The following is a 61,220-nucleotide window of genomic DNA, read 5'->3' as shown; positions in this document are numbered from 1 at the left end:
GCTGAGAAGATCAAATTTCAGGTTAATTCATCATCAATAAAGGGAAACTGTGCTCGTTGCTTGCTTACACATGCAGTTCTGTGGTCCTTAGCCCTGGAGACAACCCCTTAAATTGATGATCTCTCTGAAGCACTGTCAGAATTCTTTGAGGTAATGAGCTTAGCTAAAAAAAATAAATAAAATTGGGCGCCTGCTGATGCTCTTTCAGCAATGCTAGGTTCAAGATCAGCATTTGGGACAAAAATCCAAGAGAAGGGTCGTATTTTAGGATGTCTAAACACAGCCAAGCATGGGAGTGGAAAACTCTGTGAGGGCAGCTCCTTCTGGCTGTCCAGGTAGCCAGTTGGTAAAAGAGAATGTGTTAGAACATCAGGTCATCACTTAGCTTTTTGTGTGAAGATTTGAGCTCTGATCCCAGAACACTGAGGTTTGTTTATTGCCAAAGGGAAATTAACCTGGTTGGAATGAATGGTCACAGTCGCTCTGTTTTTGGAATACCCAGGGAAACGTCTTCCAACTTCCCAAAGTGTTCACTTGCCACATAGCTTGGTAGAGCGGACACTCTCAGTGCTTCCCCTGGGGCCCCGGGTCTCTTTTAGGGGTTCGCAACATTCACGTGTTCACAGCTTCTGCATGCTTCCTTCTTTCGCTCACACCTGCTGTTTTCCTCCAGAACCACCCTCGGGCTGCTGGGGCCCTCTGCCCGCAGGCACAGAGCAGAAGTGCCTCCTAGGGATTTATAGCCCCTGGGGTGGCCGTAGCAGCTGGGTGACTGCAGGGCTGGGTATAAAAGTCCAGCTCTCTCCTTGCGGGAGGTGGCCGGGGGGACCACCTGAAGTGTAGTATCTTCTAGAGGTCCCTAAGGGACCAGGCCAAGGTCAGGTCCTGCTTGAATAGCCCCTTTTCCTGTCCTGATTTCCTCGCCCCATTACAGACTTCACCTTAGTAAACCCCTTGGCCCTGCCTCCTCGCCGAGGGTCTGCTTCTTGGGAGCCCCACCTTAGATGCTTGGCGTACTTGAAGCTCTGAATACTTTGACCTGTGAAACTTTAAGAAAGAAACATCCATCTCATTTCTTAGTATTTCATAGGTCACGAAATTATAGCCAAAATTTGTCTGCAGGTATATTATATTGGTGGTAAAATTTTCTTCTTAGTGTTTAGATTGGGTGACATTCTTGCTTTTAAGGGAAAAGAAAACATTTCATTGAACGTGTCTGCAGGGTGAATTCAGTTTATACAGTTGTCCCTCGATATCTACAAGGCATTTGTTCCAGGATCCCTGGCCAATACCAAAATCTACCGATGCTCAAGTCCCTTATATAAAATGGCATAGTATTTGCGTATAACTTATGCACATCCTCCCATAAATCATCTTTTAAATCATCTCTAGATTAGTTATAATACCAAATACAACTTAAATGCTACAATTTAGTTGCCAGTGTGTGACATATTCAAGTTTTGCTTTTTGGAACTTTCTGGAAATATAAAAAATTTTTTTGACCCGTGGTTGTTTTGCAGATATGAAGGACCAACTGTACACTTTTCTTCTGATACCATGGCTGAAGAACACATTTGAAACTCTATAAGGAGCCCCATTCTCAACAGCATTCAGTCTTTGCCAGGTCTCCCAGGGGTGTTATTGGAACTCAGGCTTGACTTAGTGGCCAAGACAACGTACATCAAGTTGACTTTAAAGATTTTGTGGGGTGGGGGAAATTTTCTCTCTCATTTTCTGGAAACAAGTCAGCAATTGGTGTATGTTGTTTCCCATTTTTGTCAACATAAAAAATGGCATGCAACAGCCTGGATGTTGAAAAGGATCTTGGTGAAGTTTTAGTTGCCACTTTTGACCCAAGAGAGAAAAGCTGGAGCAGGCAAGCAGATTGGTAGCATGTGAATAAAATAAAGCTTCTATTTCCCTTGCAGGGAAAAATAGTTTTGATCTAAAATCGCCATAGCCTTGTTTTGTTTTTAGTCATGATATTTAATCTGTTTAGAGATTTCAAGTGCCATTAAAGGAACCAGGTGGTTTTTGGTTTGTTTTGGGGGGTTGTTTAATGGAAAGGGCATATGGATTGGAAGCTGAGAGGGCCCCTGTACGGATCTCTATGATCTTGCCCTACTCTGACATGCTTTGATAATAAGATTCTTTTTTTGTTTTCTTAGCTAAGATTTGTCTCTAAGTCAGAGTGGCTTTTCCCTTAACTGGGGAATGTTGTGAAAGTCGCAGTGAACTTCGATTTCAGGCCAAGGCTTGAAGGATGGAAACTGCAGAGTGAAAACCCTCCTGTTTGAACAGACAGTGCTGATGGACACAGCGTCTCTGGCTGTTCTGGATCCTTAGGATGGGAAATTGACAGACGACCGTGGTCCTTGTTAGCAGGACACCCTCCCTCCCGCTTCCTCCCCCTCCCTTGCTTCTCCTTTCTTCTCCCCGCCTTCGCCCCCTTTCCTTCATCTTCATCATCTTCCCTCCCCTCCAATGCCTTTTTCTTGTTCATCTTTCTTTCTTTCTTCTTCTTTTCTTCCTCTTCCTGTTGTGGCAACTGAAATGCACCCAAACTGAAGTGCTTGCAGTCAGCGTCTCACCTTTTTTTTTTTTTTTTAATAAATTTATTTATTTATTTATTTATGGCTGCGTTGGGTCTTCGTTGTGGTGCATGGGCTTCTTATTGCAGTGGCTTCTCTTGTTGCGGAGCATGCGCTCTTGGCACGCGGGCTTCAGTAGTTGTGGCTCGTGGGCTCTAGAGCGCAGGCTCAGTAATTGTGACGCATGGGCTTATGCTCCACGGCATGTGAGATCTTCCCGGACCAGGGCTCGAACCCATGTCCCCTGCATTGGCAGGCAGATTCTTAACCACTGCGCCACCAGGGAAGTCCCGCGTCTCACCTTTTTTGACAATAAATGGTCCAGAGTGTTGACAAAGAAGAATTCCTGCAGTTGAACGTGGAGCAGAAAATCCGAGGAGTGGGGAGAGGAGTGGTGGAGGTGTCTTTCTTGAGAAATGTTTCAGAGTTGGATGGATGTTGATCTTGATAACCTGTCTAGGTTGTCTTCTGGATGACTTAATTTGCTCTTCTGTGAAATGGGAGCAATGATCTTGGCTCCTTCCTGCAGGTTAGAGACATTATGAGAGTCAGTGGCCAATTGGGGGGCAACCTGGGATGGAAGCCACAGCATGGGGAGGACCTGGGACAAATGGGCTGTAGTCCAGCTCTGCTGTTTTCTAGGTGTGTCATCCTTAGTGTGCAAATTGCTTCTGAAGATCTCAGTTTCCTCATCCATGAAATGGGAATGTTTGGTTTCTCACAATGGGATGCATTAACCCCATTCAGAACTGTTTCCCCCCCTCCCCATGCTCCTGCCCCTGGCACACAGCACTTTTGGCTCTATGTTGTTTTAAAAGCAGGGCTGACCATAGCATCTGGCAAAAAGTAGTTGCTCAGAAATATTGTTTAATGAATGAGTGGTTGGATGAATGAATACTTATAATCAGGGTCCCCACAGTATGGCTGTGCTACCCACAACTGCAGGGGAAGGGGGACCCTTAGTTCATGAAGACCGTGATGGGAATCGTGCCCTTGGAATTGTGCAACATGGCGGCCTACTCCCAATGGACAAGGATTCCATGACCCAAAATTGCCGAGAAAAATGTGAGGCTCTTAGAAGATGTAACATCCCTCATGCCCCTCTGCCTAGTTGCATTTTTCAGGAGCTGCAAAACAACCCACATGGGCTCTCCATCTCTCTCACCTTATAGAAATGCAGACCTCTGAGTGCTTTCTGGGGTAGCAGCAGCCAAGGGGCTCCATGACCTACCAAGAACCTCCAGCAGGACACCCTGATCAGCAGGGCCAGAAGAGCTTATGAAGTAATCTGATTCTTCACTTCCTTCCTTTAGAAGCTATATTTTGGAAGTTAGCCAAAGGATCCCTCACTTTCTTTCCTTTTTTTTTTTTTTTTTTTTGTGGTACGCGGGCCTCTCACTGTTGTGGCCTCTCCTGTTGTGGAGCACAGGCTCCAGACCTGCAGGCCCAGCGGCCATGGCTCATGGGCCCAGCCGCTCCGCGGCATGTGGGATCTTCCCGGACCGGGGCACGAACCCGTGTCCCCTGCATCGGCAGGCGGACTCTCAACCACTGTGCCACCAGGGAAGCCCCCCTCACTTTCTAATCAAGGAAAATATTGATACGCAGGCAGAAAGCAAATCCCTCCTTTGCCGAGTGCGTTTAGAAGAAAACGAAATGTTGTTAGAAGATGCATAATTATTAAAAATTTTTACGAGTTCATCTGTGTGCCTTTTACAGTTACGTCGTGTTATCTCCAGCGGTACTCCTTGGGAAACCCTTGTTAAGGCGAGGGCATCCCGGTGACTTTGGATTGAGGCTCTAATCAGTTCAGATTTATAGCGCCCTCTGGTGGACATCACTGCTCTAATTGACTGCGGAATTCTTGGACTTGGCTGAATTGGAAATGGCCCTCGCGGCCACACTGCTGTGGTTTTCCTGCTCCATCCCCACCTTCTTAATTTTCTCTGCATTTTATGTTGTTTTGCGTTTGTTTCTCATAAATTACCGATGAAGCTATCAGAGAACAAAGAATGGGAGCAGGGGGACAGAAGTTTGGACCCAGAGTTATGAGTTTTGGTTGCAGGCACTTTCTCCGACTCGGCACGTGGCATTGCTATTCTGCAGACCGCTGCTCCTCTGTACGTCAGAAGTGCGGGGAGCGGTGCTTCCCATGGCTCCGTGTAGCAGTGTAACAGTGTGGCCCTGTCGGGAGGCCTGGGTTTACATCTGAGCTTAGAACTTGAGTTCAAGTTATTTCACCTCCATGAGCTTTAGCTTTCTGATCTGTCAAATGAAGATAATGATGATCATGGCCGTCCCTGGGGTCACTGGTAAATGTCAGATAGGAGATGCACTGCAAAGCCCCGGCTCAGGGCCTGGCGTGTTCATTAGCATGCTGTGTTTGTGGTAGTGGCTGTTTTCCTTCAAGCCATTATGATCTTCCAATGATTTGGTCCATAGCTTGGCTGCTGAAGAGAGCAAATCAATTTCTAAATGAGAATAGGAATAGTAGCACAGTCCTTATTTTGTGTTTGAAGATTCCAGCATGATTTATTCCTTTCTGTTTTCTAGTGGGTAATAATTTGTCCCAAGCAATGGAGCCTGGAGCCATCCATCCTCAGCCTAATGCATGTTGTCATATCACGTCCTGTCTGCGAGTGAAGATGCGGATGGAGACCAGACTCAGTGACGTTGGAAATTACATCCACCTGAGTGCCGGTCAGAGCCTGGAGAGGAGAGTCGGTGAGTAATCATGTTCTTTGCCTTTCACATCACAGCTGTGATTCTGCTTCCCGTTCCAGAGCAGAGCCAGGCAGTCTGGTCTCTGTGCCCAGGCTTCTCCTCCTTCTGCTTTTCTGGGCTTCTTTCCTTCTTTCTGTTTTGCTGAGACATATAGTACTTACTATGTGCCGGCCTAAGTACTTCACAGGAATGAAGTCGTTTCATCCTTCTAACCACCCTGTGAACTAGTTCCTATTATTGTACCCCTCTTACAGATGGGAAAGATGAGGCCCAGAAGGGAATTCTGGGACTTGCATAGGCACCACCTGGTAAGAGGCAGGACTGGACCCAGCCTCCTCTCTTGCTTCTCCTTGATCCTGCCTCCCTTCCCCACCTCCATGCATGCCTGAGGGTCCCATGGGTTTGGGGGAACCAGTAAGTTTCCCTATTACCCACCAACTCCTTCCCAGTTTCTCTTGGTAATATCACTGTGAGTCCTGGCATCCACTGGAAGGGATCCCTAGGAGGGACCAGGTCAGGGCTCTGATGAATACTCAGTCCTGATGTTTGCTCTCAGGAAGGTAGAGGGAGACCAAGGGCAGGCCTATCACAGTCAGTGGGTACGTCTCAGGATCTGTTGGGGGATGATTCTCCAGTGGACTCTGGTGTTTCCCCATGTCTGGTGCTTCCCTGTCTGTTCTTTATTCTGGACTACCTTTACCAGGATGTTTGTATAGCAGACATCCTTGCGAGAAGAGAGAGAGTCTTACTTTGGAACAGAGAGCTTACTGCCCACTATAAAATATTTGGGTTCCCTTAGCTCAGCGTTATTCTCCTGTAATGTAACCCACCACGTGTACAGGAGTTACATGGTTCTCTTTATGTGGTCCTGTGGGAATTGGGGCTCAGGAAACTGGGGCAAAACCGCTTACTGTCCAGCTACCGCTACTGCTGTGAGTGATACAGTTCTTCGTCTCTGATCCAGGAGTCTCCTGTCTTTTGCCAGCATCCGTGAAACTGGCAGGCTAACTTGTGAGCTGGCAAGTAGGGCAAATCTCAGGTCTCTCACAGTTCTTGAGAGATTCCAGGCTCATGACTTAGAGGAGGCAAAGATTCAGGGTTTTAAAGACAAATCGGGGCTTCCCTGGTGGCGCAGTGGTTGAGAGTCCGCCTGCCGATGCAGGGGACACGGGTTCGTGCCCCAGTCCGGGAGGATCCCACATGCCGCGGAGCGGCTAGGCCCGTGAGCCATGGCTGCTGAGCCTGCGCGTCTGGAGCCTGTGCTCCGCAACAGGACAGGCCACAACAGTGAGAGGCCCGCCTACCGCAAAAAAAAAAAAAAAAGACAAATCAGCCGCAGCCCCTGCCCTTACAGGGGGTGGAGGGAAAAAGACCCCTGAGAGAGTAATACAAGCACTAAAAGATGGATGCTTTCTGAGTAGGAAAGGAAAAGACTTTCAGAGGATACAGGCTGTGAGTGTGGCTTGAAGAAGGCAGAGGATTTGATGGGCTTGGAAGCTGGGCAAGGGCATTCCAGGCAGAGGGAACAGAGTGAGCAAAGGGACGGAGGTGTGAAGCCCAAGGTGGGTCCAGGGGACAGCCATCAGGGATGCTCGGCTGGCTGGGCTGGACAGCTTCCTCTGCCCTTCTGGAGTCACCCTCTGCCCTTCTCCACCCTGCTGTGTGCCTTGGGAGGCTGGCCAGTTCTCTTGCTCTAGCCGGGTTGGCCGGTGTGAGGTGCCAGTGGGAGATCAGGAGGTGAAAGGAGAGTGGGGTTGGTATGGATCTTCTGGGCACAAGTCACTGCTCCTCTCCTGGGGCCTCTGTCCACCTCTCTGCTCCTGGATTTCTCTAGACTCCCCTTGTCTTCACCCTTTCAGGCCTAGCGGGTGGTAACTGCTCCATGACAACTAGCCAGGTGACCACAGCGACCACGTGGTTCCCCCATCTGCCCCTTTGTGGTTAATTGTCCCCATGAGAGCACACACTTCTCCTATGATCTTACTCAAGTGAGCCTGTCTTCCCTGTTGGGACGTGACTGATACAGTGGCTGACAGGGATGAGGACTTCAGGTCATACCCCGGAGGGACTGTTGTGAGGCCTGCCCGCGAATGGTTTCCTAGTCTCACCTAGTTAATCTCCATTCTTCCTGTAAAGTCCACTCAGGTAACCCATCCCTGGAACGACTCCCAGGACCCCTGTGCTTCCCCTTCCGTGGCCTTGATAGGCTGCATTTCCCTTACCTCCTTCCCCCCACTCTCCTCTCTGGCTGTAGGTGTCTAGTTGATTTCCGTTTCTCTCACACTGCACACAATGGATATTTGTTGAGTGAATGGATAAATGTATGGCTGGATGATGCATGGACACAGGGGTGAATATAAAGCCCTATGCCATTGAAGTTTTGGGGACAGGGGAGTGATGGGAACAGAAGCACAGAGGCAACCTCTGCCTTCCAACAGCTCCCAGTCCACCTGGGAATACAAGACTTAGACATGTGACATCTCTAACCCCCAAAGACCACCTCTGTAGGGGTGCCCAGTACTCACACACAGCAGCTATGATAGGCGGTCAGATAGGAAAAGGCTCACCCTGCTCTGGGCTGGGAGAAATCAGAGAAAGCTGCCTGGAGGAGGTGGGGCTGGAACTGGGCAGCGAAGGATGGTGTCTTAGCTCAGCCTGCTATGATAGAATACCACAGTCTGGGTGGCTTAAACAACTAACATTTATTTCTCACAGTTCTGGAAGCTGGGAAGTCCAAGATCAAGGCACCGGCCAATCTGGTGTCTGGTGAGGCCCTCTTCCTAGCTGTGTCCTCACTAGGAATACGATACTGTCTGATGTCTCGGAATGGGATGTTGATCCCATCGCGGGGGGGCTCCAGCTTTGTTACCTAATCATTTTCCGAAGGCTCCACCTCCTATCACTGTCACACTGGGGCTTCGGATTTCAACATATGAATTGGGGGGGAACACAAATGCTGCTAAGTAGGAGGGGCCAGACTTCATGGGGCCTTGAAGGCCACACTAAGCAGTTTGGAATTTATCTCGAAGGCACCAGAAAGCCTTTGAAAATGTCGCAGTGGAGTTTCTTACTTAAAACAAAGAAAACCAATGAAAGTCAGGCTGAAAGAAGGAGCATAGATTTCCGAGTCAGGCAGACCTGAATCCAGCCTCGCTGATTATTCACTGTGTGACCTTCCACAAGTTGCTTCACCTCTCTGAGCCTCCTTTTCCTTTTCTAGAAAATGGGGCTTGTAATAGGTACCCCCTAGGGCTGCCGTGAAAGGATGATGGAATGAAAGCAACATTCCTATTGTAGTGCTTTGTGTGTAGAAATTGCTGGAAGATGATGAACATGATGATTCCTGCTGCTACCTTATTGTGTTTCATTTTGTTTGGGGAACAATGGCTTTGAAGGTCATGTGCATTGTCTGTAGTGGTTTTGGCTGCTGTGATTGTGGGTAAGAGAAGGAGGAATCATGCAGTCTTAGAGCTTTCTTTTCCTTTTTTTTTCTGGCCTGAAAGAATGAGCTAGTGGGCTGTTATTACCGTTCTCTGGGGGCTTGTTTTTAGAGCCTGAAATAGTCTGGCATTTGCCTTTCCAGCGGGCAGGCTGCCAGGCCGTCAGGCCAAAGAGTGTGTAACCACCCAGCCTAACAAAGCAAAACTATTTTTACCTTGGGGGGCCCAAGAATGCATCACACAGTCCCCCAGCCAGCCCCACCCGGCCTGGCAGCCCGAGCCAGTCGCCAGCGCAGGCTGGCTGGTCTCCTGTAGGCGTCAGTGGGAAGCAAACCGCTGGGCCCCTTGGGGACCAGTTTCCCTGGCAGGGAGGCCAGGTGTCCCAGAAGGTCCCAGAGTGGCCCACCCCCACCTTCTCTCAGCCGGAACTAGGAGACCACTCAGAGGGTCTCTGAAGGCATCAGTCAAGAAGCAGTAGGCTTTAGTTTCATCCCCTAATCTAATATGAATAAAAGCAATACTACTGCAAATAACAATGTTTTCCACTTAGATTCTTCTGGGTCCCAGGCACTGTGCCGACTGCTTTACATGCAGCATATCTTATCTTGTAATATCATAGAGGTATCCTGTCATACTTCTATGAGGAATAGCCCCATTTTTCAGATGTGGAAACCAAGGCTCAGAGAGATTAAGTCACTTGCCCAGGGTTAATCAGCTAGGAAGCCGTTTGGCCCCAGGCAGCTGGCTGCATGGCGGGTGCCCCTCTTGCCTCCCTCCCTGCCTGTCCACACTTCAGGGGACAAGGATGGGAAGGAGCCGGGGAGCTGGCCTTTGTCCTGGTCTTCCCCTGACCCAGACCTCGCATTAGTGGCTCCTTCGTGCCTGGGAGTTTTTACAGAGAAACTAATGCTTGTACTCCTGGCCACGGAGGGCCATGAAAGCAGGGTGGATGGAAAGAGATTTAGCTAGTGCCGGCAGCATGTTGATGTCAGCCCAGAACCCCTGCATACCCGAGGGTGAGCAAGTCACCATGCCTGAATCTCCAATGAGCTCGGGTTGGGGGGTGGGGGCGGCCTGGGGTCAGAAACCTGCAGAGCTGAATCCTCTGGGTTACCCTAGAGAAGTCTTGCCTTTCTTTCTCCCTCCCTCTTCTTTTTTCCTTCCTCATAATCTTTTCTCTCTCCCTCTCTCTCTCTTTTTCTTTTCTTCCCTCCCTCTTTCCCTTCCCCTCCCTCCCTCCCTTCTGGACCCACCTCCTGGTAGGATGTAGCTGGATGGTCTGCCAGCACACAGACATCTGTAGCAGATGTAGCAACCTGGTCTTTGGAGTCTTCCCTTGTTCCCTCCTCCTCCCCATCCATCTAATTCTTCTTATCCTTCAGTGCCCAGCTTCAGCCCCTCCTCCTCCAGGCAGCCTTCTCTGATTTCATCCCTACCCAGAGCAGCATGGGGTCCCTCCCATCTGATCTCCTGTCACATCCACTGTCTGTAAGTATAGAGCACCTGAGTGAAAGTGGCCTCTCAGTGTTAAGAGACATTTCAAGTGTCCATGCCTTGTGTTCCCAACTCGATTAAAGGCTGCTTGAGGGTAGAAGCTGAATCTTGTGTTTCTTTATGTCACATGTCACTTTACATCACTCCCCTGCCCTCAAACCTTCAATGATTTCTTACTGCACCGGGGTCAAGTATTCATCTGTCCACCCACCCATCCATCCATCATCGATCCATCCATCCAAGCATCATCGATCCATCCATCCAACCATCATCCATCTGCAGATCCATCCATCCACCTACCCATCCATCCATTTATCCATCCACCCATCCACCCATCATCCACCCATCTACCCACCCATCCACCCATTGATCCACCCATCCATGCATCTACCCACCTATCCATCCTTCCATCCAAACATCCATCCATCCATCCATCCATCTACCCACCCATCCACCCATCCATCCATCTGTCCACCCATGTACCCCACTCACCCACCCACTCATCCACCCATCTATCCATGCACCCATTCAATAAATACTTACTGAGTGCAGTGTTAGAGATGTGGAGATACATTAGCCTGTACCAAAGAATCTTGATGAGGGAAGCAATTGTAAAACAGGATGGTGGCACTTCCCTGGTGGTGCAGTGGTTAAGAATCTGCCTGCCGATGCAGGGGACAGGGGTGCGAGCCCTGGTCCGGGAGGTTCCGACATGCCGCGGAGCAGCTAAGCCCGTGCACCACAACTACTGAGCCTGCGCTCTAGAGCCCGTGAGCCACTACTACTGAGCCCGCGTGCCTAGAGTCCGTGCTCTGCAACAAGAGAAGCCACTGTAACGAGAAACCTGTGCAACGCAATGAAGAGTAGCCCCCGCTCCCCACAACTAGAGAAAGCCCGTGCAGCAATAAAGACCCAACGCAGCCAAAAATAATAAATAAATTTATAAAAAAATAAAACAGGATGGTAAATCCTATGAATGAGAAGGTTGTGAGAGTCAGAGAAACCCATATTCGAGTCATACTCTGCCACTTCCCACCTGCAGGACTTGATCAAGTCAGTTCTCTCCCTGTGCCTCAGTTTCCTTGTCTCTAAAATGGGGATAATGGTAGTTCCCACCTCACTAGGGTATAGTGAGGACTCAGTGAGCTGATGCATGTGAGGCGCCTGGCCCCCACTCCTTTCTATCACATTAGTTCCTCACAGGCAGGGACATGGTGGGGGCGTTTGTGGAGAAGCTGTTTCTCCATCCCTGAGTCCCGGGCAGTGGCTGCCTGTTGCTGGTCCAGGGGAGCTGAAAGCCTGGGAGTTGAAATGATCCAACAACAGGCAGGCTTTGTGCCACAATGGTCCCAAAGACACTCTGCATCAAACTTCAGCTTGATCAGTCTTTTTTATTTCTCTCCTACCTCTGGTCTGTATAATACATTTTTAGGGAGACAGGGGGCAGTTTCTAGAGGCCCCCTTTCCCTGGACTAGCCAAGCCTCACCTCACAAGCAGAGAAACTGAAGCCCAGAGCAGGAGGACAGAACCTGCTGGGGTCACGTTTAAAGTTCAGATCCAAACTTTGGTTCATCTACTTGCTTTTGCTCTTGCAAGGAGGAGGAGGATGGCAAGATCACCATGGGGCCGGCTCTTTGCATCCCCTGATTCCCCGTATTTTCCAGAGGAGACTCCTTACCACCTTGATCTTCATGCACCATTCCACAGCTCCCGGAACAAGTTCGTTTTCCTCAGAAGCTTTGGAATGGTGTCTTCCCAGTGAATGGAGGGAAGATGCCTTCTGTCTTGAGCAGCAGAGCCCTACTGCCTGAACAGAGGGACCCTGGGACTCAGGACAGGGATGGTGGCAGTGAGTTCCAAGAGGTTTCCCAGGTGTTGTTGGAATAAATACTAACATTTGTCCTGGGCTGGACCTTTTGTTCCCTTTCCCATTAGACTTGTTGATGGGAAATGAGCTGTAGGAGATGAGAAAGGGTGAGGGTGTGTGTTGCCAGAGATGTGACCTTCTCAGTTCTGAGTCTGAATATGAATCCTTTTGAGTTGTGCACTTGGTTTGAGATTTGCACTAATCCAGCCTTTCTCTCTCTCTCTCTTAAAGTTTTATTCCCTTGCCCATTGCTGAAATGGGACATAAATTATTGTTAAAATAAGAAACAAAAACCAACAACCCTGTTTTTATAGTGGCACAGGTTTATGTTTAGTTAGAAAAATATCCTTTGGAAATTCAATTTCCCCTGCTCCACAGTGGTGTGAGGGGAAGGAAAAAAAGTGGAGAAATCTGAAAAATCCCCCAATGTCCTGACCTTGAAAAGGAACACAGTGAACTTTCAGAATCTCTGTCTATGTCTGTTTGTCTCCTCAACCCCTGCCATTAACCAGAGATCCAAGTCTTTTGCTTTAGATCCTGTCAAGCATTAAGTCGGACAAATGCAAAATGGTTAAGAGGTTGTACTGTTGGGCTGCCTGATTTGCTTTTAATAAAGGAACAGCAGTGTTTTCTCTCTGCGCTGTCAGCTCTAGTGTCAGTCAGGGAACTGGCCTGAGGCATGTTTGGGATTCCAAGAAGTCTGTGTGCATAACTAATTCCAAGTGAATGTTTTCAATGAAATGAAGTCCATAGAGGCTGTGTGGACTCGTGGGGCACGCGTGGGAGGTTAGGGACGTGTGCTGCGAGCCCTGCCTCTGCCGGTCCCTCACTGTGACCTTGGACAGACTACTCACTCAGTGTGACCTTGGAGAGGTCACCCACAGTGAACCTGGGGGGGTCACCCACTGAAACATTCAGGTGTTCACGTTTTCCCCCTGAGCCCTGGCATCTGTGTGTGAAATGAGGTTGTTAGAACAGTTCTATTTCTAATCACTTACCATGTGGAAACACGCCAGTGCAGGCATATGTATAAGGATTTTTAAAAAATCACAGTGCTTTTCGTAATTGCAAAAAATAAGAAACAGTTTGGGAGTCCAGCAAGAGGAGAATGGTTGAATACATCACAGTACATTCCTACAACGGGATGCAATGAAATGTTAAAAATGGATGGGGCTGAGATGCCAGAGATAATTCTTACAGGTGTAATGTTGTGTAAAAGAAGCCAGACACGGACTTCCCTGCTGGTCCAGTGGTCCGCTTTCCAATGCAGGGGACACGGGTTCAATCCCTGGTCAGGGAACTTAAGATCCCACATGCCGCGGGGTAACTAAGCTTGGGTGCTCTAGCACAACACAGCTAGAGAGAAGCCCCTGCACCGCAACAAAGACACCGAGCGCCACAACTAAGACCGGATGCAGCCAAATAAATAAATAAATAAAATAATTTTTTAAAAAGTCAGACACAAAAGAGGCCCAGATCCATTCATGGAAGCAGCAGCCATGCTCATGTGATGGTATTTGGAGGCGGGGCCTCGAGGAGGTGATTAGTATTCAATGAGGTCATGAGGTTAGAGCTCCCATGATGGGATTAGTGCCCCTGAAAGATGAGACCTGAGAGCTTGCCCCCCTCCTCTCTCCACCATGTGAACATACAGCGGAGATGTCTGCACACTAGGGAGAGAGTCCTCACCAGAGCCCACCATGCTGGCACCCGCATCTTGGACTGCCAGCCTCCAGAACTGTGGGAGATAAATGTCTGTTGTGTAAGCCACCAGGCTAGTGTGACGGCAGCCTGAGATGACTAATGCTAAGTCCCTATCGTATAAATTCAAGTGTATAAAGTTCAATAACAGGCATACTGAGCTTTGGTGTTACAAGTCAGAGGAGTGGTTACCAAAAAGAGGCACGAGAGGGCTTTGGGATCTGGTCACATTCTGTACTTGAACGGACGGTTGGTCACATGGGTGCCTTTACTTTGTGAAAATTCACTGAGCTGTGTGTTTCAAATTTGTGCATTATTATGGTGTGTGTTCTATTTCAGTAAAATTTACAGCAAGAAAAAAACCTACCCATCTAAAAATGATCAACAATAAAAGCAAAAGACTCATGAGCAATATTTCAGTCATTTCTCTGTTATTGGTATCAAGCCCGGTGCCTGGACTTAACCCTGGTAAGTGTACATAAATGTAAAATTTGCTACAACAGTAAGAAAATGAACAGGGTAAAACTATGAGTGCTGACACAGAGGAGATCCATGATATATTTTGTTTTTAATAGGAGGTGCTGAGCAATATTTATAGTATCTCATTTAGTAAAAATATAATAAAAGCTCTAAGGTCACGTACATTTATATGCAGATCTATATATAAATTATATATGGACATTGGAGGTGGGGACCATTAATTTTTTCTTTGTTTTTTTTCCAGTTTTGTTGAGACATAATTGACATACAGCACTGTTTAAGGTGTACAGAATAATGATTTGACTTACGTGCACCATGAAATGATTATTATAATAAGCGTAGTGAACATACATCATCTCATACAAATACAGAATTAAAGAAAAAAAATTTTTTTTGATGAGAACTCATGGGATTCTTAACAGTCTCTTAACAGCTTTCATATTTAACATACAGCAGTGGTAATTGTATTTATCATGTTGTACATTACATCCCTAGTACTTGTCTGATGAATGGGAGTTCCTATCTTTTGATCACCTTCATCCAGTTCCCCCTCCCCACTTCCCCTGCCTGTGGTAACCACAAATCTGATCTCTTTCTCTATGAGTTTGCTTGTTTGTTTTTCAGGTATAATTGACTTATAACACTATGTTAGTTCCTGTTACACAACATAGTGATTTTTTTCTTATACATTTCAAAATGATCACCACCATAAGTCTAGTTAGGATATTACAAAGACATTACTTAGTAATTGACTATGTTCCCCTCACTGTACATTTCATACCGTGCGTGACTCATGTGGCTCATTTATTTTGCAGCCAGAAGTTTGTACCTCTTAATCTTCCTCACCTATTTCAACCATCTCTCCTCTGGCAACCACCTGTTTGTTCTCTGTATCTATAACTGTTTCTGTTTTGTTATGTTTGCTCATTTCTTTTGTTTTTTAGATTCTACATATAAGTGAAAGAATACAGTATTTGTCTTTCTCTATCTGACTTATTTCACTTAGCGTAATACCCTCTAGGTCCATCCATGTTGCCGCAAATGGCAAGATTTTATTCTCTTTTATGGCTGAGTAATAGTCCATTGTATATGTTTACCACATCTTCTTTATCCATTCATCTATCAGTGGACACTTAAGTTGCTTCCATATCTTAGCTATTGTATATAATGCTGACATGAACGTAGAGTGCATATATCTCTTCTAATTAATATTTTCATTTTCTTTGGATAAATGCCCAGGAATGGAATTGCTGGATCATATGGTAGTTCTATTTTTAATATTTTGAGCAATCTCCATACTGTTTTCCACAGTGGCTGCACCTATTTCCATTCCTACCAACAGTGCACAAGGGTTTCTTTTTCTCCACATCCTCGTCAATGCTTGTTATTTATTGTCTTTTTAATAATGGCCATTCTGACTGGTGTGAAGTGATATCTCTTTGTGGTTTTGTTTTGCTTTTCCCTGATGATTAGTGGTGTTGAGCATTTTTTCATGTGTGGGGTGGGTCTATTAATTTTTAACTTTTAATCTTTTGTAGGTTTGATTTTTTTCCACAGCATCAGGGTATTTGCTTTATAGATAGATAGATAGATAGATAGATAGATAGATACATAGATAGACACATAGATAGAGAAGGTAGATAAAAGGGGCAAATAAGTGAGAAGTTTGGAGCAGATGATATCTGAAGTCCCCCCTTCCTGCTCTGGGGTCTGTGATTAAGGCTGAACCCCTCCAGGGGTCCAGGTTTTGAATTGTATGGCCCTAAATCTCCATTTGTGGTTCTCCATTTAGACCCACAAATGTGTTCAGCCTTGTCCATTCCTGTGGCTGTTGTCCTGAATTTTCTTTGTGGCTTCTTTCTCTAAGTCAGGTTTGATGTTTGGAAGCGAGGCGCCATGGACGAGCCTCAGGATGGCCATTCTGGAAGTGATACCCAGTTTGGCACCCCCCCCACACACACCAAAGGGAGATGTCCCGGGGTATCAGGGAGGCAGTCACATGCTCATATCCATAAATAATGGCCCTGTGGAGACACAGATGATAGAACAGTTGGTTCTGCCCAGGGAAATCAGGGTGACTTCCTGGAGGAGGGGGCATCTGAGATGGTCCTTGGAGGATGAGCAGGAGTTTGACAGGCAGAGAGTGGAGGAGGAGAACGTTAGGAATGGAAGGATCTGCATGCACAAAGTCTTGGTGTTGTGACTGAGCTTGGCTGTTGGGGGCATGTAGGAGTGTAGCGTGCCCAAGAACTCAGGGCGTGAGTGCGTCAGGGCAAAGTGTGAGGGGTAAAGCTGGCAAAGCTCTTGGGAGCCAGATTGAAAATTTGGACTCTATTCTGTGAGTGATATGGAGCCATAGAAGATTTGAAGCAGGAAGCTTATTCAGACTGAAGTGTGGCAGAAAGGAACTTCCAATCCTTCTCCCTCTTTCCCCCCTTTCTCCCATCCTTCCTTCCGGGGAGAGGGACTCCCATCAGTAGGAGAAAAAGACAGGGTCTTGGTAGATGTTACGAGCGTGGAGCTTATGCTATGGAATGCGGCCGCTATTAGTGACACAAAGGTTTGCTGGCCTTGTGGTTGTTTTATTTGGAGGAATCTAGAGGCGGTGAAGCCATTTACATTCCAGATCCAGAAGGTTGCTGAGCCCTTCCCAGAGTACCTGAGACCGCGGGGTGTCAGGGAGGTAGTGGTGCAGGGTGGTTGGGGAGGAGACCAGGGAGAAGGGGCTGAGATGGGCTGGATGGGTGACTCAACAGGAAAAGGGAAGAGTCTTGTTTCTCATTCTCCAGACCCTAAACGACTCAGGGTCCTCTGATCACTTGGTTTCCCTTCCAGGATCTGGCGGTGGACCGGTTACCTCCACCCTTGGGGTCACCGCGGAGCGCATGCGCATGCGCATGGTTTAGACAGGTTCCTGGGCTGGCGCTGCAGAGCAGGTGAGCGGGGGCCCAGGCCCCAGGGAGGAGGGGTGGTAGCGGCCAGGATGAGGAAGGCGCGGCCGAGATGGGGCAGGAGAGATGGGCAGGAGGCGTCGGGGGCAAAGAGAGGCAGGAGATGAGGAGAGCTAGAGGTTTCCAGTGTGTGTGTGGCTGGGGGCTGGGCGTGGGGTGGGGGGGATAGTGGAGCAATGGGGCCAGAAGAGGCCCAGGAGGGAGGGGCTGGCCTGGGGAGGAAGGCAATTAGATTAGAGTCGTGGCCGCCCGTCTGTCCTTCCTCAGGACTGTGTCTCCAGCTGACGTAAGATGGGAGCCCAACGTCAGGGGGTGGAGGAGAAATCACTTCTGCCACTTTCGGCTTTGCGGGAGGCACCTGGATGTGTCTGCTGTTACTTAATGGCTCCAGCATCTGCCAAGGTCTCTGCAAGGGTCGGAGCATGTTACTGACGATGAGTGAAAGGTACCTACCTGATTCCTGCGCCTCACCCTGCTCCCAGCTCCCCGCGTGGCCCGCAGAAGCCACTTCATGTCTGGGGGACCGCAGGGCGAATTGCGAGGCGTATCTGTCATGGACGAAATCCTGGCTTGCTTCTCCCTGCCACGTGACCCTGGGCAAGTCCCTTCCCTTCTCTTGGTCTCAGTTTTCCCACATGTACGGTGGGGAGGTAGGACCAGAGGATTTCTCAGATGCCAACACGTGTTCACCCACAACAATGACGACCCCCCCCCCCACAGCTGTTACCCAGCCCTGGCTGGGGCCATGCAGGCAGGTGCAGGCGGGACCTGGAGCCCTGATGGTGGAAGCCCCTTTTGTGGTCACACGGGCTGGGGGAGGAGCTGTCCTGAGGCCTGGGAAGCTGGCGGCGCCTCACAGGGCAAATTGAATTTGTGTTTGAAAATGTAAGTGACTAAATAGATTGACCTTTAAAAATTCCAAATTGGTCGTGGAGACAGATGGATTGGATAGGTGGGAAGGAAGGAGGAAGGGAGGGAACTGCTGGCAGCAGCAGCCTTGTGCTATGAGGTTGGATTCCGGGACCTTCTGCTGGGAACACGCCACTGTGTCCTCCTGCCTGCCAGGAGCCAGGGGTGAAAACCTCCCCCAGGTTCTAGCCCAGAGAGCATATGGCGACCAGGCCACAGAAGCTGGTTCTGGCTGGTGGAATATGAAGCACCCAGGTGGCGTATCTGCTTGGACCTGCTAAAGAGCTCTGTGAGAAATGTCCTTTGGAGTTGTAGCCATGGGATGGATCTCGAGCTGTCACCCTTCTGTGTTCCGACCCCGTGGGGACAGAGCTTTCCTTATTCCCAGCTTCTGGGGAAACATCCTTAGTTGAGCATTTAAGCCTCAGGGTCACAGTGAATTTCCTCCTGCTGTCCTTGTAACGAGGCATTGTGAGACCAGGGTCCTCTGTTTTTCAAAGTGTCATAGTCTAGAAAGTCATACAAACTGATATTTAAAAATTACTAGTAGTCTTTCCTTTCCTTTCCTTGTCTTGCTATTGCTCCATAGATGAAACAGACTCATCTGAGAAATCTTCTCAGAGTCCAGAACAATGGGATGATGAAGTCACTGCATAATAATATTGACTGTGTATTCATTCATTCATTCATTCATTCATTCATGGAGCACCTCGTATTCGCCAGGCTCTGTTCAGGGTGCTAAGCATGCAGCAGGGAGCCAAACAGGCAAAAATCTGTCCTCATGGATCCTATATCCTGATTATAGGGTGGTGAGACAGATGTTAAAACAGTAAGATAGTTAAAGTGTTGGATAGTAATAGGTGCTGTGAAGAAACACAGAAGCAGGAAGTAGGACTGGGGAGCTGCAGAGTTGGTGAGGGTGGTGTCAACGTGTCCAGTTTTTTTTTTAATAAATTTATTTATTTATTTATTTATTTATGGCTGCGTTGGGCCTTCATTGCTGCGCGTGGGCTTTCTCAAGTTGTGGTGAGCAGGGGCTACTCTTCTGTTTGTTTGTTTTTTTTTGCATTACACGGGCCTCTCACTGCTGTGGCTTCTCCCATTGTGCAGCACAGGCTCCGGACGCACAGGCCCAGCAGCCATGGCTCACGGGCCCAGCTGCTCCGCGGCATGTGGGATCTTCCCGGACCGGGGCACAAACCCGTGTCCCCTGCATCGGCAGGCGGACTCTCAACCACTGCGCCACCAGGGAAGCCCGGGGGCTACTCTTCATTGCGGTGCATGGGCTTCTCATTGCGGTGGCTTCTCTTGTTGCGGAGCACGGGCTCTAGGCTTGCAGGCTTCAGTAGTTGTGGCTCGCAGGCTCAGTAGTTGTGGCGCACGGGCTTAGTTTCTCCGCGGCATGTGGGATCTTCCCAGACCAGGGCTCAAACCCATGTCCCCTGACTTGGCAGGCGGATTCTTAACTGCTGTGCCACCAGGGAAGCCCCAAGGGGTGTCCAGTTTTAAGTAGCAGGCCAGGGATGGCCTCATTGGGAAAGTGACATTTGAGCCAAGGCCTAAAAGAGGTGAGGGAGCGAGTTGTGGGATCTGGAATTCCAGCCAGAGGGCATAGCCAGTGCAAAGGCCCTGAGGTGGGAATGTGCTTGATGTGGCTTTGGAGCAACGAGGAGACTGAATCGTGGGGACCAGGGCAGGGACGATGGAGGGGTGCAGGGTGCCCCTCGCAGGCCACGGCAAGGGCTCGGCTTTCAGGACCTGTGAGATGGCAGCCAGGGGCGTGTTGAACAGAGGAGGGCCATCACGTGACTTGCAGGTATAGAAGGATGCGTCTGAGGGCTGTGTCTAGCAGAGGCTCGGAGAGGTGCAGGGAGGCGAGCGGCAGCAGCAGGACCCCGGGAAGAGGGGGCGGGGCGCAGTGTACACAGTGGGAGCAAGTGGCCACACTGTGACGTGACCCAGACAGTAGATGGGACGTGCTGCGTGGCGAGCAGAGGGGAGTTGCAGGTGGGGAGTGGGGGGGACAGAGGTCAGGAGTTCAGCTGGAGAGTCTGTTACATTGAGCGGACATGTCCCAGCGGGAGAGGGGCCTGGAGCTCAGAGGAGGGTGCAAAGTTGGAAGTCGTCGGTGGTCTTGGAGCGACATGAAGTAACCCCAGAGTGAGTGCTGACGGACACAAGGTGAGTCCAGGCCCCCAGAGTTACAGACGTGTGGGGAGGGGGTCAGGGGGTGGTGGTGTGCGGCTGGAGGGCGGAGCAGAGGCGGCGGGCCCGTGGGGAGGGGATCTGAGCTGCAGGGCCGTCACAGCGAAGGCTTCAGCTGATTCCCTCGGGCCGCGGTCGGGGGGCCCTTCAGAGTTGCCCTGAATTCGGGCAAGCCAGCCTTGCATGGACCGGTCCTTGGATGTGGGCCCCTCCGGAGGGTGGGGCATGCCCTGGGGCCGGGCAGCTCCCTTCTGCCCGGGGCCATTCCAGAAGGGCCCCCTCTGGGCCTTGAGCGGGGATGCCCCCGGGCTGGGGAGTAAGTCCTGAGGGACCTGGGAGTGCGGCGCAGTGCCCACCACCCCACCCCCCCATCCACTGGGGGACGTGGCCAGGCCCTTGTAAGACAGTGGCACGCCAGGGTCTGTTACGAGAGTTGGCGAGTTTGGGGTTTCCTGGAGAGTCAAGGTTGATGGAACCCAGCAGCTGTGATGCGTCCAACTTCTGGGTGAAGTTTTCCTTTGTGTTCCGTAGTTTCTGCAGCTGAATTTTGTAAAGTGAGACAGCCCGGTTCTAGAGACTTGAAGGAGGGGCCTCACTTAAGTCAAGATGGTAAGGGATGGTGAGCAGAGACCCGGAGGAGGTGGAAGGGAGAACCCAAGGGCATCCGGCCAAGGTGCCAAACAGCAGCACACACAGCATGGATTAATGCAACGTGCGTGATCCTCGGGAACTTCCAGAAAGACCAGGGAGGGACACTTGTTGAAGTATGGCTCTTCTGTTGTCAAGGAGACAGAGGTTCATATTATCATCACTCAGTGAGAAAAGGGAAGGTGGAAGAGTGACCTTCTGAAGGCCAGGGAATTGACAGCATCAGAGTTTCACTTTCTTCAGTGAAAACTTTCCTCTGTGGTTTACTTGTTTGGTTGGTTGGGTAGCCAGGCTTACAAGGATGGAGCCATTTTCTAGCCAGGTCAGTGAAAACTACATCATTCTCTCTTCCCCCAGATTCTAGCAATGACAGGTAGTAATGCATGGAATTGTTGGCAGTCTGCATTAGGGCTTTGGTGCCAACAGATCTTGTTCAAATCCTGCCTCTGCCATACATGAGCTGTGTGACCTTGGGTAAGTCACTCACCTTCTCTGAGCCCTTGCTTCTTCACCTATAAAGAGAACAATATCTACCTTACATGTTTCTGTAAGGGTTTAGGTGGGAAGACACCTATGAAAGCATCTCCCTTCATCCTTGGCATTTGGGAGGCTTCAAAAGATCTCAGTCCCTTTTCTGTCACTGCAGTTAGGAGCTCATGATTTGACCTTGAAGGGATGTGCCAATTTCCCTGGCTCCCAGGGAGAGGAGGGTGCTTGGGTGCAGTGTTCCAGGAACCTCCCACATGGGCAAGTTTCTTATTTGTGTCAAGACCATTCTCTTCCCCTCCATCCTCGATTCCTGCCATGGGCACCACTGGTCTCCATCCACCCAGCCTGCTGATAAGCCAGGAACAATGTTATCGCAGCTGCCAGGCCCTGTGGGGTAGAATTCCTTTGTTGGGCATTCTTGGCTCCCTTGGGGGTTCTGGGTGGCTCCAGGTTTATTGACATGGGCTGTTGAGAGGGCCTGGGGCGGGACCTGGCTCCTAGTAGATGCTTAGTGAGTATTCACTGGATGGACGAGTGAGTGAGTGGTGAGAGCTCTGTAGATGGTGGGGCAAGACCCACGTCTGGAAAGAGTGAGACTGGATTTGGAGCCAGTGCTCACATGTAGCTGCGTGGCAAGGGGACAGTGTAGCACCAGGAGTTAGGAGGCTCCGGCCTGGCTCCTTACTGTGTGATCCTGGGCAGGTCACGTCACATCTCTGAGCCTTTTAAAAATATCTGTCAAGTGGAGGTAATAATAATTTGTAAACTGTAAAGTACTGTATAAACAGAAACAAGTGTTGGTGAGGATGTGGAGAAATTGGAACCCTTGTGCACTGTTGGTAGGAATGTTACAGTTGCTGTGGAAAATCACATGGCAGCTCCTTAAAGCATTAAGCATAGTATTACCATACAATCCAGAATTCCACTGCTTGGTATATACCCAAAAGAATTGAAGGTGGGGTCTTGAAGAGATATTTGTCCACCCATGTTCCTAACAGCATGATTTGCTGTAGCCAAAAGGCGGAAGCAGCCCAAGTGTCCATGGATGGGTGATATAAACATACAGAGGAATATTATTGTAGTGTAAACATACAAAGGAATACTGTTCAGTCTTAAAAAGGAAGGAAATTCTAATACATGCTACAATATAGGTGAACCTTAAAGACCCTATATGAGGGGCTTCCCTGGTGGTGCAGTGGTTAAGAATCCGCCTGCCAATGCAGGGGACATGGGTTTGAGCCCTGGTCGGGGGAGATCCCCCATGCCGTGGAGCAACTAAGCCTGTGCGCCACAACTGATGAGCCCGCATGCTGCAACTACTGAAGCCCGCGCGCCTGAGCCCGTGCTCCGTGAGAGAAGCCACCGCAGTGAGAAGCCTGTGCACCACCATGAAGAGTAGCCCCCGCTTGCCGCAACTACAGAAAGCACATGCACAGCAACGAAGACCCAATGCAGCCAAATATAAATAAATAAATTAATTTTAATAAAAAAGACCCTATGTGATAAGTGAAATAAGCCAGTCCCAAAATGACAAATACTGTGCGATTCCACTTATATGAGATACCTAGAGTAGTCAGATTCCTAGAGATGGAAAGCTGAATGGTGATTAAGAGGCCCTGTGGGGAACAGGGATTGGGGAGTTACTGCTTAATGGGTACGAAGTTCCAGCTGGGGATGAAGAAAAAATTCTGTGGCTGGCTGGTGGTGATGGTTGTACAATGTGAATGCACTTCATACCACTGAACTGTACACTTAAAAATGGTTCAGATGGTAAATTTTATGTTACGTGCACAATAAAAAAATTTAAAGTGCTGTATAACCACCACCACCTTCATGAAAACAATTTGCTTTGACTGGAATTGAGCCTTTCTACTTATCTATGTGTAGAATGGCTGAATCCTGAATAATTTGTATTTCTGGGTGAATTCTTGATGCCATCAACTCACCATGTGGTTATGGGGGCTCTCTGGGCTCAGAAGACGAGAGGAGACATGAAATAGATAGGGCTTCTGTATTTGAATGTCCTAGGATGGCTCAGGTTGAGGCTGCCACCAAATGAGAGAACATCTGAAAACGCTCGGTGATTCTAAAAAGCTTCACCTGTTCTCACTGTGGTGCTTGCTGTTACCCCTGTAAGATCTGTGCCTTTTTAAAAAAAAGTAATTAATTAATTTTTTTTGGTTGTGTTGGGTCTTTGTTGCCATGCGCAGGCTTCTCATTGCAGTGGCTTCTCTTGTTGTGGAGCACGGGCTCTAGGCACGCGGGCTTCAGTAGTTGTGGCGCACGGGCTTGGTTGCTCTGCGGCATGTGGGATCCTCCCAGACCAGGGCTCAAATCCATGTCCCCTGCATTAGCAGGTGGATTCTTAACCACAGCGCCACCAGGGAAGTCCCAAGATTTGTGCCCTTGAGGGAGGAAAATGAAAACCTGTGGGTTGATAGGAGAATGATCTCACTAAAGAACTTTATCCAATATTATGTCTTCATCTTGAGGCCAAGAAACTGCCTCCCATAAAAAGGAAAAATATCTTAGACAGGTAGATGGTGGGTAACCTCATTAATCTGCTGATTGTATCTTGAAATGACACTCATAAGAAAGAAGTTAAGGTGCTGAATTCTGCTGTTGCTTAAGTCAGCGGTTTTTAAAGTGTAGACCACCTGAGTTGGAATCATCAAGAGATCTTATAAAAGGAGACACAGTCCAGGCTTCCACCTCAGACCTACTTAATCAGGATTTCTGGGGACAGAGCCTGGGACTTTGTAATATTGACAAGCCCCTTGGTGATTCCTGTTGATTGACTGAGAATCAAGAGCCTGGGACCAGCCCCAGCAGATTAATTGGGAAGCCAGGGACAAACACCATGTTGGGTGGCTGCCATTTCGATGGGAGAAAAACCAGCAACGGCCTCCGGGGGTCTGAGGTGTAGTCACAGGGGGAGGCAAGCAGGGGCCAGTGCTTGTCAGAAGCAGCCTCCTCTGATACAAAGCGATCAACAGCCCAGACTGGCTGAGGGGCAAGGGTCCTCCACAAGGAGGTCTGATGTTTATGTAACCAGGAAGTTCACCCAGTACTCATCCGACAGTTGAGGTGTTACCAGTGCCTAGTGGGCGGTGCATTTTCTGCCACTACCGTGCCAATGTGTGTATCCCACGTAATACCTGACCCTCGATATTCCGGAACATCTTGTCTGCTCCTCTGCTGCCACCTTTGGGCCTCTGAATTTTAAGTATCTGGTTATGAATTTGTCTCCCACTTAATACCAGGAGCTCCTCAAGGGCAGGAATTACCTGGTTTACCTCTCAGGGCTGGGCACACAGTAAGCACTTCCTGAACTGTTGAAGGAGCATCTGGTGAACTTCCTGGTAGCTTAAACATGAGATCTACTTGCCAGAAACTTCTGTCTCTCATCCAGACTGGTCTGATGATTTCTTTCATCTTAGAGGATGCAGCCTCTGCTCTTTTTGCTAGAGTCTGGAGATGATAGAAGTGTGGTGTGTAGGAAAGGCACATTTATATTTAGAGTGTCTGTTTCAGAAGAACAATGCACTACCTCTTCCATGATGGAAGCTGTTTAGTGTCATCAACCTGCCACCAGGTAACTGGTTGGTCACCGTGTTGGGACTCCGTGTTGGTCTCTGCTCCTGGCTGACTGGGCACTCTGCAGTAGCCAGGCCAGCCTTGGTGATTGGAAGCCCGTGTTGCTGAGCCCATGCATGACCTCCATCCCTTCCACTGTGACCCACTAGGCAATGGCAGAAGTGGCTGCAGAAGGAGCCTGACTGGTCCCCACGGGATGGGTCACAGCTCAACTTTAAAGGATGATTGAAATCCTCCTCTGCTGAAGTCACCCTTTGATGAGCATTAACATGAGATACAAATGTTTTCATATTCTTTGCCCATTCAGAGAAATCTATCAATATACCTACTTCCCAGACCTCCTTGTCATCCACGTTCCAATGATGTTCCTTCCAAAGTTCCTGACCATCCAGCAAAACCAATTTCCATAGCCTATAAATTGGTATAGACTCTCTTTTTTTTAAATTGGGGTATAGTTGTTTTACAATGTTGTGTTAGTTTCTACTGTACAGCAAAGTGAAGTAGAGTTCCCTGTGCTATACAGCAGGGGTGCAGACTCTCATCTGCGGCCATTTCTTCCTTCAGGCAAAATGCACAACCAGGTGCACTGTTCAGAATTTTCCCCACCAGGAGGATTTCCTTCCACTGACCTCTGGGGACGCTCCAAAAAGGGACTGTAGTGCTGCAGCGTCCACCTTTGAGTTCTGAACCCAGTTCACATGGATTCTGAAGTCATAAGCTGTTGGGATCTACTACTGCCCACTTTGTTTTATCGGCAAGCTTCTGCTTTAATGTTCTTTGGAGAGGCCCAACCCAGTGGAAGCATCTGTCACTAGACAGATCTTCTCTCTGATAAGCTGAAAGGTCCCCCATCCTGGGTCAGCTCCCAGCATGCCTGCTCGTAGGATGAGTGCCCTGAGACTCACCTCCTCGTGACAACCCTTTAAATACTTGCAGGTATTAGCTGAGCCCTACCTCTAGGAATGTCTCTCAGCATCATATTCAGCTGCAGCCAGGCACTGTGATTTCTGGTTTCTCTTCTAAAGCCCTATACTGCCCTAACATGAGTCCCACAGCCATGAGGTACCCTCAGGACTCAGAGACCAAACTATGAGATCAAATAGCCTTTATTTCCAAGAACAAACAAGATTCTCAGACAGCAATAAATGGATAGAGTTAGCTCGTAGACAGTTATGTTCATTCAACAAATGTTTCATGAGTATTTAATCATGTGTAAGACCTGAAGAGTGGGCTTCCCTGGTGACGCAGTGGTTGAGAGTCCGCCTGCCGATGCAGGGGACGCGGGTTCGTGCCCCAGTCCGGGAAGATCCCACATGCCGCGGAGCAGCTGGGCCCGTGAGCCATGGCCGCTGAGCCTGAGCGTCTAGAGCCTGTGCTCCGCAACGGGAGAGGCCACAACAGTGAGAGGCCCACGTACCGCAAAAAAAAACCAAAAACCAAAAAGACCTGAAGAGTGTGATGATGGATCATGTCCATGGACCAGTTCAGGAGGAAGAGCTCTAAGCACCCCCTTCTTGACCTCAATAGCAGTGATACAGAATGAATGTGAAATGTCTGGAACGCATTTGATGCTTCTCTTCCCCTACCCGAAGCCCCTCTGATACTAGCAGGAAGTGGGAACCAGTATTAGTTTCATACTGGCCTGGAGCCTAGAATGAATGATGCTTGTTTCTCCTGACAGCTGAATACTAGGTGGCGATGGTTACATTGTTTGGCCCGAGTCACTCACGCACGCCATTGTAGTTGCAGACAGCATTCCCGTCTTGATGCCTAAGCAAGATTAGAAAGGTCTAGCAGTTGGTTTGTTCATTTTCCATGTATTTTAAGAGATATTTATTAACCCATTACTATGTGATCTAACTAGTGTGCAGCAAGGGACTTTCACTGCCTTTGATCAACACTCCCTGGTTCCTAGGATACAACTCATGGTTGTCTGCATTTTTGCAGCCTCAAGACTTCTGGACCCCTTAGTACTCAGCTCTGTTTAACATTCTGTGCTTCTATTTGCCACTTAATAATTTCCTATGATTGTTTCTTTCAAATGCTGAGGAGGGTTTTTGGCATGCATATATTGTTTCTTAAAAAGTACTCAACATGTAATAGTGGTATATTGTTTTACTTAAGCCACAGGTAGTTTGTCTGTCTATCCATGTATGTATCTATGTATCCATGTATCTATCTGTCATCTACCATGTTTAGGCTCAAATATACATACACACAGACACAGACACAGACATAGACACACACACATATTATGTTTAGAGTAAAATACACACCCAGGCATACACATCCATGGTAATCCTGTTACCCTGAGGACAGTTCTACAAGGGCTTCAAATCATTGCTTAATGTCTAAAGGTATTAAAGGCTGTATTAGGATCTCAGTCTTTCTCATGAACACGCAGTAATGAAACTTATATAACTCTCAAGTTTAAGGAATTTAGTGCTCCGATCAACCATAAAAACCTATTTGTGGGCGTTGAAGCATCTGACTGTATTTAAGAAGCGTTTGTCAAATTATTGCTACTGCTTTCACGATTGTCACCAGCATTGTGTTGAGGGCGGGCAGTGAATGAGGAGGGTGAGCGCAGCAGAGGGAGACTGAGGGCACTTCGTGGTCGCCTTGGAGCCCTCTCTGTGCCCAGCGCGGCCACTGAAGCCCGGCCATGGACACATCAGTCACAGCACTCCCCAGGTGAAGGCGACAGCCAGTCTTCACTGTGGGCATCGTGACGCATCCCATGGGCATTGCTGGGCTGGGCAGGCAGGGCATAGGTACATGCTTTGCCCTACGGAGCGAGGCTGTCCTGGCTAGAGAACTCCAGGCCGGCTGTGAACGTCATTGCCAAGGATGCGGCGCAGGTGGTGCCAGCCCAGGGTCCTCTGCCTCCACCAGCAGGTGACCCAGGTCCAGGTGTTCATGGTTTAGACTCCTCTAGAGGAGAGGGGTGATCTTGCGTCATCTTGCAAGGGTCGGGGTTGCAGGTGTTTCGAGCCCTGAGGCAGGAGGCTCAGGAGGAGGCCTTTGGAAACCCACAGATGTCTCCCAGAGAGCTGGGCTGGTGTGGTGACATCAGCGGCCCACGCAGCCTGGGTTGGGAGCCGGCTCTGCCCATGCTGTGCTGGGCAGCTTCGGAGCATCACCTCTTCATCCCAGCCTCGACTCTTCCCCAGGGAGCCCAGGAGGTTGACACTCACAACCTGAGAGCTCCCACCTGCCTCTCCCCTTGCCCTTGGGGAGGTAACCTCCTTGTGGTTATTACATTTCACGTCGTTCTCTACCCCCCTCCCCCACCCTGCCTGCCTAGCGCTCAGGAACCTGCCTCCTTATAGACGAGCCATGTGGCACTGGGGTCAAGAGCTCTGACCTGAGAGTCAAGCAGACAAGAGTCTGAATCCCAGCTAGGAAAATGGGTTCCATGAAAGTGCCCATCTCACAGGGCTGCGTGAGGATGCAGGTGGTCAGGAACGCCAGCCGAGCCCGGCAAGTAGAGGGTCTTGTGAGGACGAGCCCCAAGAACCCTGAGACTGGGTCCAGAGCAGCCGCTCTGATGGACTCGGTGCTTCCCCACAGATGTTTCCCTCTGTTGTATTCAGATCAGGTAACAATGGGCCCGCTGTTCTGGGAGGGGCCTAGGGTGGTCCCTCAGATCCCAGCAGCCTGAGCCCACTGAGAGGGCAGACGCTTCCCTGGCTGGACGTCTCGACGATGGACAAGGATCTCAGTGACGGTGACAGTAAGTACAGGCTGTCAGGGCGAGGGGCGCCCGTCTCCATGGGCCGCTGAGCTGAAATCTCCCCGCTGCCCTCAGCGCTGTCTTGGTTCTGCATCTGTGTTGCTAGAGCATCCCTTCCTTCCTTCCTTCCTTTCACACGTAAAGCCCATTTGCAACCTGCAGGCTGTTCTTCCATTAGGTGCCTCGGGGCAGTGGAGAAGGAAGGTAGAAAACCAAGGTGAGGACTTTCCTCCCTCACCACGTAACACTGTCCAAATTTTAGACTCTCTATCCTTCCTTTCTCTGATTGATAGTCACCCCTCCCCCGCCCAAGCCAAATGTGAGCCTGAGTATCAGGATTCTCATTTCAGTCAGAGCTGCATCAGTTCTTAGATGAGGTTAATTTTATAAAAGCAATGTCAGTGAAAGGTCTTTACGCACGATCTCCCTCTAGCAAAAAGCTCGCTTGTTCATTACTGCTCAGGAAACATAGTCCAGGTGACCCCATCTTGTCATTAGTGAGACAGAAATACAATGGAATCTAAGAACTAATTAAAGAGATGAAGAAGGAAGTGGTATTTTAAGGAGAAATGTGCTGTGTTTTAAAACACAGAAAAGAAAGTTGGATAGTGAGTTTGGAGTGGACAACGTGGGGAGTATCAGGTTGGGAATTGGCAGGCTAGGGTTCAAGTCCTAGCCCTGCTGTGAGTTGGCTCTGTGATCTTGGTCAAGTCACTTAATCTCTCTGAGCTTCAGTTTCCCCATCTGTAAAAGGAGATTGGTCAGGAGTTCTTAATTTGAGGACCATGAAGGTGAAGGCAAAATACTGTATGTATGGGCTTTGGGAGGGGGGAGGGGAAGGCATCCACAGCTTTCACTTGAATCCCAGAGAGGCCCGTGACACTAGTACATTTTCAGAGTTACCGAACTTGGTGACTTTGAAGGTCCTTTGCAGGCCCAACACTCTTTCCTGCCTTTAATGTTGGTGTCTCCGAGCTTTAAGCCTCAGAGCTGCAGTGGGATATAAAATGAACCCATGCTAATCTGAGAGAGCTCAGTTTACATTTTGTTGGAGCCCTTTTTCATATTGAAGTGAGAGACTGTACCTAGATGTTTTAGCATGTATTTGAGGAGGACCGACTCTGATCTCTGATATATTGGAAATTGTGTATCCACAGTCTTATTCTAATAAGTTTCTACTAACAGTCGAATGCAGTCTTTCCTCTTAAAAATACTGCTCATTAGCATTCTTTCAGTTTATTCTTGGAGTTTGTTGTAGTGGACATGGGCTATGTCAGATCTGGATTCACATCCAAGCTCTGCCTCCTGATTGCTGGGTGACTTTGCCTAAGTCACTTGACCTCTCTGAGCTTTATTTCCCCCAATAAAAATAGAGATGGTGTCATCTTGCAGAACTGGTAAAAGATTAATTGGATGCAAAGTGCCAAATATATCACTCAGCCCAGAGTAGGCATGGAGTAAATGTTGACTCTAGAGAATTATCAGATTATGTCCCCGAGAGCTTTAAAATTAAACTGCTATTAATGGAAAATATTACCACCGTGGTGTTTCTGTGTTGGCATCAAGCTTTTTGGTAAGCAAGGTAAGAGGAAGGTGAACTCTTTTTAGTTCCCTTAAAATTCTAAAAACTCTGATTCTGCTGTAGGGTCACCCTATGTGCTGGTTTCCAACATAATCAAACCTCAGGCCGGCATTTAGGGTCTACTGCAAGGTGTGAGATTGCCCAGAAAGTTTTTAGAAACAAGATTGACAAAATCTGAAACTAGGTAAAGTTTTCTCCTGGTTTCAGAAAGGGAGCCTGCTATGGGACTTCTGTAATTTATTTATTTATTTTTAAAGCTTTTTCTTTCTTTTCTTTAAAAATAAATTTATTTTATTTATTGTTTATTTTTGACTGCGTTGGGTCTTCGTTGCTGTGTGCAGGCTTTATCTAGTTGCAGTGAGCAGGGGCTACTCTTCGTTGTGGTGCCCAGGCTTCTTTTTTTTTTTTTTTTTTCTTTTTTGCGGTATGCGGGCCTCTCACTGTCGTGGCCTCTCCCGTTGCGGAGCACAGGCTCCGGATGCGCAGGCCCAGCGGCCATGGCTCACGGGCCCAGCCGCTCCGCGGCATATGGGATCCTCCCAGATCGGGGCACGAACCCGTATCCCCTGCATCGGCAGGCGGACTCTCAACCACTGCGCCACCAGGGAGGCCCTGCCCAGGCTTCTTATTGCGGTGGCTTCACTTGCAGAGCTCGGGCTCTAGGCTCACAGGCTTCCGTAGTTGTGGTGTACAGGCTTCAGTAGTTGCGGTGTGTGGGCTTCAGTAGTTGTGGCACAAAGGGTCGGTAGTTGTGGCTCACGGGCTCTAGAGCACAGGCTCAGTAGTTGTGGCGCACGGGCTTAGTTGCTCCACGGCATGTGGGATCTTCCCGGACCAGGGCTCGGATCTGTGTCCCCTGCACTGGCAGGTGGATTCTTAACCACTGCGCCACCAGGGAAGCCCAACTTCTGTAATTTAAATGTCCCTTCTTAGGTGAGAGATGGTTGTCCACTTTAGCCAGTTGAGTTACCCTTCCCAGTCATTCAAGTGTTGTCCCCTTAGTTTTTGAGTCTACAATGTGGGGAAGCATCAGAGAGAGAATATCTTCCTCCAGTGACATAATTTGGTACCAAAGTAGGCTTGGAAGTCACTTTCAGCACCACCTCTCTCGGATTTCAGTGCTTTAACAATGATGAATCGGGGGCAGGAGATGTGGACTCCTTTGATCACCTGAAATCAAGGGAAAGAGAAAGATAAGGGGGTTATCCACGAATTGTGCCTTTCTCCACCAGAAAAATTCCTTCCTATACAAAAAAAAAATAGCTGGCATCTGGTGAGCAGAAACACGACCTGGGGGGCACTTTGCAAAGCTCTCTCAGCAACCCCTTGACGTGTGTGCCTGGAGCACTGGGGTATTCACCCGAGTAGAAAGGCCTTGGGGCTTGGAGTCAGGCTCTGAGTTCTAAGCACTGTTTCTGTCCCTGCTATGAGCCTGTGAGCTTGCTGTCTCAAATCACATCTCCGAGCCTCATCTTGTCCTTCTACTAAATGGGGAAAATAGTGGTTGTTATGAGGTGCAAGACAGATCATGGAGCATCCCTCACCGAGGCAGTGCGTGAATTAGGGGGCGGTGGTCCAGCTGGACGGCCACCCTGGAACTCAGCCCAACACCGTGGAAATGGTGACGCGGCTGGTGGCCCCCATCGGAGCACCCCACACTGGGCGCCACACAATGTCCCGTGACGTCCGCATTCCTATTGTGCCCGATGAGATCTGCCCAGGAAATGACGTGTCTGCCCGTGCTTCAGCCTGGAGGCCTTTATTTTCGTCCACAACATAATGGGGAGGTTAATTTAGCTCTGACGAGTTGCCAGAGGTCATTGTGGCTTCCAGTTGATGGATGGAGCTCTGAGTGCCCCACCTCTCATTCTTCCCGTCTTCCTGCCCTGTTGTTTGGTTTCCAGCAGGACAGAGCAGCCACGTGGCGTTTCCTTGTCTTCTTGTCCAGGGGAGTATTGATGCCCCAGCGCAGCCAAGGCTTCCGGGCAGGCGGGGGCCCTCCCAGGGGAGGGGGCTGTGGTGGCCTCGCCTTTCTTTCCACGCTTGACATTTTCACCCTTGTGCGCTGGCTTAAAGGAGCACCAAGAAAGAGGAAGACCCGCCCTCCTCGGTCCAAGGCACTGACCGAACATTTATTACATGCCAGGCTCGGGGCTGAGAGCTGAATACACATTGTCTCGTTAGGTGGGCCCTAATACCACCCGCTCTCTTTCCCAGCTGGGGGAGTTGAGTGCTGGGAGGATGAGTGTCTGGCACAGTGTCATGTGCTACCTGGCTCAGACGGCAGCATATCAGAGCCCGGGTTCCTAAACACCATGCCCAGGGATTCTGAGTGCAGTCACCCCCATCCCCACCCTGGCTACAGTCCAACCCTGCCCCTCACCTTTAATTCTTTTAACTGCGCACACAGACACTGCATGGACCCTACCCCAGACAGGTTCAAATTCCAACCGCCACCTTCCTGATCCCCCTCAGAGCCCCCCCGCACAGGTGGGTGTCAGGTCAGGGTGGGCAAAATACGGCTCATGGACCAAAGCTGACCCACCGCCTGTTTTGTAGTTTAATTGGAACCAGCCACACTTATTCAGTTGTCTGTTGTCTATAGCTGCTTTCAGGGCACTACGGCCGAGGTGAGTAGTAAGTAAGACAGACTGTACAGCCCATAGTCTGAACTATTTACCACCTGGCTATTTGTAGAAAATGTTTGCTGATCCCTGGGTCCCTGGTGGCTGGAGTAGCTGAGAATGCTAATAAACGTATTAGAAGCGAAACAATATTGAGAACCAAGGTTCGAAGAATAGTTCCAGGGGAAATCTCATCCTGGGGATTTCAGGACACATTGGCAGGCGTTTGCAGCTTTGGGGTGATGTCACTTTACATCGCACTCGCGTGCGTCCCAGGGCTCTCACCTGCTTCTTGGCAGAATCATTTGCTTACAAAGATAAGCTTTCCTGCTAAGAAAGGTACTCTCTATATCCACAAACGTTCTTCTATTTCAGCTTCCTTTGGAAGTTTCCTGCCAGGAGACAGAACCTTAGAGACGCATATGTATTGCTTATTATCAGAGGACAAGGGCACCCCTCATGGGGGAGGGGTGGTAGAGCAGGGTTGTTTATTTGTTTTAATGACACCGCCTCCTCCCTCACTGTTCTTGGCCACGAATGCCAGAATTTCAGGCTTCTTCACCATCCAACGTCTTGTCTCTACTTCCAGATAACCTACGCTGTTCCGGTTTTGAACAAGATCTACTTATTCTTCTGGCCTCTGCTTTTATTAAACTCTACAGAACAGGACATAATATTTTTATTTTTTGTAGTGATAAAGAGCTGTAGGTTTTAGAGAGCTGCAGAAAAGAGGAGGATCTCGGAGATGAGGTGGATCAGCGGGAAGTTTGACCCAAGTGGCCTTCAGTGACTCAATGCAGAGAGAATCCCCTTCCACTGGCCGTTTATCAGCTCGCCCTTTAAAGTCAACTTCCTATGGTCAACTGGCCACTAGAAAGACACAGTGGAGGGATCCTTGTCCCCCAGCCTGGGGACTTCACGGAACAGGTTTGACAGGGTGCCCACTGGGCTGGAACTGGAGCAAGGAGCCTTTGGCCTGCTCTAACTCCAGCGCTGTGCACCCTAGGAGTACTGGAGTAACCTCTCTGAGGCTCAGACTCCTCGTGTCAAGCGGAGTTAGACGCCCTGCCTTCCACACCTCTAGGTGGGATGGTGGGGTGAGGCGTCAGGTGTGGGAGGTGCTTCCTGAGTAGTCCTGAGTTCCCAGGAGCCAGTTCTAGTATTATTCTTTCCTACTTGGAGTCTCGGTCCCTATGTATAGAGGTCACAGCCTGACAGATCAAGACGAGGTATTAAAAACAGTTATATCACCAGTGCTTCTTCCATAGGGTTTGCCTTGTAAAAAGCACTTGGAAAAGAACACCAGCTTTGGAGAGAGAAGAACCTTGGTTTGAATCCAGCTCTATCCCTCACTGGCTGGGTGATCTTGGGGGAGTCACAGTCTCTCTGAGCCTCAGTCTCCTCGTTGGTAGAATGTGGTTGTGCTGGTGTGTCAGTTTGGGTCATCCAAGAAGCAGACACCAAGATGGCCTGAGACACGCCAGATGTCCCTTGGAGACCTGTGAAGGGAAAGGGGGAGAAGGGGCAGGCGTAGGCAGGGACCGTCTTTGGACCACAGTGTAGGTCCGACACCTGTGAGAGGAGAGAGGGAAGCAGGGGAGCCTGAGACCCTGGGGTGGCTCCAAGAAAGCCTTGTGTGGGTCTGTGGGGAGTCTCAGAGTAAAGACTGCCTGATGGAGGAAGCTGTGTGACCTACTGTCCCCCATCCCAGTGCCTTAAAACAACAACCACTTTAATATATTTCATGATTTTGTGGGTCAGAAATTTCAACAGGGCTCAGGTGGGTTCTCCATGTGTAATTGATTAGGGTCTGTGTTGGTTCAAGCTTCTGTACCAAAAATACCGTAGACTGGGTTGGCTTAAACAAAAAGCATTTATTTCTTACAGTTCTGGAGGCTGGGAAGTCCAGGGTCAAGGCATCAGCAGACCCGGCATCTGGTGAGGGCCCACTTCTGGCTTGTAGACAGCTGCCTTCTCACTGGGTGCTCACATAGTAGAGAGGGCGAGAGAGCCCTAGCCTCTTTCTCTTCTTATAAGGACCTTGATCCCATCATGGGCTCCATCCTTAAGACCTCATTTAAACCTAATCACCTGCCAAGGGCTTCCCTGGTGGCGCAGTGGTTAAGAATCCGCCTGCCATTGCAGGGGACACGGGTTTGAGCCCTGATCGGGGAAGATCCCACATGCCGCAGAGCAACTAAGCCCGTGCGTGACAACTACTGAGCCTGCACTCTAGAGCCCGCGAGCCACAACCACTGAGCCCATGTGCCACAACTACTGAAGCCCATGCACCTAGAGCCCGTGCTCCACAACAAGAGAAGCCACCGCATTGAGAAGCCCGCACACCGCAACAAAGAGTAGCCCCCGCTTGCCGCAACTAGAGAAAGCCCAAGTGCAGCAACGAAGACCCAACACGGCCAGAAACAAACAAATAAATTTTTTTAACGTGTTAAAAAAAAACCCCCAAAATCCAGCTCTACTGGGGCTGTGGGTTTCAACATATGAATTTGGGGGGATGCAGACATGCAGTCCATAAAAGGGTCCCTCAGTGTATTCAGCAGGCAGCTGCTCTGGACTGGAGGGTCCCGGATGGCTTTGCTCATATTCCTGGTGGCTTGGCAGGGTGGCTGGAAGGCCAGGCTCCACTGGGCCCCTCCCCACGTAGTCTCAGGGCATTTGCTCATGGCCTCTCCAGCGGGATAGTCTGATTTCTTACCTTGCAGCTCAGGCATCAAGAGGGACGGCTTCAGGAGGCCAGAAGTGGGAGCTGCAGTCTCTTTGCTTGCTGTGTTCACTTGGTGAAGCGGTCACAAGCCTGCCCAGGTTCAAGGGGAGGAAACGGAGACCTGTCTGTTGATGAGAGGAGCGGCAAACAAGTGTGCCCACCCGTTATTCAGTGTCTGTCTCCTGGGGCTGGGGAATATGGTACTGTTTATGCAGCACCTGTCCTGCTGACTGGCACAGAGTAGGTGCCCAACAAATAGGAGCTGCCCTTTCGAAGGTGTGTCTCATCTTTATTATTACCGCTGCTACTGTCGTACCCCCAGCCCCACTGCTGGCCGCCCTGCAAATATGTTGTGTGTCCTGAGGGGGCCAGAGTGAGACTGACTGAAACCGTGAGCCTCTTTACGATGCACCTGCCAGGTAGCTGACAGGAGTCGCCTTTGACCCCCTCCTCCCTGAGGCTCAGCACTGCCTGTTCTTCCCTAGGTGAGATGGACCTCAGCTTCGAGGCCGAGAGTCCTCTGGCGCCCCCGGCTGAACTCCTGGAGAGGCTGCCCAGCTGTGACTGGCTTCTTCAAGGAGACAGTGAGTCTGTGTCCCTGGGGGTTTGGGTCCCGCAGCCTCTTCCCGGGGCTTATGCTGTTGTGCGGGCATCTCTGGAACAGGCCGGGCTGGGAGAGCTCCCCTGTCCCCTGGGGGCCCTGGGAAGCCCCTTGTTGCCATTGGGAGGGAACGGGAGGACGGGGCATAGGCCCTGTGTCCACGGACATTCCGTGACCACGTCCATCTCCACTTACAACCAGGATGCTGCTGGTCTTGGAACCCTGATTCTTCGTCTGTTCTTTCTCACATTCGGCCCATCTTTCCTTCTTTTGTCTCACAAATACCTGTGCCTTGGAGCGGGGCTGTCGAGCCCTGACTCCCCCGCTCTCCTCCAGGATGCCAGATATTCTTCCCACCTTCGGAGGCCCCGGGGAGGCCCCAGGAACAAAGGTGCTGGTCTTCGTTTCTGGAACACAGGTGAGCCCTGGCAGCCCCCATGGAGCCATTGCGCGGTATGATCCTCAGGTCACCTTTGTCCCCCGACAGCCCTCCTCGGGGGCCACAGATTTCAACCCAGACAGTGCATCAGGACTCCAGACCCAGTGGATCAGAGTCTCCAGGGATGGAGCCTGGGAGTGTGTACTTTTCCAAGCTCTTCAGGTTGTTTGGCTACCAAGCCAGGGTTGAAACCTCTAGTTTAGATCAGGGGTTGCAAACTACGGCCCCCGGGCCAGATCCAGCTCACTGCCTATTTTTGTCTATCAGGTTTTATTGGCACACAACCATGTGTTTTTGTTTCCTTACTGTCTGTGGCTGCTTTTACACTGTGACAGAGGAGCTGAGTGGTGACACAGAGGCCACATGGCCCACAAAGCCTAAAGCATTTCCTATCTCGCCCTTTACCAAAAGTCTGCTTGCTTGGAGGACTCGGGGCAGAGCTCCGGCTGTCCGGCCAGCTTTGTGCGGACAGGAGGAGGAGCCGTGCCCGTTCTGGGTCCGGGGTGGCCGTGTCCTGCTGTCGAGGGTGTCTCCCTGGTGCTCCTGGCCCCGCTGCTGCCTGGACCACCTCCCTTCTCCTCCCTGGCCGCTCTCCCTGTGTGCCTGCAGACGCCCCTTCTTCCGTGGAGTCGTCCCGGCCACTGCTGTGCCCACGCTCTCCATCCGCTGTGCACTGGCTGTGAGCACGTGGGCCCCTCTGTGCGCTGGGCTGGGGGTGTCGGCGACACAGCATGTGTCGGTGAGGGCTTACATTTGCAGGCAGTCTGCCATGGAGAAGAATGTGAAGGTGGGGGTTGGGGAGGAGGAAGGGGCCTCTGCTCGTGGCGGTGGCGGGAGGGCTTTGCCGAGGAGGGACAGGGCAGTTGGGCCTCAGGGGAGTCTTCCAGGAGGAGGAGAGGTGTCCCGAGAGGGGGCCGAGAAAGGGTCCTTCGTAGTCTGCCCTCCCAGCCTGCACCGCTGCCGTCCAGCGGGCTCACGGCGGGTCTCTGTGGGCGCCACTGTCAGAAGGTTCTCGGCTGGGGTCTTCCCCTGAGCGTTACTCACACCTCCTCTGGCTGAAGTCAGGGTCCCAGAGGGCAGGAACCTCGTCTAGCCTAACTCCACCTCCTTCTAGCTGGGTGACATCTTCTAAGGACCTCAGTTTTCCTTATCTGTAAAGTGGCATAATTCATCTTTCAGTTTTTTGTTTCTGTTTTTGTTTTTTCATTTGAGTTCTAAGACCCCATCAGCCCTTCTCTGCGGCTCCACACCTCAGCTAAAGTGGTTTTGCTGTCCTCTAGAAGGACCTGCCACTTTCCCACCGGGCATCTGTTCACACAGTTCCTGATGCCGGAGACGCCCTCACCAGCTGGATGCCCGAGGGCGCTACCACTGCTGTGGACATGGCCGGGGGACCCCTGTCTCCGGGCCTTAGTTTCCATCTGCACAGTGAGAGGGCTGACGGGCCTGGGTGAGCCCGCAGGCTCTCCCCAGACCCACCGCCCCTCTGCTCGGTCCCCACCAGAGTCCCCGTGGTGACAGAGGAGGTGGCCCGGGAAGCCCTCCTCAGCTTCGTGGACTCCAAGTGCTGCTACGGCAGTGCGGCCGCCGACGACCTCGTCATCCTGGAGCTGAAGCAGCAGGCCCTGCGCAGGGTGAGGGCTGGCCGGAGGGCGCCTGGCGAGGCCGGGGAGAAAGGAGGCTTGGGGAACAGTGCGTGTGAATAGCAGTGACATTGTAGTGAGTTATAACACAAGGAATCATGGTTGTCAATCACCAGAGAACAGCTCGAATGCCCTAGGCATCATGGACAGCGCATTACCTATGTATCTTACTGAATCCTCATAGCTACCCTGCATGGGAGGTATCATCGTCACCAATTAGGAGGAATTGGACATTTAGAGAGGTGGAGTTACTTGCCCCCAAACATGCAGCTAGAAGTGACCGAGCTGGTATTCAAACACAGGTTTGCTGGCACCAAAGCCCTGTTTTTAAAGACACAACTTACCTGCTTCCTGGAGGGGTGGGCTAGAAAGGGCCGCCTCCTCCCCTGATCCCAGCTCCCTCTGCCTCCCCCAAGTTTCATCTGTGCCAGGGGTATTTATTCATCACCCCCAGGCCTGAGGCTCCAGGGAGGTCCTGTGCTTGGTACCAAGACCACACAAGGTGACCCCACCTTTGTCACCTTCTGCCTTGACAGGGACAAGTTGAAGTTCACATTTCCTAGTGTCACTGGCATAGCCGTCCCCTGGAGGGCACACAGTCACAGAAGTCAGCCACGCAGGGAGTGGTCAGAGCAGGGCTTTGAGGTACGAGGTCTCTGTGTAGCTGTGTGACCTTGGGCAAGTCACCTGACCTCTCTGAGCATCCCTTTCCTCGCATGGAAAAGGAGGAGCCAGGCGATGTCCAGGATCCCGTGGATGAGGATCAAGAAGGAGGATCTCGACCTCAGGCAGATAAATTCCCCCAGGGCTGCTCGGAGTGGCTGATTCCAGCAGCCTCCATCTGTCAGAGGGCAAATTTTGCTTCAAAACTTGCCTCATAGACCATTTCTGTGTATAAAGAAATTATACACATTATACTGAAGGTGCCCAGTGGTGTGTCTGTCAGGGGAGATTTCCTGGGGCTGAGTGACCCCCTGCAGATGTGTCCCAGGGCATCTGTGACGTGAGTCGCTGCTGCCAGCCTGTTCTGAGCAGCCCTCGGGCGCTGACCGTGCTTGGGAACTTCTGTTCTCCCTGCTGAGCCCGGGGTGGGGAGCTTCATCCTTTCGCATAAGGCTCTGTCTTCCTAAGGGCACGAGTGTGAACACACTTTTTTTTCTTTGTAGTATCGACTAGAAACCTTCAGTGAATCCAGGATAAGTGAATGGACTTTTCAGCCCTTTACCAGTAAGTAAGCTGTCTGAAATCAGTTTAATTAGGACCGAACATGGCAGGGGTTGGTGGAGAATGTCAGGACGTGGCTTAGCCACTAACCCCGAGGAAGATGCTCGGCTGCTCGGAGCCTCAGTTTCCCATCCCCCATAAAAAGAGAGGGTGGCCTTTCCTCCTGGAGACCTTCCAGGGCTGACGTTAGCAGACGCTTCCTGTCCAGGAAGTGGCTTGCAGGAGGTCCTGCAAAAGTCTAGTGTTTGCGTTTGGCCACAGGCTCGTGCTGCCACACGGGGCCAGACTGCAAAGGCAGCCAGTGTGCTCGGGCCTCTACCTGCCTCCTGGGCCACCCCCAGCGCCTCCCTGGGTCTCTAGATCCCCACCCCGTTCAGTGTGCTATGCCACCTCTGCTAGACCCCCTAGAGGCTTAAGGCTCTCTTTCTGGGAAGCTCTGTGCCCTACCTGTTTTCTGGTTCATCCTTCGAGACTTAGCTCAACGGTCCCCTCTTTTATGAAGCCTTTGAGGATTTCTTCCCTGCTGTCCCCCCCACAGCAGAATGAGTCAGTCTTCTGAGTTTTCAGAACGCCTTATGCAGCTCTTGTCCAAAACACTTACCATGTCATATTCTGTTGTGTTGTGATGTAGTCTCTCTCCTTGAACGAGGAGGAGGAGAAAGAAGATGGTGGGGATGGTGACGGTAGTGATGATAATCCTGGTTTATTGGTCCCTCGGCATGTACCAGCCCTGGGCTAAGCTTTGGTATGCCTTCTGCTGCTCAGTTTTACTACCGTTCTCCATGGTAGGTGCCACCGTTATCCCTGGTTAGAGAGGAGAGGATTGCAGGGCAGAGAGGTATAGGTGGGGGAGCTGGTGTCGAGTTCCGCAGCCAGGAAGTACAAGAAGCAGGACTCAGCCGGGTCTGTTCAACTCCGACGCTTGGCTGCTTAACCACAGGCTCTAAGGGGACCCTTAGCCACCAGTCCCTCGGCCCCAGGTTCTAGCTTAACGCCTGGCACCAGGTGAAGGCTCCGTACTATTCGGTGAATACATGAAGGCTGGTCCTTGCAGCCGTCTGCTGCTCTTTGAACAGCCCCTTTCTCTGTCAGACCACTCCGTGGATGGGCCACAAAGAGGGACCTCCCCCAGGCTTTGGGACATCAAGGTCCAGGTTCCCCCGATGTTTCAGGAAGATATCAGGAAGTTCCAAGTCCCTCACTCATCATTGGTCAAGGTAATGTGTGCATTGGAGTCTCCGCCCTTCTCTCGGAGCTGGTTTTCCGGGCACCGTAGTGTCTTCGCACTTTATCCTTTTAAAAAGGAAACCCAAAGTCCAGGCTGGTGGTTTATTCCTTGCCCATCAAATAAGCAGAATTCTAAGAAAACCCAGTGTATGGGATGTAGTCCCATACGAAATTCCGCGCAAATTAGGGAGCGTTCACATAGCCATAGGATGGTACGAAATTGTCACCAGCTTTAAATAGCGAGCATTCACTTTCCTAAACCATCTGAGTGTTTTTGTCTTTTTTATTTTTATTTTTTTGACCTGTTGGGAAACAGCTGAATGAAACATATAAAATAAAATTAAAGCATCACTGGGATTTTTTTTATTGAAGTCATTAGGGGAGTAGAATTTGACATCCACGCTGTTTTACAGAAATATAATCAGGACAGGTAGTGAGGGTAACCTAATGTGTTACAAAACCACAGCTGAGATGTTTTATGTTATGTTCTCATCTAATTACCTGCCTTGTTTTCACTTTAGAACTTGACTCAAGCGTGTCATTTTACCCTCTGAGTTTTCATAGCATCATAAGACGAAGAGGACTTTGAGAGATCAAGAAAGTGTTTCATTCTGTTCTCCAGGGTGGAAAAGCTATTTTGATTCAGCCATTGAATTCCAGTAGCTAGCTTGCTGCCTTTTGCAAAAACACCCTCTGTTTTTTTATGGCTTCTATTCCCAAAGACCACTTTAGCCACCTAATGGGCTGAGGATACTGGCTTTTGTGGTTTAGCCTGGGAGTGTGAGTTAGGACATGGGAGTCGGAGACCTGGTCTCCCCGTCTTAGCATCCAGGACCGACTGGGCTGAGGCTCCGAGGAGGTGGTAACGTGATCTCCTTGGCTTGGTGTTCAAGGCCCTTTGGAAGCCTAGTCACAAATGGTCATCTTCCAACCATGGCCTGAACTATTATACCTCCACGTGGGATGCTGACATCATGGGGGTGGGGTTGGTGAAATCAGGGGCTGCTGGTACTTGGAAAACCAGATCGAGGAGGGCGTTCACTCTCAGGAATGCCACAAATGCCACGGGCATGGGCGCTACAAATGCAGCAGCTGCCACGGGGCCGGCACGGTGAGTCATATGTGGCCGTTGGTGAGTATGTGATGTGGAGCAGGGCCATGTGGGGATGGAGGGCTGGGGTGGCAGCTTGGGGCTCCCTGCGCCAACAGTGGGGCCTCCGACAAGTCATCCTCCCTCTCCGGGCCTCCATCTTCCTACCTGTAAAATGGGAATGGTGGAGTGGGTGGTCTCTGTTGACCTTATTTCACTTTGATGGTTTATGATTTTCATTCTTCTCTCCTTTTCTCCTCCACCTACAAACACTTATTGAGTACCTGCTGGGTGCAGGAGGACTGAGACCTGGGGTCCTTCTCACAGGGACCCTCTGTCCGAGGGGCAGACTGGCAGGTGACCAGCACTTATAGTGCAGGGGCCAGTGCCGGCCGAGAAGTGAAGTTCAGGGCCTTTGAGGGACACAGTAGACTCGGGCCTTGGAGTAGCTTCCTGGGGCCACCGTAATAAATGACCACAAACTGGGTGGCTTAAAGCAAAAATTTATTACCTTAAGAGTTCTGGAGGCTGGATGTCCAATACCAAGGTGTCGGCAGGGTTAAGAGCCATCTCATGCCTTCCTCCCGGCTTCTGGCAGCGGCTGGCAGTCCTTGGCTTAGAGCTGCCTCCCCCCCATCTCTGCCTCCGTGTTGCTTCCTGGCTTCTGGGTGTGTGTCTCTGTCTCCTCACGGGCTTCCCATAGGGACACGAGTCACTGGATGTAGGGCCCACCCTTCCGCAGTATGACCTCACCTTTACTACTTACATCTGCAGAGATGAGTTCCAAATAAGGTCACATTCTGCGGTTCTGGTAGTTGTAAATCCGGGCGGGGACGACCACGTATACTATTCAGCCCCGCGGGCCCCTCAGCACCAGCCAGGCCCTCGTGGCCTCAGCATTCTTTGCAGAATCCTCTAGGCTACTAGCCTTCCCAGCAGTAAGTCCGCGCCCCTCGCGTGTTCTCAGCTCTCCCCACCTCCCCGTTTGTGCCTAATCCCTGGGACACACACGGACCACTTGCTGCTCTAAGCCGGCCTCCTCTGTCCTCTCTCTGCCCACGCGCCCTTCCACCCACCTTCCGCCTGCTGCGTGCTCGCCCCGCTACCTGCTCCGCACCCACCATGGGGCTCCGCGGCGGCTGCGCCTGCTCTGTGCCCTCTGGTGGCCTTTGCTGCTCCCTCCTCCGCCCCTCCTCCTCCTCCCCCCCTTGTCCCTCAGGCTTTCCCTGGAATGTCTCCGGAGCACACCCCAAGCCTGCTGTGAGGGCATAGCCTGGTCCATCTCTGGGGGCTTCTCCAGCACCAGAGAGGGCCAGCCTGCCCCTCTCCCCCGCCCCGGCCATGGCTGTTTGGTCAGGGGACAGTCCCAAGGGTCATGGGGATCCGAGAAGAGCAGGAGAGGCTGAGGTCTCAGGAGAAACAGGGATGTGAGGATGCAGAGTCTCTGAAGCTACAACTGGAGGGGTCCAAAGATACACTGCATTTCACAGACAAGGGGCGAGGCCCAGGGAGAGCAGGTAGGGAAGTGACAGCTTGGGGAAGGTCCCAGGCTGGCTCGGAGCCAGGTCTCAGGATGCCCTTTGCCTGCTCCCCGGGAGGCGGGTGACGGCTGAGGCCACGTGTGTCCGCAGGTGCGGTGCCCCTCGTGCAGCGGGGCCAAGCGCAAAGCCAGGCCCGCCCGGCGGTGTCAGATGTGCTCGGGGTCCGGCAGGCAGAGGTAAGATGGGGCTCCCCGGCCCCGAGCTGAGTGCTCTCACTGGCGTCCTTGCTTTTTACTGCCTGCCCTCAGGAAGGCAAGCGGGCGCATGGTCTTGTCCCCCCTGTGTCCCCAGAGCTCTGTGCATTGTAGGTGCCCTGTCACCTCGGTGTTTCTTGAGACCAAGTGGAGCCCATCAAGCAATCTGTGGGTTGGGGGCGGGGGGAGGTACGAGGGTCTGCAGGGAGGAAGGGAGGCTGTGGGTTAAGAGAGGAGACCTCTTCCTGCTCACGTGGAGGGGAAGTGAATACAGAAGAGCACCCAAGGTGAGATTCTGATCTCTGAGGATCCGGGCCTGGGCAAACCCTTATTTATAACCCTTTGCAGGGACTAAATGGAGCAAGAGTGAAGGAAGGTTGGTTGATTGACTAAACAAAGTGCCTGTTCACAGGGCTTTGCAAACAGTGGGTTGCTGCCTTCTGGACTTGATGTCCTTTCATGTATTTATAAATCTTTAAAGGGGAACAAGAGACCATGAGGAGTGACACTCTTCAAAGTTGTGTTGGGTTAATGATACCTGTGGCTCATCCAGGCCCAGGCCATCCTTCTGACAAGGCCAGATGGTGAAGCTTTGGTGGACCTGCCACCTGTGGTTGGTAAAGGAGCTCTTTGATTTGGAAAGAAACTTAGATTTCTTTCACTTACAAGTAAAAGAACTCCAATTCAAACTGGCTTTAGCAAAAGAGTAAATTTATAGGCCCATGTAATGGAAAAGTCGAGGAATAGATTTCTGGGATGACTTCAGGTACAGCTGGATCCGGGTGCTTAAACAATGTCACCAGGAATCTGTCTCTGTCCCTCACTCTGCTTTCCTTCATGTTGGCTTCATCCTCAGGCAGGCTGTCTCCTGTGGTGGCAGAGGAGGCCACCAGCAGCTCCAAGCTTGGTGACCTCAGTGGAAAAGGATGGCCCTTTCCTGATAGTTCCAGAAAAAGTTCTGGGGTGGATCTCAATGCACTCACTTGGGTCATATGTCAATCTCTGTATCAGCCACTATGGCCAGAGAGATGGAATGCTCCGATTGGCCAGGCTGAGGTCCCAAGCTGGTCATAGAAGGGATGGGGGCAAGCCCACAAACCATGTGGGCTGGTGGGGAGAAGGGTGGTCTCCAAAGGGAGATTGGGGCACTGCTACGAGGAGCAGGAGGTCTAGACGGTGGGCACGTGGAAGCAATCCGTGCCCACCACAGTCACCTCTATGAGGAAGGATGTGAGGCAGGGGCCTCCGGAGCCACTGGGACACCATGACCATCTGAGTGGTACTGATGGGGCCCCTCTCAGGTGCAGCACATGCTCAGGGAGGGGGAACAAGACCTGTGCCACCTGCAAGGGCGAGAAAAAACTGCTGCACTTCCTCCAGCTGGTCATTGTATGGTACGTGGCACCTCTCAATGCCATGGCCTGGCAGGGTGGCCGGGGGGACGTGGCCTGGATTGGTTTCTGCAGAGAAGCTGCACTTGGTTGGGGCTTTCACAGTGCAGGGACCTGCTGGGAGAGAAGGAGTCCCAGGGTCCTAAGGCCCCACGTCAGGGAAGCTCCCACGCATTAAGGGTTTCTCCTATCGGGTACCTTGCTAGAACAGAACTGTCTGTACTTTACTAGTTTTCCATCTTACGCGTGAGAACGCTGAGGCCCGGAGAGGCTAAAGCACTTTCCCAAGGTCCCACCGGTAGCACGGCAAGCCCTCCAGCCCCGATCTGCCTGATTCCAAACCCAGGTTCTTAACCCGACCCCCGGGCTCCGTCCCTCATCCTCTCCACTTCCAGGAAGAATAGCCTGTTTGAGTTTGTGTCTGAGCACCAGCTGGACTGCCCTGGGGAGCTGCTTGCTAAAGCCCGAGGAGAGACCCTCTTTAAGGATGAAAACACGATGGTAAGGAGGGCTTTGCTGCCGCCCTAAAGGGAGCTGGGTCCCTCCTCCCGCTGTGAGGCCAGGCCTTCTGGTTCTGCAGGCGATGCATTCATTCAGAAAGGCTGGGCGGGGACAGAGGCTGCTGGGACCCCATGGGGCAGTTTCTGTCTTGAATTTTACATATTCAACCCTCCTTTTTTCCCCTGTTCCTTTTCTCTCACTCTTTTCCTCCCTCCTTCCCTTGGACCAATCTTGAGACCCTCCTCCTATACCAGGCACCATTCTAGGCCATGGAGATACCATAAAACAGAATCTCTGCCCTCCGATCTCACAGTCGGTGAGGGAGAGGGTAATAATAGCATTTTCACCACACTGTCAGCCATTGAGAAATACACAAGCAAGGTAGAGAGACAGGAAGGGGCAGGGTGTCGGGGGTGGAGAGCAGTGCAGTGGGGGAGTGGGTGGTGTGACAGTATGGGAGTCAGGGTGTCCAGCAGTGGAAGCAGCACGACAGAGGCCTCGGGGAGCAGCACAGGGCAGGGGGCTGGAGGGCAGCGAGCTGGGCGGAGCAAGGAGCTAAGACGTGCCAGGTGCCAGCAGCCAGATCAGGGAGGGTCTTGTACACTAGCAGTTGGCAAATTCCGGCCCTTGGCCTGCTTTTATAAATAAAGTTCTATTGGAGCACAGCCCACTTGTTTATGTATTGTCTGTGGCTGCTATCGTGCTTCGAGGGCAGAGTTGAGTAGTCGAGACAGAGACCCCATGGCCTTCACACCTGAGTATTTACTCTGGCCCTTTACAGAAAAGATCTGTGGCTCCCTGCTGTCGGCCTGGGAAGGGAATTTGGCCTTTATGGGTCATCCTCAGACAGGTTTTTTTGGTTTTGTTTTCTTCCCTTTCTTCTTCCCACCCTTCCTTCCTCCCTCCCTCCCTTCCTTCCTTCTTTTTATTTTTTTAACAGTATGTAGCTGTTTCAGACTGGCTTATTAGTTTCAGGTGTATATCATGATTTGCTATTTGTATATTACTGTGAAATCATCACCACAATAAGTCCAGTTCACTTCCATCACCACACAGTTAAAATGATTTTTCTTGTGATGAGACCTTTTTTATGAGCTACTCTCAGCAACTTTCAAATATCCAATCCAGTATTATCAACTGTAGTTAGCATTCTGTACTTTACAGCCCCAAGACTTATCTCATAATTGGAAGTTTGTACCAATTGACCCCCTTTCACCCCCTTGGCCCACCCCTCCAATCCCCATCTCTGGAAACGATCAATCTGTGCTCTGTATCTAGGAGTTTGTGTTTGTTTTAATTCCACATGTAAGTGAGCTCATTGGGTGTGTATCTTTCTCTGACTTATCTCACTTAACATAATGCCCTCTTCCATCCATGTTGCTGAAAATGGCAGGAATTCCTTCTTTATGGCTTCATAATAGTCCTCAGCTTCTTTTCTTTGCCCCAATCACTGGGCTTTCTAAAGGCTCACTTCAGGCATCACCCCTCTAGGAAGCCCTGCGCCCAATCCTAGCCTGAGTTAGGCAGCGAAGGCGCGCCGGGTGGGCGTGTAGTCTGTCTACGGCCCTCGTTTATTGGCTGGAGTTCCCGACGCTATAAGGTGGATGATCAATGGTCCGCGTGGGTTTAACAAGCCCCACCCATCCCGCTCGCCCGTGGCACGGGCCCTCCCTCTCTGGGCTCGTGCTCCCATCAGCCCTCCAAGGCTCCAGGTCCTTAGGCTCCGGGTCAGGTGGTCTGCGTCTCCCCCCAGGTGTATCCCATCGTGGACTTCCCCCTGCGGGAGATCTCTCTGGCCTCCCAGCGGGGTATCGCCGAGCACAGCGCTGCGCTGGCCTCCCGGGCCCGCGTCCTGCAGCAGGTGAGCTGAGGGGGGGCGGTGGGGACCGGGGCTGGTGGAAGGTGAGGTGCCGGGTCTGCTGGGGCTCCAGGACACTGTCCCCGTGGACGTAAAGAAGGGAACGGGCCCTTTGTGGGGAGGTTCCTTCTTGAGAGTGGCAGGGCAGAAGGAAGGGGGGAGGGGTGGAGCCCCAGTCGGAGGAGCACAGAGGTACTAGGGACTGACTTGGGGCCAGGGTGACCGGAGGTCACAGAGCAGGGCTGGTCAGACGTAAGGCCACGGGGAGAAGTTTGGATTGATTTATCCTGCGAGCGACAGGGAGCTTACAGGGTTTCACGCAGGAATGTGGCTCAGTGTGGTTTCGATTCTCACCCCACCTGGTATTCAGGGAAGGGGAGGGAAAGCTCGAGATCTAGGGTCCAAGGCAGGTTTGGAACCCAGCGTCCGGCCCCCCCCCGGGCACTTCCCAAATCCCAGGCCCCCAAGGGCAGGGCTGAAGGCCCTCGCTGCTTTGCGGCTGTTATCCTGCTGGCCACTAGGTGGCGGTGGTGACCGTCGCGTCCCCAGGAGCCGCGGGGGGCGGGGCGTGTGGATGGAAGATGGGGGGGTTGGTAAGGGAAAGCCCAGCCCCTGAGCTCCGTGAGGGCTCTGTCGGGGGTCCGAGTCTTACAAACTGGGCGCAGATCCTGGCTCTTCCACGTCCCAGAGTGGTCCCGGGCCAGCTACAAACGCCTTCCTGAAGTTCAGTTTCTCACCCGTAAGAAAGAGATACTACTGTCGCCTCGGAGGGCTTGGCAGGGATATCGTTTGCTTTAAGTGCGTGGAACCCGGTGCTCAAAATGTCCCTGTGCCTTCCGTTCCCTTTCCACGTTTCCACGTTTACCCTGTTTGCAGGAGAGAAAAGGATGCATTTAATTTAAAATTAATAATGACCGTCTTGGAGCTGGAATGCACCTCAGAGAGGATGAAACGGGGGCACTGCAAACTCAAAGGCCTGGGGGGGGCGGTGTTGTGGGTAGGAGGCTCCCTTATCCAAAGGGCCCCGCCTCCCCTCAGCTCTGTGCAGCGCAGGGGCAGAGATTTCAGACCTTCTGAAATCCACAGTTTTACATGAAATCTTCCAGTTTTTCAATATTGAAAGGAAAATTTAAAAAATGCTAAGACCACTGTATGGGCTGCTGGGCCAGCTTTGGCCTGTGGGCATCCTCGGCTACCCCTGGTCTAGTCCAAACCCATGACTTTGCCGATAAATCAGAGGAAGCCCAGACAGTGGAAGTAATTTAGGCAAGATCACACAGCTTCTCAGTGGAAGAGCCCAGGAGTGGAACTCAGATTTCCCAACTCCAAGGGAAATGTTATTATCTGCCGCACTCAAGGCACACAAGCGACTCTGAAAGCCAGTGTAGGTTTGCAGGGCTATCAGCCGGACAAGGCAGCGCCCTTTTGGCCTGGCAGACACTGCAGGGGTGAGTCACTTCCCAGGTTATGTCCTGCTTCCCAGCTCTGGCACATAGTCATGGCTCCTGGCCCTTCTCTTCCATTCATGAGCCTCGATGTCCTCATCTGTAAAATGGGCACGGTTGGACCTTGCCTTAGGTTGGGCTCCGCAGAAGCAGCTCTGAGACGAGGATCCGTGTGCAAGTCATTTTTGTTTGTTTTGTTTTTTATCAATTTATTTTATTTTGGGCTGCATTGGGTCTTTGTGGTGCGCGGGCTTCTCATTGCGGTGGCTTCTCGTTGTGGAGCATGTGCTGTAGGTATGCGGGCTTCAGTAGTTGTGGCATATGGGCTCAGTAGTTGTGGCTCATGAGCTCTAGAGCACAGACTCAGAGCTTAGTTGCTCCACGGTATGTGGGATCTTCCTGGACCAGCACTCGAACCTGTGTCCCCTGCATTGACAGGTGGCTTCCTAACCACTGTTCCACCAGGGAAGCCCAAGACATTTGTTAAGGAAGGGCTCCCAGGGGAAATGGGTAAAGGGGTGGGGGAGCCGGAACAGGAAGAGGGTCAGACAAGGGGGCGGTGAGGGTAGTCGCGCTCTGAGTGTCAGCCATACCTCAGCGGCTGTTCGCCTGGAGCTGACATTTGTTCTTCAGCCTCATCCATGGAGGACCCCAGCCCGGTCTCTAAGGGGCCTTGCTCCTGCAGCCCTGGTACAGTCTGGTGGGTATTACAGTGAAGACCACCCAGTAGTGAGCTGTGTACTGTAGGACTGGCCGGAGGACGAGGCATGATTGCAGCAGCTTGCGGACACAGGTGCTTCTCCTGGGACGCTTTTGCTGCTGAGGCTGACAATTTTGAGTCCTTTTTGGACCCTTCACGTGGCAGAGGGGCAGTGACTGCCCAAGATCACACAGCATGTTGGCGGCAGGCCTCCGTCTAGACCCTGGGCCTCCTGGGCTTTCCCTGACAGCACAGCCCCGTCTCAGGCGACACAGGCCATCTGTGAACCAGACCTGGAGCAGGGAGGGGTGCACCAGGGGCAGATGTGCATGTTTCTTTAAAAGGGAGCGTAGGGGCTTCCCTGGTGGTGCAGTGGTTGAGAGTCCGCCTGCCGATGCCGGGGACGCGGGTTCGTACCCCGGTCCAGGAGGATCCCACGTGCCGCGGAGCGGCTGGGCCCGTGGACCATGGCTACTGAGCCTGCGCGTCCGGAGCCTGTGCTCCGTGACGGGAGAGGCCGTGACAGTGAGAGGCCCGCGTACTGCAAAAAAAAAAAAAAAAAATGGGAGCGTAAAGGGAGAAGAGGCCACTTCTGTGACTTTGTCCTAAATTGTCCTTTGGCCCAGGATCTACAGACAAAGATTCATGCTGATATTTTGTTCAGGGTTGGGAAGTTAGCGAGTAGAATCCAGTGAGGGGACAGCTGTCACAGGCGGGGCCCCGGCCCCTCCTCTCAGACCTGGAACCTGCTCATCCCAGGGGCACAGCCAAGGTGTACCAGCAGATATACGTCCGATTACGAGATGACCACTGGATGGCAGTTGATGTCCTGGCCAACCTGTGGTCTCCAACCTGGAGACCTTTAGAATCCGAAATGGAGGCACGTGGGGTGGCGCTGCTGTGGTTTTGCTCTCTGTTGGATAGTAGAAGAGTTTGGAAACCAGAGTGGTCTGACCCGTGGCCCAGGCTTTCTGAGCAGAGGTTGGCTCCCCTCCCCTCTTGCCCCGTGGTTCCCATTTTGGGTCTCCTGTACCAACATGGCAGGAGGGATCATCTGCCTTTTCTTTCCATAGTTATCCCCCTTGGAGGCCGCTTTCTGGCACACGGAGAAAACGTAGTCTCACCATCTCATTTGGTTTTCTCAACAACTCCATGACATAGAAGTTTTTGTACCCATTTCACAGATGAGGGAACGGAGGCCCAGAGAGAGGAAGTGGGAGGTCACGCAGATGGCTTCATGGGAAGTGCACGCCCTGACCCTGAGTCCCCCCACTCCTGCTACAGTGTCAGTCACTCTGCCACCCCTCCAACCCGCACCTCCCAGCGTAGGGAGCCCACTGCTCAACATCCTCTCCCGGTCTGTTCCCCACTTTCCCCGGGGGCCTGTGGACCGTCACCTCCCACGAGAGGACTTGGGCTCTTTTCCCAAGGAGGGGATCTTCCTGCAAGTAGGAGGGTCTGACCCTGGGCCAACCACACCACCTCCCTCTGGGTTTGGGGACCCCACATCTGAGTCTGGGACAGGGGAGCAGCTTGTGCACAGGAACTTAGGGTTTGGGCACAGAGCTTGGCTCACAGTACATCCCGAGAAAGCTTTGCTGGGGCTGAGGAGTCACTTTGCTCTGTGGGTTACACCCGTAGTTTTCCATAACAAATCAGCGCCAAAGCCAATGACCTGGGTGTCTCAGCAGGAGTCAGTGTTAGCTCTAAGGCGGCAGGGCATTCTCTTCACTGCCCCGTAATTTTGGAAGCTGGTTGAGTAAGTGCTCAGAGAAAGGGCCAGAGAACGAGGGATTTAGGACCCCTCTGCAGGGGGGAGTGAGTGCCCCGGACTCTCAAGTTGACAAGGATGCTAGGGAGGAGATTTGAGCCTGAAATAGGTGCAGCCAGGAGGTGGGGCTTGACCTGGATGATCTTGCAAGCTTGAAATTCCTTGGGCCTCAGTTTCCCCATGTGTAAAAGGAGGGGAAAACTTGAGAAAGACTTTTCTCAAAGGAGGGTCGATGCAAAACCCTGGTGCAGGGAGGGAAGGGTCTGAGAAAATAGCCTGAAGCAGCCCACCAAACTTTGGAATTTCTTTGGTGTCAACATTTTATCTTAAAATTTAATTCAAATTGCATAATGCATTCCCTAATATCTCCATGGTTATTTTAATATAAAAATGTTTAAAATGACTTTATCCTCCACTGTTCTCCACTGCACTCTGTCCAGCCCCCCCACCCCCCATCTAAAAATTACCGCTTCTGGGAGATGTCCTGTTCGGCTGGTGGATTTCCATACATCCTGAAACTCCCCTGGGGATTGCCTGTGCGCCCCCCCCCCCCACACTTCATGAAACTTAGAATGAGGTGGTGGTTAAAGATGAGAAGTCGGTTTGGGCCAGGACTTAGGGTATGTGAAGGAGCCTAGTAAGAGATACATCTAGGAGGCAGGTTGGAGCCAAAACGCCAACTGCAGAGCATGAACTTCATTCCACAGGTAATAGGGAGCTACTGAAGGTTCTTGAGCAGGTGAGTGACTTGAACAGAACCCTGAGGTTTTTCTTGGCCAATTGTTTCCTCAGCGCCAGACCATTGAGCTGGTCCCCCTCACGGAAGTTCGTTACTGGTACCAAGGAAAGACTTACGTCTACTACATCTACGGCACCGACCACCAAGTGTACGTGGTGGATTACCCCGAGAGGTACTGCTGTGGCTGCACCATCATCTGACATCGCACATCTGCCCCCAGAGCCCGCCACTCACGTTTGCCCAGGAGATTGGCTGAGGTCTCTGAGTTGACTCACTGTTGGCTCCTCTGGACAATTGCATGCAAACCCTGGTGTGTCCTTCCAGAGAATTCAGCTTCTCTGTCAAGCTACAAGTCCTTCTGGAGCCTGTTTGGCGGAATCTATCATGTGTCTAACCTACAAGAATTCATCTACACACGTTGCTTTAGGAGAAATAACTTAAGCAGTGGGGGCTTTGCCTCTGGCCTGTGAACTAAAGTCCTGATTGAGCATGGGTTTGCTTTTACTTTTCCCTGGGTCAGTCTCAGTTCTGGTGTGTCTCTGCTAGTCTGGGCCTTTTGTGGAGCTGAGTGATTCTGAAATGTTGAAAGATAGACTGAAATTAGCTGCCTCTTATGCACACCAAATAGTGCACTTAGGCAGAAACGTACACCATTTTACTCCTCATTCTGTGGGTCAGGAATTCAGACATAGCCATGGTGGGATGGCTTAACTCTGTTCCATGAAGTCTGGTGCCTCACCTGGAAATATCAAAGGCTGGGGTGGCTCAAGGGCAGGTGCGCTGAAATCATCTGAAGGCTGGTTCACCCAGACACCTGGTGGTCGATGGCGGCTTTCGGCTGGAACACCTACATGTGGCCTCCCTATGCAGCGTGGGCTTCCTCACAGCATGGCAGCTCTCAGGGTAAGCACCCCACACGTGTGCCCCAATTAAAGAGACAGAGATCTGTTCCCAGACTGGAGAACAAACCCGCTGTGTTGGATAGACCAAGGGTCTGTATGCTAATCTCTAACATGGTGCCTGTGCATGGGTAAATTTTAGAGAGTGATTTTGGATATATGCAGGTTCTTACATCATGTGCTGACCTTAGAACTGCGCACCGAGTAGAAGGTGACCTGGAAGTCCTGTGTACCCAGTCCCAGGCAGGAACTCCCACCTGGTGCAGTGAGGCTGGGTGGGTGGAGGGGACACCCTGCACACTGAGTGCCCGGTTGGCTTTGGAGGGGTGGTTCGGGGGCTGCGTGGGCCACTGTGTACCTGGTTGTGAGTAACCAGATGTCCCTGTCATCTTACAATGCCTGCCCCCCACCTGGAAGGGGAGTGCTACACCCCAGGAGGGCCAGTCTGTACCCTCTTGATCCCCAAGCTCCTGCTGGCTTGCAGCCCTCGTCCCCCATAGGGTAGAAGCACATGGACATAAGAGGCTTGGTTGGGGGAGGCTCAGGTTGGGGGGGGGCGCTGGTCTGAGGCCATTCCCCTGGGGCATCGTACAAATGGAGGGAACAGTTTTGGCTGTTGCCATCATTGGTGGATGGAGCCCAGGAAAGTGGGGCATCCAGCAGTGCTCGGGGGCGTCAGCACAGTGGAGTGGCATTCCGCGTGTTAACATGGCTGGCAGATACCCCGCTGACACTCACGGAGAAATTACTTCTACAAGGTCTCATCAGTTATTACTTAATGCAGTGTGATTTTTATTTGGTGTTTGCCTCTGTTCTTTGATTTTCTGGTGTGTCTTGTTTGAAACGGCTTCTGATCCTCTCCCTTCTCTCAAGTACAAACTTGGAACTCTGACGCCTTCGTTGGGGTTCCTTGGGCCGCTGTGCTTGAGCCTCACAGATTGAAATACATGTATTAAAACACTACTTTCTTTTTATTTCTCCTTATATTTCCGTTTGGGCATTAAATTGCTTTTTAAAAATGGTATGTAAGTGGGTTATGTCTAAATGTCATTTTAGGATAAAAAGGGAGCCTTGCGTATGTTCGGGTTGAGGCCACGTGGCCCGTACACGCTGTTGGCATGTGAACTGGACCCAACAAGAAAATCTAGCTGGAATAAAGTGGGTCATGGGGACACTGTTCTAATTGAGCCTTAGTGAGCCACCAGCCGTAGGGCCCCTTAGTTCTGGTGGTTCTGGCAAAATCCCCGATGGCTACTAGGTCCTCCGGCTGTTTGATAACTGTTGCGTGTTTTCCCCTGCAGTGTTATCTGTTTTTATGACCTTTGCTGCAGCCAGGATCTGACTTAATTTGCCCTTTCTGCCTGTTATTCTAGGGCTGAGTTGGCTGTTGCTGGTAGGCCCAGACCTAGCTGAAGTCCCTGGAGGGTAGAGAACAGAATGCAAGGGCAGCTGTAACCCCCAAACTGGCCACTGCCCAAGGTGGCTCTGGTCCCGATTCAGTTTTGCTGTAGAAGGATATGAGACTCAAGTGGCTGGCCTTTTCTTTATGGCCCTGGCAAAGGAGAACACCAGCCCTGTTCTTTACCAGTCACTGACAGACGCTGGGCCTCTGCCTGGCGGCCAGAGCCACTCAGGTCTTGGCGAGGGTTTCCCACGGATCTGATGTCTCTGCCCTGAGACTACAGGATGGGAGGAGAGTCTGTCTGTAAGCAGAGAATAAGGAAAGAATCCATGTGAGTCAGGTGGCTTTACAACACGAGGAGGGCTAAGAGGCAAGATGGCGGTAGTGGTTACAAGCATGTGTATGAATGTGCCTGTGTGTATATATGTGTGCATGTGATGTGCATGCATGTATTTGTACATGAGCATGTGCATATGTGTATATGTGTGCACACATGGTGTGTATGTTGTGTGTGTATGCATGGTGTGTATTTGTGTGTGTTGCATGTTGCGTGTGCATGGGGTGTGTGTGTGTGTGTGTGTGTTCGCTTGCCAGGCAGAGAGGATCCCTGCTTAGAAGGCAGGAGGGACTTCCTCCCCCACCTGGTTTGCCTCCCTTCTCTCCTGGTCCCTGTCATTCGCTGTGGTTCCCTATACCCTGGCCTCCAACACTTAACCAGCTTGTTGTACCACAGCCAACTTCAATTTCTAGTTCACGTGCAACCCTTGATATGGAGCGTGGTGAGAGAACTGTGTTTTCTCAGTCAGGACCGTGGCGTTATGTTTCTCAACAGGAAAGACCCTTCTAGATGCGGTGCCTGGGACCTTCAGCTTGAAGTCAGCTTGAATTCTCCTTTTGCTTACATTTCACGGTCAGGGATTGTGGAAAGAGCATATACACTCTGGTTCAAATTCTGGCCCTGCCCGATAATCAGCTGTGTGACACTGGGCAGTTCTTTTAACCTTGCGGAGCCTCAGTTACCTCATCTGTGAGATGGGATGATACCACTCGCTTTGCAGGGCAGATTGAAAAGAGATCAGGCGGGCAGAGCTCAGCCTCAGTAGGTGCTCAGTACCTGGAAAAGCCATCTCTTCCCAGAAGGAAACTCCTTTGTGGCGATGGGCAGGGCCTGAATGCTTGTCACAGCGCCTCTCCAGGTGACCCGTGAGCAGGGCCTCGTGCACCAGAGTGAGTGCGAGTGACCTCTATTCTGCCAGCTCCCCTCCTTCATCCTTCAGCTCAGCTCACACGCACTACTTCCCCGCATCCTTTTCACCTTGCCCTCGGGTCGGGCGGCGTCCAGCGGCCCCTCCTCTGCGCTCATGTCTCGGGGCGCATGCGCCTGTGCTGGTCCCTGATTTGCCTTGTCTCGGCCTCCGCTGGACCACTGGCTGGCGGCTGGGTTTTTGCTCGTCGCTGCCTTACATGAGAGTGGTGCGTGTCAGTGATGACCGCCCAGCATGACCCAAGGGCTAGGAGGAGGTGCCACACGTTGATTTAACACAAAAATACCGGATTTTAATTCCAGTCTGGCTTCTATCAGCTGTGTGGCCCTGGACAAGACCGTTCAGGCCCCTCTGGGGCTTCAGTTTTCTTCCTGTACTTTGGAGAGTTGCATTTGATCCCGGTTTTCCTTTTAAAATTTCACCTTTTCTCCCGCAAATCTGTGGGACCCAGATAAATAAACCCGGCTCACAGATCAAGTGGAGCTGCTATGGTTGGTGAGGGGGGCCCAGCGGCCTCCCGGGCACCTGCCCCCTCCTCGCCCCCAACCTCTGGCGTCTGGGAGCCCACGGAACGCGGCCAGGCGAGCCTCTCACTCCTGTTCTGGGAGGTGGGCTGCATCTCTAACAGACCACAGGCCAATCCTGAGAAATTTCTCTGCCTTTTTTTTTTTTTCCTTCAAAGAATTAAACCTTTGACCTGACCTTAGTTTCTGATTGTGTATTCCTCAGAGTGAAACGTGCATAGAGGAAAGCACCATAGAATGTTCTGTCTAGCGGTACTCTAAGCAGTTGCTAATTTTCCTGTACTTTGGAGCAGAATGGCCCTGGGGCGTTCAGATTTGGGGTCCCCTCCCTCTAACCTGGTCCCCCAAGCTGTAGGAGCGTGTTTCTACTTGTCTTTATGTCTTCAAGTCGGGGGCATGTCTTTGCTTTTTCCCCATCAGCTGATGGAATTGGGATTTCCTGCTAAAAGAAAGATGTGACCTGGACATGGGGAGCTCCTCTTTTAGGCCAGAATAAGTCACTGTCCTTTTAGTGACAATCTGTTTTTGTCCCATGATCAGAAAATCTGGCAGAACTTTAAGGGGGCTGGGACACAGGATGGGACATTACAGTGTGGTTACAAAGCCACACAGTGTGGTCTCCGTGGTTACGGCCTGGGGTTCACAGCTTGCAGCTCACTCATGCTTGCCCAGAGGCCTCCATCTGTAAGACGGGAGTACTGACCATTAGGATTGTGGGGAGACTAAATGAATAGTGTGCAGGGTATGCATGGCACACGAGTTCTCAAGAGATTTGGGCTGTTAGTAGTATGAGGGGATCCAGGGAGAGGAGAAAGCTCCAGGGAGGAAGAGATTAGACCCTTAGCATTGGGGGTAGAGCAGAAGGAGGGTGCTGTAAACTGAATGTCCCCCCCAAATTCATATGTGGAAATCCTAACCCCCTAATGTGATGGTATTTGGAGCTGGGGCCTTGGGGAGATGCTTAGGTCATGAGGGCAGAGCTGTCATTTATGGGATCAGTGCCCTTATAAAAGAGACCCCAGGGAGCTCCCTTGTCACGTGAGGTTAAAGCTAGAAGATGGCTGTTTCTGAACTAAGAAGCAGACCCTCAGCACAAACCGATTTGCTGGCACTTTGGTCTTGGACTTCCAGTCTTTAGAACTGTGAGATATGCATTTCTTTTGTTTCTAAGCCACCCCGTCTATGATATTCTATTCTAGCAGCCCACACAAACTTAGAAGGTGTCTAAACACAGAGTCTGAGGTTGTGTGATATCAGGCAGTGTTTTCCAAAAGCCAGGCCGAGTATCTGGACCTGACTGCACTTAGCGTCACCTAGAAAGTTTGTCGAAAATGCAGATTCCCAGTCCCAGCCCTAGATATTTGGGCTTTTAGTGGCTGAGATTCTGCAGTTTTACCCAGTGTCCCAAGATGATTCTTACAAATGGTTAGAACAGAAAATTGACATTCGGAGTCAAAAAACAGCTTTGGAATCAGAACTTTGAGCCTGAAATTTCAGTTCTTAGCTCACCATGGGTTGACCTTCTCTAAACCTGTTTCTTCATCTGTGAAGTGGGGAGAATCCCTGTCCTACCTCCCTTGCAGGGTTGTTTGAAGGCTCATATAAGACAGGGAATGGGAAAGCGCTTTGCAGACGACAGCGCTGCACACGTATTTTTCATGTTAGGCGTGGGAAAGACAACCTCCACGGTTTCCAAGGCTTCCTGCTGCCTTGGACTTTCTCCACCAGGGTGCCACAAGTGCACACGCATAAAACCTCAGAGCGTTTCTCCTGCACGCGGGAGGAGTGCCTTATCCGGTAAAATCAGAACCCTGTGAGGGCCTCTCACTCTCAGAGGTCCTTGGGTCCTCAGGGAACTCAGGGTGGCTCCAGAAAGTTTCTTCAGAGGTGTATTTAGCATACCTTCCATTATTCATTGGTTGCAGTTAAAACTGCCTTATCCTTCCAAAAAGACACCATGGAAATCACTAGTGACATTTAGGAAGGCAGACTTGAGATGCCAGACTGGAAGTTAGGGCTTTAGGTCAACACATTAGCTCTTGAATCTAAGGGACAGGGGGAGCAGAGGTGGATCAGGCCCTGATCTTGCCTTGAGGACCCTCGGTGTTCAAAATGATGGTGAACGTTTCGGGAGTACCGCCCACGTGTCAGATGCTGTTCTGGGCTCCTGACGTGTCGTCTGATGTCAGTACTGCAAGGGAAGTATGAACCGGACCTCCACTTGAGAGAGGAAGGACTAAGGCCCAGAGGAGTTAAGTCAAAGTCCCCCATCGAGGGGAGAAGCAGGGATTTGGACATTTGGACAGGGGCAGTCTGGCTCCAGAGCCCATGCTCTGTCTGGTTTGGTGGGGGAGGGAGACGTGACCATGACTTAGCAATAAGCATGATGGGAGACTCATGCCTTTGTCACTCCTTGTCCCCAGGCCTGCTGCTGACGCCTTCCTGAGCTAGACAGTGGGGCTCTCATCTTGCGAAGGAAGGTAGCTCGGTGACTAGCTGCCCACTTTCACCGCCACCCCTGGGTGCTGGGTAGCCCTTCAGTCTGATCCTTGCCTGCCCTGTGGCGCTGCGGGTTCCTGCAAGAGATCAGAAGGAGAGAGACGCTACTTCTTGCTTGTTGTTTTATTTTTTTTTTTGTGATGTGGGGACCATTTTTTAAAGTCTTTATGGAATTTGTTACAATATTGCTTCTGTTCTATGTTTTGGTGTTTTGTCCACGAGGCATGTGGGATCTTAGCTCCCTGATCAGGGATCGAACCCGCACCCCCTGCATTGGAAGGTGAAGTCTTAACCACTGGACCACCACGGAAGTCCCATTCTTCTTGCTCGTTTTTTTTTTTTTTTTTTTTTTTTCGGCTGCCCCCAGGTACCTGGTAGAAATCCAAGCATCTCACCTTAGGGGCCTGTGGCCAGTCATCGCAGTTCCATGCAGGAGACCCAGCCCAGGGTCTGAACCTTGTTATACTGACAGACCTGTTGTCTCTTCCCACCTCAGTCATATCACAAAGCTCTGTGAGATTCGTCTAATCTAGCCTTGGGAGGTGCTGTGACCCCTCCCAATTCCTGTTTCGCTTTTTTACTGATTGCAACCGGGAATAATTATGGTAAATATAAGACTTTACTAAGCTTATCATGTGCTGCTGTAACCATTTTATAAGTGTTAGACCCTAAATCTTCTCAACAGTTTTAGGAAGGAGGGACTATTTCTTTTTCTTTATCATTATTAATGTAATCCTCCAACACTTTCTATTGATTATTTAAGGTATTCCTAAACTGTACTGTTTGTTTAGAAAAACCAGTCCCCTTGTTCAAAGCCTTAACTCTAACTTTATTATTATTGTTGTTGTTGAAGTATAGTTGACTTACTTCAGAAATAAGTTGATTACTTATTGTTGAAGTATGGTTGTGTTAGTTTCAGGTGTATAGTAAAGTGATTCAGTTATACATATATACATATATCTATTCTTTTTCAGATTCTACTCTATTGTAGGATATTACAAGATGTTGAGTAGAGTTCCCTGTGCTATACAACAGGTCCTTGTTGTTTATTTTATATACAGTAGTGTGTATCTGTTAACCCCAAACTCCTAGTTTATCCATACCCCCCCCTTTCCCCTTTGGTAACCATAAGTTTGTTTTCTATGTCTGAGTCTATTTCTGTTTTGTAAATAAGTTCATTTGTATCATTTTTTAAGATTCCACATATAAGTGATATTATATGATATTTGTCTTTTTCTGTCTAATTTACTTCACTTAGTATGATCATCTCTAAGTCTATGCATGTTGCTGCAAATGGCATTATTTCATTCTTTTTTATGGCTGAGTAATATTCCATTGTATATATGTACTATGTCTTCTTTATCTATTCATCTATTCATGGACATTTAGGCTGCTTCCATGTGTTGTTTAATTGTAAACAGTGCTGCTGTGAACATTAGGGTGCATGTATATTTTCGAATTAGAGTTTTTGTCTTTTCTGGATATATGCCCAGGAGTGGGATTGCTGGGTCATATGGTAGCTCTATTTTTAGGTTTTTTTTTTTTTTTTTTTTTTTGTGGTATGCGGGCCTCTCACTGTTGTGGCCTCTCCCGTTGCGGAGCACAGGCTCCGGATGCGCAGGCCCAGCGGCCATGGCTCACGGGCCCAGCCGCTCCGCGGCATATGGGATCCTCCCAGACCGGGGCACGAACCCGTATCCCCTGCATCGGCAGGCGGACTCTCAACCACTGCGCCACCAGGGAGGCCCTATTTTTAGTTTTTTAAGGAACTTCCATACTATTCTCCATAGTGGCTGCACCAATTTACATTCCTACCAACAGTGTAGGACGGTTCCCTTTTCTCTACAAGGAGGGACTTTTTTTATCCCCATCTTACAGGTGAGCAGATTGAGGCACAGAGAGTTTAAATCACTCTCCCAGAGTCACAGAGCAAGGAAGCGTAGAGCCAGGCTATCTTTTGATCCTGGATACACATGCAGTGTGCCGGTATAGATGGTATGCTTCTGTGTGGGTGTGAGAAGGGGCGAGCCCCCGGCACTCCTGGGGATAAATGTGCAAAGCAGCCAGTGCGACAGCAGGCTCCCCGTCTAGGGCCCGCCCTAGGCTGGGTGGGCCGAGCAGCCCGGGGGCGACTGGGGGCAGCTGCTGAGTGGAAGTGAGTTGTTCTTCTTGGGTAGAGGTTTGGGTCCCAGGTTTCTCCAGGTGGGTTGGTTCCAGGTCACCTCTTCAGCTACACAGGAACAGCTTCATTTTGGAATGCACATAAGGGTCCTGTCTGTGGCTTCCTCTTGGTGTCATTGTCCTGGGCGAGGTGACTGACAGAGCCCCGTGGGATCCTTCTCTTGCCCGTCATTCTCCGGACTAGAATTACTTAGGTATCAGACAGTATATGATAGCTGTAGCACACACGCTCACAATGTACATATGATACATTGGAGAACCAGCCCTGCATTTGAGTGAATCCCAGCTGTGCCGTTCTGGGCCCTGTGATCTTGGCTTATCA

At 50.9% G+C, this 61,220-nt stretch overlaps 1 protein-coding gene across 1 annotated transcript; it reads left to right on the top strand.

Annotated features, from left to right (window-relative positions):
* The first annotated feature begins 28,805 nt into the window (after positions 1-28,805).
* On the top strand, positions 28,806-52,410 carry SSUH2 (ssu-2 homolog). Its single transcript, XM_060111092.1, has 12 exons — positions 28,806-28,833; positions 36,250-36,348; positions 36,702-36,783; positions 38,309-38,438; positions 39,614-39,674; positions 40,764-40,888; positions 41,947-42,009; positions 43,620-43,705; positions 45,025-45,117; positions 45,510-45,615; positions 47,369-47,476; positions 52,182-52,410. The coding sequence occupies exons 1-12, from the start codon at positions 28,806-28,808 to the stop codon at positions 52,326-52,328; spliced, it is 1,128 nt and encodes a 375-aa protein (XP_059967075.1). The 3' UTR covers positions 52,329-52,410.
* Positions 52,411-61,220: the final 8,810 nt, after the last annotated feature.

This window comes from Mesoplodon densirostris, chromosome 10 (assembly GCF_025265405.1).
Source record: "Mesoplodon densirostris isolate mMesDen1 chromosome 10, mMesDen1 primary haplotype, whole genome shotgun sequence".
NCBI classification, from domain to species: Eukaryota; Metazoa; Chordata; class Mammalia; order Artiodactyla; family Ziphiidae; genus Mesoplodon; species Mesoplodon densirostris.
This window is presented reverse-complemented; position numbering and strand designations above follow the sequence as displayed.

Bases quoted from the DNA above. Each gene is read 5' to 3' on its own strand.
- SSUH2 (XM_060111092.1), top strand. From the start codon at position 28,806: ATGGACAAGGATCTCAGTGACGGTGACA. The intron at 42,010-43,619 runs GTGAGTCATATG...GTGTGTCCGCAG, and splicing joins GCTGCCACGGGGCCGGCACG to GTGCGGTGCCCCTCGTGCAG. The intron at 43,706-45,024 runs GTAAGATGGGGC...GGCCCCTCTCAG, and splicing joins TCGGGGTCCGGCAGGCAGAG to GTGCAGCACATGCTCAGGGA.